The sequence below is a fragment of the Microtus oregoni genome, unplaced genomic scaffold, assembly GCF_018167655.1.
Source record: "Microtus oregoni isolate MIOR12 unplaced genomic scaffold, Mior012 000046F_ref0000063, whole genome shotgun sequence".
In the NCBI taxonomy this organism is placed as follows: domain Eukaryota; kingdom Metazoa; phylum Chordata; class Mammalia; order Rodentia; family Cricetidae; genus Microtus; species Microtus oregoni.
Genome location: NW_024543220.1, coordinates 9022310 through 9081762, shown reverse-complemented (window position 1 = coordinate 9081762; position 59453 = coordinate 9022310). Strand labels below are relative to the sequence as shown.

Here is a 59453-nt window from a genome sequence, read left to right as displayed (position 1 = left end):
GGAGGGGCCTGTAGCGTCTACCAGCGTCACTATGACCGCCCCTCCTCTCAGGCAAGACCTTGCTGGGTTTTTCACTTCAGACTGGCCGCTTCTGGTCACCTGCTTTTCTTCTACTGTCCTCTTCGTTTCTGATTCTGTGCAGTGTGGACTCGGGGACCAGCAAGGCTGGGGAGGACCGACTGGCGGTGAGCTGTCAGTCACCACCGTGGCTCTGACGCCAGCAACCCCAGCAACCGTGTGGGCGGGCGGTTTCCAAGCTCAGCAGCTGTCAAGTTGCAGACCGTCTTGGAATTTTACAGACTCTCCCTGTTTTCTTTTCCCGGGGTCGACCCAGGACCTAAAAGAGTAGGCAGGCACTCTACCTCTTAATTATGGCCCATCCCAGTCCATTTTCCTAGTGGAGAAAAACTATATAATATATGGGGTAATTTTGTGACCTGAAATTTCTAGAGCTCTTTGAATTCTTATTCTAATATAAGGGACCTTGTTTCTTTACGTCAGAAGTGGAATTCTCAGATGCAGATTCCTTGTCTACACGCTCCTAGACCTGAGGAACGTCTGAGACTAGCTAAAGGGTCCTGCACATGGATTAAAGAAATGTTAACTCGTATTTATAAATTGGGAAACCATTGAAGAACCAGCCTGTCCTCATCATAGGCTTAAAAGCCATCTTACAGTAAAGACAAACTAAGTTCATTCCTGTTTATGATTAAACCTTAACTACAAAGTGGTTCTGTATTGCCTATTCCAGGAATGGCAATCATGTCTTTGTTTCTAAAAGTTGTTTATAACCATCTAACAACCCTACCTTTGCTTCAAAAGGTTCACAACTACCTATGACTACCTTGTTAAGACCACCTGTAGATGGTTGTTGTTTACTCTTTGGGGGACCCACCACCCAACTCCCAAATAAATCACACACAAAGGCTTATTTTACTTACGAATGCCCAGTCTTAGCTAGGCTAATTTCTGCCAGCTTTTTGTAACTTAAATTATTCCATCTGTCTTTTCTTTCCCCAGCCCCTTATTGGCTAATCCATCCATCTTTTGCCTCTGGGCTTTTATCTTTCCCTATTTCTGTAGATCCCTCTTTACTACTTACTCCCTGACTTGCTGTGTAGCTGGGTGACTGGCCACTCCTTTATTTCTCTCTCTCTCTTTTCCAGATTTCTCCTTCTCTTTTTATTCTCTCTGCCTGTCAGCCCTACCTATCCTATCTCCTGCCTTATTATTGGTCATTCAGTTCTTTATTAGACCAATAATCACGTGTTTTAGTCAGGCAAAGTAACAACACAGCTTCACAGAGTTAAACAAATGCAACATAAAAGAACGCAACACAACTTTGCATCATTAAACAAATGTTCCATAAGATAAACATATGTAAGACTTTTTTTTTCATGTTATTTTGAGACAGCGTTTCTCTAGGTAACAGCCTTAGCTGTCCTGAAACTAGCTGTGTAGACCAGGGTGGTCGTGAACTCACAGAGATCTGCCTGCCTGCCTCTGCTTCCTGAGTACTAGGATTAAAGGCCTGCCTGGCTGAAATGTAACATGTCTTAAAATAATATTCTACCACAGTTACCTGTTGCCTTATTTTGGCCTCCTGTTATGTTCTGCTCCTATAACCTGGCCCCTTTTCCCTTTGGAAAAACCCTAACCCTGAGCTATTAAAGCCTTGTCTGCCTTACAACCAATGCTGAGCACTTGAACCCTGCCTTAGAGTGAGGCAGCCTGTGTACACAATAAAAAAGCTAGCTTTAGTTTAGCCATGATAATTTGGGTCAGTGGTCTTTCTCTTCCCATCTTTGGGGTTAACACTATATTTCACAGTTCATAAAGCAGAGGATTCTATGAGACCAGGTACATACACATGGTCTTTCTCCTCCCATCTTTGGGGTTAACACTATATTTCACAGTTCATAAAGCAGAGGATTCTATGAGACCAGGTACATACACAAAATGCTAAGTGTGGTGTCTGGCCCTCAGAGAAACAATGATATACTACTATTCAGAACCTGTGCACAGAACTGTGTGCACAGAGCCTATGAGGGAAAGATTTGCTACGGACCCCACCCCATCCTCTCCTTCTTCAGGGCCTGCAAGTGAGAGACTTGTAACAGAATAAGTTTTTGAAAAGAATGAACCACAACCACCCCACCCTTTCTTTATCTACTCAACCTCAATAAACTTGTGAAAAGAATGAGTGAGGGGTGTAGAGGGTGGATCTGGGAGGATATGGGTGCGATCATGACCAAAATACATAGTGTGTATGTATGAAATTCTTAATGAATTAACAAAAATATTACATTAAAAAAGAATGATTGATGAGAGGCTGGGGCTATAGTTCATTGGGGGCTGGGATGTATAATAGCTCAGTTGGTAGCATGCAGAAAGCCCTAGTTCTGATTACGGATGTGCTGTGTGGGACTATTTTATTATATGCAGAAACACAGATGCAAGGCCAGCCTCAGTGGGTTGAGGCTAGCCTGGGCTAAGTAAGTTTATTTCTCAAGTAGATTAACAAACAAACCAAGGGCAAAATTTCTATGATCTCGACTGGGCAGTGGTGTTGCATGCCTTTAATCCCAGCACTCAGGAGGCAGAGGCAGGTGGATCTCTGTGAGTTCAAGGCCAGCCTGGTCTACAAGAGCTAGTTCCAGGATGGGGTCCAAAGCTACAGAGAAACCCTGTCTTGAAAAATAAAAAAAAAAAACAAAACCAAAAAAGTTGGAGTTTTTGGGAGTTTGACATGACACCAAGGTAGAAGGAATGAATTAGTATTCTTTACCCTCTCTTCAACAGAACCTATGTCACCCTCTTCATATCCTTCTCTAGGGCACCTTCATCTTTATAGGCCTCCTCTTCCTTTATGCCACCACCCAGGTACCTGAGCACAGTCATGCTTGACATATATTAGGTCAAACTTGTGGTTTAGGTGAGCTAAGGCCTCAGCAATGGCTGTAGTGCTGCTCAGCATGCATACAACTCTTGGTTCCCTAGCTAAGTCTCCATCAGGTACCATAGTGGGAAGCTAGTATTCATTGTTAAATTTAAAGCCAGTGGGACACCAGTCCACAAACTAAATGATATACTTGGTCTTGATGGTTTCAATGGCACCATTGACATTTTTGGGAGAACCATGTCACCGTGGTACAACAGGCAGCAAGCCATGTATTTATCATGAAAAGCATCACATTTCCCCATCTAGTTGTCTGGCTCAAAGCAGACATGATGTGGGATTCTCATCTGGGTGTTGTGAATATGTTTTATTACCATTGGTTAATAAAGAAGCTGCTTTGGCCTGCGGCAGGGCAGAATAAAGCCAGGTGGGAAATCCCAACAGAGATGGAGAGAGAGAGAGGGAGAGAGAGAGAGAGAGAGAGAGAGAGAGAGTAGGTGGAGTTAGGGAGATGTCATGAGCAAGGGGTAACAAACCACGAGCCTCATGGTAAAATATAAAATAACAGAAATGGATTAATTTAAGATGTTAAGAGTTAGTTAATAAGAAGCCTGAGCTAACAGGCCAAACAGTGTTGTAATTAGTACAGTTTCTGTGTGATTAATAGGGTCTAGGTGACTAGGAAACTAAAATGCGGTCTGTGCTTACACAGGCATTGGTGATCTCTGCCGCAGAAAGCTGCTCCTGGTAACCTTTCTCAGCAGAGATGACAAGAGCATATGTAGCCAGAGAGAAGTGAACGCAGGAATAGGACGCCAGTTTGTCTGGAATTCTGTCAGATCATTATTTAGGGTCTCATCAAATCCGTGAGAAACAATATGGAAGACAAAATCTGGCTAACAAGGTGGATAAAGTTGGTATAGGCTGGGTATTCAATATCAAGATTTCTAAGACAGATGTCACACATGACCTCATTGTCTACGATGAGGCACAATCAGAGTTCTCCAAAGTTGTATAAATGACGAGGATGGAACTGTAGGGAACAGCAGCAGAGAAACCTAGGGGTGTGGGTAAATGGAGAATGCCAGCTTGGACTTCTTTCCACAATTAACAGAAGGCCTCTTCATCATCAGGGAGGTGAACCCAGAGCCATTTCCTCCACCAAAGACCTGTGTATTGGTCAGTCTGTTTGTGAATTCAGTCCAAGGCCAGGTCAGTGGTTTCTTTGCCAATGATGTAGCAGCTGTGGGCATAGTTATTAGCAGCTGCTCAAAGTGGAAGAGCTGATGGTAGATACCAGTGACACTTTCATCAGTAACTGTGGGGTCTAGGTCTAGGAACATTGCTCTGAGCATACTCTTGCCATATACCTGTCTCAAGATGTTGGAGTCATCTGCTCATCCAATAGTCTTCTTACTTGGCCCCTGACCATGAGGCTGGATTCCATGTTTGAGGCAGTAGAGATCCTAGCAGGCATTGCCAATCTGGACCAGCCTGGTTAATTTGGGCAGCGATGCACTCATGCATGGTAGTAGTTACAGGTTAGGAAGTGAGAGTGACAGAAGCAGACACAATACCGGTTACAGTCCCCAACAAGCTAAGACTCCAGGTAAGTACTACAACAGCAAGGTTCTTAATAAACCTCATGACACTGTTGACTTAGTTATGACTACAAAGGTTAAACCAGCTTAGTCTGCTGTCTGGAGGAAGCAGGGGGACTCTAAAGTAATAGATAATAATAGTAGGAGGTAGAGTTGATGTGACCACAGTGATTTTGAGTTAGTTACGGTTACCCTGGTAGTAATATTCTGAAAAGAATAGGCATTTCAAGTATTTCAGTAAACCCCACCACCACTTCTCTGTAGTGTCTAATGTAGCCTAGGTGGCCCTAACATCAGATTTTAGCTAAAGCCCATTGTGAGCTCTGATCTTCCTGTCTTTACTTCTCAAATACTGAGAGTACAGGTTTTTGTCATCATGCTGAAATTTCAGAGCTCTGCTGAAATGGGTTTAACTAGGAATTTACAGTTGTATATAAATCAGAGCTAGAAGCTGTCCTGAAGTTTACTAGAAATGAGAGATTTATTTTTTTATTTCATTTAATGTTTTTGATATATTTTCACAGTGAACATATGGACTTTATAATAATGATTTTTGAAAAAATGTTATACAACAAACACAACTGAAAAAGCATTTGCTCTTTAGACTTGCTCCATCTCATTTAGAGTTGGCTTGTAACTAATGCCATCTAATGGGCTAATTAAGTAATTGAATTGTGCACGGAGGGCACACGCTTGCAATCCCAGCATCCTGGTGTCTGAGGCAGAAGGGTTGCCTGCAGTTTGAGACTAGTCTGATGTATATAGTAAGACCTTATCTTAAAGATACACGCTTGCACACACACACACACACACACACACACACACACACACACACATTGCTTTCAGTTGCACAAGAGCACAGAGAAAATGCATGGATGCTGAAGACTTCAATGGAGAAAATGAACAATGACACAAAAATCCCTCACTAGAGTTACAGAGTTCATTCTTAATGAGCTATTAGGTCACCGAATGATGATAAAGCAAACCAACATCTGCATGCCACTCAACAGAGGAAATATTCATCACTAATATGTGTCAGGTAGATTTTTACAGCCTTAGACCAAAAACACATTTTCTGTCAATGTGTTTATTTTTCACAATGGTATATATAATGGCAGATAAGCTATATTTATTCTAATTTCACAGATTATAGAGGGATTGTGAAGAGACCATAAGTCAGATGATTATTGTCCTTGTAAGATCTAGGGCCCTAGACCTTAGGTCACCAGACTGGCATTCTTCTCAAAGTGTTTCTCTGCAGAAACATCTCTTTCATATTCTCTGTGAGTACCCGAACCGAGACCCAGGAAAGAGGACTTAAAATATCCTCTGTCACATAATGTGACATTCTTTCCCCAAAATGGTTTTACTTATATATACTCAAGGTAACTGTGTTTGAGGATCCAGTTTATTGCATTATTGTCAATACTTGCTTTAAAACTTTTTAAATTATGTGTATATGTCACCAAGTAAAACCTCAAGTGCCAGAGATGGGTTACATGTTTTCTGATTATTGGCCAAAGGGGTCCCAAATACCACCCCAAAACATCACAGGTTGTTTATTGTCCCTTGATATTTTGATTATTCCCCACAATCTGAAGACACAACTTACATTGTCGAACATGGAGCAATACTGCCAGTGCCAATTAGAAGTTTCGTCCATACACTGGCATTCATGGTACGAGAAGGTGCTCTACATGCTACCATAGGAGAAAAGTAATCATCACTATCACCTAGCTATAAACCTCATTACCTACAACAGCAACCTGTCTGCAAAATAGACTAGTGTGATAGTGGCGCTTATGCAAGGGGAGCAACTGTGTTGGTTTGAACAAGAATGACCCTCATAGGCTCATATATTTGAATGCTTAGTCAGCAGTTAGTGGAAATGTTTGGGAAGGGTTAGGAAGTGTGCCCTTGTTGGAGTAGTTGTGACCTTGTTGGAGGAGGTGTGTGTCTTGCTCTTTCTCTGCTTGCTGCATGCTTATCTGCTTCCTGCCAGGATAATTGTGCTTTTATGTGTCAACCTGACACAAGCCAGAGTCATCAGAGAGGAAGGAACCCCCATTGAAGAAAGGTCTCCATGAGATCCAGCTGAAAGGCATTAACTCAATTAGTGATCAATAGGGGAGGGCATGGTGGGTGGTACCATCCCTGGGCTAGTGGTCTTGGCTTCTATAGGGAAGCAGGATGAGCAAGCCAGGAGGAACAAGTCAGTAAGCAACACCCCTCCATGACCTCTGCATCAGCTCCTGCCTCCAGGTTCCAGACCTGCTTGAGTTTCTGTTCTGATTTCCTTCAATGATGGACCATGAGCTGGAAGTATAAGTCAAATTATCCCTTTCCTCCCCAACTTGCTTTTTGGTTCATGGTGTTTTGTCACAGTAATAGAAACCATAAGATAATGATCATGGGCTAAACCTTAAAAACTGCAAGCGAATCCCCAATTAAATGCTTTCTTTTTATAAGAATTTCCTTGGTCGTAGTGTCTCTTTACAGTAATAGAACAGTGACTAAGACAGTAATTTACTACTTTTTTTCTTGGATTTAAGATCCACGCCATAAGATGGAACCCATACCTGACAAAAACATGACCCGGAACCTGAAATACACAGGTCATAGACCCGGGGGGAAAACCTACAACTATTAATTCTGCTAACAGAACATAGCAGCAAAATGACTCCTGGTGACACATCACTGTACTCATAGATTACATTGCTCAACTCCATTGGAGAAGCTTCTTTTTGTTGTAGATGGGAATTAACACAGAGAAAAAAAAAACTGGGCGGTGTGTGGGGAGTAGGAGACGTTGGAGCACTAAGCTGTAAATGAGAAGTCATTGTTAAAGCCCTCTCCTTCAGGTTAAGGGATCTCTGCAGAAGAGCAGACAGAAAGACCGGGAGACTTAGAAGTGGTGGATGGCTCCATGGAAACCATGTTCTCTAGACACAACGGGACCCTGACAGCACACACAGGCCTTCTCGGGTTCAAACCAGACAAAATCCCAGCCCCTTCCCTAAACAAGAAGCTACTTCAGTTGGTGTCTGCTGAGAAAGGGAAAGTCAGTTTTCTCCAGTGGAGTGTCATTGGGTATATCTGTCACACTCCAGGGCAGTCTTGTGTCCACAAGTAGTTGGAGAACTAAAAAATACAGACTCCATTTTTTGTGCGCTTTTTATTTTGTTTTTGTTATTTTTAATCTTATTGGGTTTGTTTTGATTTTCTCTTATTTAAAGAGAGAGAGAGAGACAGACAGACAGACAAAGGCAGACAGAAATAGAAAGAAAAGAAAACAAAATTCGGTGGGTAGTGAGGTGGGGAAGACCTGGGGGAGGGGAAACTAAGATCAAAATAGATTGTACAAAATATAATAAAAAGGTTTATATATACAATGAAATTATATGTGTATGGAGTTTGTGCACTTGTATGCAATGCTAGAAGAATGTGTTGGATCCCCTGGAGCTGAAATTACAAGGGGAGTGTGAGCTGCCCACAGCATAACTTCTAGGAAGCACATCTAGTCCTCTGAAGGAGCAGGATGTCTAGCTCATCCTCATCCCTCACACATTAACCAGTACTGACTTTGTGCTGTTGACTCATAGACTTGTAGAGATAGGAACAACACCACCCTTAACTTCTTTATGAAAATGGCAAGATGATGATTCAGGGACACTTGTGTGGTACATTCCTCCTGCCATTTTGGCAGACAGCCCTTCTAGGGTCCATCAACTCAAGGCCTTCCTCTTTTCCAGCAATTCCTTATCATCTGGCAATACTTATCCACAGAGAATGAAAGTTGGACCCTGGCACAGGTGAAAATTCACTACCCATGCTTCTGATTTTGGAGCAGGAGCTTAGAATAAGATCAAGGATCATGATCCTTTCAGAGTGATAATAGCCAGACACAGTGGTGCACACCTATAATCCCGGCACACAGGAAGCTGAGGAAGGAGGACCTACAGATGGAGGTCAGCCTGGGTTACCTCAGACCCTCAAAACCAAAACCAAAACAGAGGAGGGGAAGATAAGTGGGAGGAGGAAAAACAGGGCCAAGAACAGGAGGAGGAGGAGGATTGATTAGGCCCGCTACAGTGATGTCTCACTGTAGAGGAAATCTGACATGGGCCACAACTAGCACAGAAGTGTGGAGCAGAGCTTGTGTAGGCATCATAGATCATACCATGTGGTCAGAGGACACATGGGTGGTTCAGAACCCAGAGATTCTGCCACTTCCAATGCTGGGAAGAAACTTCAGTTTCCTAAAAGCTGCTGGGCAGGAAGACGGGTACCGGGCATGACAGCATCCTGGCTAGCATCTATAAATGAGGCATGTAAGCAAGGACTGATAAAAGATGACATTCGGGTAAACAGCAGAGAAATCTGCTGGAGAAGGACTCTGCTTACAGCCCAGCCACACTGCTGGCCGCTCTACAGAAAGATGAATCTCCTCCCAGAAGAACTGTTATCCAGGCAACCATGACCCCAGTGGATTTATCTACAGCAGCCCTACAGATACACAGAAATGTCTCAGGAAGACAGACTAGTAGCCATGGTGATGTTTACCATGGCTGCACCTCAGGCCAAGTAGGGTCTTGGAGTCAGTATTTTCATCTCCCCACGTCATATAAATTTGAGTTTGAGTTTCTTATTAATAGAATGGAAATAGTGTATCTATGTCAGAAAGTTGCGGGGCTAAACTTACATTGGAGTGGCTCCCACAACCACATTCTGCAGTCAGTCTCTCTAGCATATTTAATTAATTTGTCCATTTTCACATATTTATTTATCTATCTATCTAGTGTGTGTGTGTGTGTGTGTGTGTGTGTGTAGGAATGTGGAGGTCAGAAGAAAACTTGCTGGGGTTGCTTCTCTACTTCAAACATGTACGTCCTTGATATTAGGTCTTCGGGCCTGGTGACAGGTGACTTACCTGCGAAGAGCTCTCACGGGCCCTATTTAAAATTTCTGAGCTCCAGTTTTCTCATCTGATACCTGGGGATATTATTATAAAGAAACAAAAGAACAGCACAAAAGGGGTTGGGAAATGTGGCTCATTGCCCGAGTGCTGGGCTATAAGTAAAACCCTGGGTTCTGTTTCCAGCAAAACAGACAATCACACGATCTCTCTCTCTCTCTCTCTCTCTCACACACACACACACACACACACACACAGACACACGCGTGCGCGCGCGCACACACACGAGAGAGGGAGAGAGGAGAGAGAGAGGGACGGAGAAAGAGAAAGAGGGAGGGAAGGAGGGAGGGAGGGGATGAATTAGAAGAGAACATAATGTAAATCATGCACCATTAAGGTATTCTGTTTCTGCACAGATTCAAGTGTAACAAATACTGAAAGCGTCTGAAGGTGTGTATGAGTCATACTGTTGTTCCAGAGTGACGGTTTGGAAAGACAGGCAAGAAGAGTAAACCCAACAGGTGTTTGTTTACTCTCAATTGCTAAAGCAGAGCTCCTGGCACACCTGTTCCTGGTTTTCTCCTCCGCTGGGATCCTAACGGCTTATGTGGTTCTTTGGATCTGGGTAGGACCTGTCTGCTTTGCTGTGATAGGCTTATCAGTGTGGACTTGGTTAAATTCACAGACAAGGGCTGTGTGGGATCCTTGCTGGAAGCTTTATGGTGTTTCCTTGAATAGAAATTTTAGTCTCTTGCCTCGGCTTTTTTCATTTGACTCCTAAAATATCCATTTGCAAATAACTTCTCATATTTATAAGCTTAGTTTCACATGTAGTTTTCTGCATTTCCAAACTTGCCATATAATCTAAAAACTGAAATTTTGTTTCTCACATATTTGGTGGCAAAATCTAGTCAGACTTGCATTTATTTTGTGGCAAAATCATGTATGAAGCTATTTACAGACTCTATTTACACCACCCAAAGTGAAGAGTCTTATATTTAATGCAGAAGTATAACTGTGCATGTTATGGGCTTCTATTTGGATACATATGTTTGTTTATTTATTATTTTTTGGAGATAGGGTCTCACTATATAGCCTTGGCTGGCCTGGCACTCTCTATGTAGATCAGGCTGGCTTTGAACTCACAGAGATAGGCTAACTCTGCTTAAGGAGTGTTGGGATTAAAGGTATGTGCCACCATGTTTGGTTACTTTAATTTTAATTATGTACACGAGTGTATGTCTGTATAAAGTCATGCATGCATATGCAGGTGTCCCTGGAGGCTAGGAAAGGGTCTTGGATCCCCTGGAATTGGAGTTACAGGCAGCTATGGGCTGCCTGCCTGATGTGGGTTCTGGAAACCAAACTCAGGTCCTTTGCAAATGCTCTTAACGGCCGCATCTCTAGTCTCCTTAAATGAGGGTTCCTTGATAAAGCACTTCTATATTCTACGTGATGAGAGCACACTGCTTGCTCTTAACTCAGACGGTACCTAAGGACGATGCAAGGCTCAGAGGCCTTGGGAGCATGCAGACCGGACTGCACAGGAGGATAATGAGGGGGCAGTGTTATGAATTTCAGAGACAGGTCAACTACCTAACCATAGGGACCAGACTGCATTCTGCAGTGATTGCCTGGCTGGTCTTTGTTCCCATTGTCTATCAAGTCTGCTGGCTAGAAAGGGGCTCTAAAGACAGCTCTTTAGAATGTCAATCTGCAGTTTTCCCATACAGCCCGCTCTCTCCAGAATTCAGTTCCTGTCTCTGAACATGGTGTTGGCAGTAACGCACCATCGGAACTTCAGTATTTTAGCTATGGACTGAGGGTGACAATGGTCTCTCTAGCCAGGCACATTCTCAGAGCTCCGGGAGAGAGCACTGCGTAAGAGGATGCTGTGGACATTTTCTAGTATCATCCCTTGCGCCCCACTTTACTCCGTAATAAACTCAGTACATCTTCTACACTGAAAAAAGAAAGAAAATAGGAAGACAATAGAGTACGTCTTTCTTTTTTGCTTTTACGCTGAGTGCTCTAAGTATTATTAGTTTGGTGTGTTGTTTGATTTTTATTTACATTTTAATTATATATTTAATCCTCCCCCCCCCCATGTATGTGTGAGAGGGAGATTCTGCCTGCCTGCCTGCCTGCCTGCTACTTTTGAGATTTATTTCTCTCTAACTTTGTAGGATCAGGGAATTGAACTCAAGTCTTCAGGTTTGGCATCAACCACCTTTACTAATCTGTATTGGTAAAAACTGAGCCTGCTCTAGGTCGGTTTGCCTACACTTGTCTATCCTGTAAAGATAGGCTTTACTGATTCATTATTGCTTTGGTTACTCTAACACTTAATTACATTGTTCATTCACTTATTACATAAGAGTTTACTTGCAGAGACATTGTTTATAGAGGCAATTCACACTGCCAACTTGGTAACCTGGCTATGGGCTCTGAGTGCCCCTGGGACAGGGAAATGTGAGTTAGAGAAAGGGCTTCATGGTGTGGTTTCCTTATTTCATGGAGGTTTGTGAATTCTAGACTAGGCTCATTTGTGTCTAGCTGCGAAGGCACAACAGCAATAAGTAATCTTCCTATGTCCTGGAGCAAAGAAGCAGAGGCCAGAAGTGTCAAGAACACACACTTGCCATGCTTCCCCACTTCACATGTTAAGATCTAATGCATACAATGTTGCAGTATTCAGAGGTGGGCCATTTTGAAAGGTGATTAGTGTTTTTACAGAGAGAGCCCACTTGGGCTGGGGATTTGGTTCTGTGGGAGAATGACTGCCTAGCACATACAAGGTCTGGGCTGGATTCCTCAGCTTGAGGGGGTGTAGGAAGAGGCGCTTGAGCCTGGGCTACATTCTTAAGACCACTGTAAAACAAAAACAAAAACAATACTCCAAACAGAGAAATAATACAACCATACAAGCAAACAAACCCAAGACAAACTCTCAACTCTATTTATTTATTTATTTATAAGGGCAGCTTGGGCACACAGACTGGCTTGAACTAGACTCAGCCAGACTCCCCCAGACTCAGGCTCCCCAGTGCTAGGCTTATTGGCATGCACAATGGTGCTGGGCAAAACTAAATTCTGAAATGCAGCAGGAAGAAGAATCTGACACATAACTGTAGCCTCGGCTCACAGGCAGTAGAGGCTGGAGGCTCACTACAAGTCAAAGGCTAAGCTGTTCTATACAAGTTCCAAGACAGCCAAGACTACATGGTGAGACCATTGAAAAAACTCAATTTGGATGTAGAGCAATGAGATGGAGTTCAAATACTGGCTCTGCTGATTCTAGCTGTGCTACCCTCAGTTTGCTTTTTATCGCCCTAAAAGAGTTCAGGGTAAGAGCATAAACATCTATCTGCTTTGTGGGGTGGTGTGGGGATCAGATGGCATCTACCCGAAGGGCTCAGCATTTTATCATCAAATCAGACTCCTCTGGTTATTATGTTTTCACGGCTTCTGATACTTTTAAGTTTTCTGCTCTCTGGGGTGGGCAGAAGAGGAATAACGGAGAAAAGGAATTGAAAGGAGAATATGGGAAACAAAATGAACAAGAAGTTTGACCATTGCCAGGGAATCAAAATAGAAACTCCTCTGTTTCCATGGAAAATGGTGAAAATCTGCAAAAGGAGATAGCATTGCAAAGGCACACCTTGTGTAGAATAGATTGTGCCCAAGGATCCTTCCAGAAGAGAGAAGTTTGTGTATTTGTTAAGTGGAGGGCTAGAGGTATAAGGGAGTACTTAGCATGTGTGAAGCCCTAAGTTCATTCCCAACACTGTGTCTCCTGCTAAACACATTATCTGTGAGAAGAGCAGGGCTAACACGCTGTGGGAAGGATCTAAACAGATGTCCTGAGGAGTATGTTCAAGGAATTCTAGAAATCATACCGGAGAATGAAAAGATACGAAAGAGGAGAACAGCAGCTACAGAGTGTTCTAGAGGTGAGCATGTCAGAGTGTTTATACAAGGGTTTGTGATCCCTGAGATGCTTGCTCAAATGTCCCATTGTATCAGGGTCCTGCTGGGTCTGAGGAGGGGTCTTGTGAACTTAGTTTCAACAGGATCACACAGTAACACCCAACATAAGTACATGCCCAGACAGAAGGACCAGCCTTCAGACCTGACCCTGAACCAGGTCGCTCTTCTTTCTGACAGCCTGAGCTTCTCTTGCGGGTGTCTGTAAGTTTACTAGACTGACATTTCTTTGGTTCTGTCCTTTTGAGGAGGCAGGCCTCTCAGAGGAGGGCGGCTGTCATCCCCAGTGGGTAGGAGTCCTTCTTACTCTCTTTTGCTTATTGTCTAGTACAGTGGTTCCCTGTCTCTCTCCAGGCGATATTTAAAACGTTGGGGGTTTTTGTTTGTATTTAGTGGTGTGAGGGGGGTGCACTTACTCATGGGCAGAGCAGGTGTCAAAGCTATCCTTCTGCCAGATAGAGAGTTCTCTCTTATCCCGATTTTCGGAAGTCCCCTAGGACATTCATGTAGGTGAAAACTTTCATTTAATTATCTGAGCCTAGAACTTAATAGTTTTTTTTAATGGTCTGAATAGGCAGCGAACTTTCTAGGAATACAATTACAGTTCCGTGTGAGTTTAGGGAAGCTTGACTTTGCTACCAAGAGTTGCTCAACATCCCCTGAAGTCACTTCATTGATGGCAACGTGCCGTTGGTATTTGAGTCACTGGCTGTGCACCTGTATCAGTGTGTGGTAGACGTTCCGTCTCTGTGATTCTATGGAGAGGTTTAAGCGTCTTCCTGCTTCGAATGAAACAGCACTCATGCACCAAAACACTGTTATTTTATTACAAATTGCTATGCTTTTGTTTCCTCCTCATAGATGGGGAAATATTTTGACCTTTATAATCACTTGCCCAGGAAAGTGATGTAATCCATCTATGGGAATTAGTTTGTAGTTTAATATTTGTTCCTAATACAGGATTGAAGGTTGAGAGACTCACTTGGGTCTCACAATATGTGGTTCCCTCTCACCTTCCTGGAAGAATTAGCCACAGAGGAGTGCCCCTCCTTTTTTCTTAGCAGGACTCCCTTTCTCTTCTTTCTATCCATCATCATTATTAAGGACAAAGGCAACACAGGCACTCTGGCTGTCAGACCTCTCTGCCACGGCCTCCAGTTTACCGTCAAGGATCCGAGTGTGGATGATAACACAGGCTCCAGCTCACCTGGAGGCTCTCTTTTCTTTATGTCCCCTCCTTTCTCCGTCTACCCCAGTGTCTTTCCTTGATGCCCCAGGTCTTTTGCTCCCTTGCCATTGACCGACAAGAAGCTTACTGCTGGACCACAGAGCCACCCTGAGGTCCCAGTTCCGATTCTCCTACCCCATTTTTCTCCCGCTTAGGTGGCTCCTGGTGCCCCCTCCACCTTTAGCTGCCCTTCTGACCCTGGCTTCTCCCTTCTCTTCCAAGGTCTGTTCTCCAAGCCCTTGCTATTTGCTTCCCTCTTTTTTTTGGCAGGATTCAGGTCTGTCGCCCTTCTCTTCTTCCAAACATCCTTTTCTCCACCTTCATCCAGGCTTCTGTCTCCGTTCCGGCTCCCCTCCCTTAGGCTCCGGTCGCCTCTCACCCCCCGCCCCCCTCCCGTCTCCTGCAATCTAGCCCGTAGATCTCTCGGCAGCGCTCAGTCCCCGCCCGCCGGTGTGCGTGAGCACCCCTTGTCCCCTCCATCCTACCTCTACTCCCTCCCGCGCCGTGGGCGGTCTAGGGAGGGGCTGGGATCCGGGGCGGCTCCCCGGGCTCGGGTTGTGGGAGGCGCCCTCTCCCGGTCTCCCCCTCCCTTCCCCCCGCCCCGTCTTCCCCTGCACCCTCCTTCCTCCCTCCGCCCGAGAGCTTCCCCGGTCCCCGGCGCCGCCTCCTTCCCTCCCGGCTCCGCGCTTTCGCAGCCGCCGTCGCCCCGGGGAAGGAGAGACGGGGGTGGGGTTTGCGGGTAGTGAGAAAGGAGGGGAGAGACCCCGGCTGGCTGGAGCCCGGATTCCTAGGGAAGAAGGACAGGGGGAGGGGAAGCTGGAGGACCGGGCGGGAGAACGGGGAACAGCGGCCGGGCCTGGGGCCTTGAGGCCCGGGGAGAGCCGGGGAGCGGGACCGGGCGCCGAGGTAAGAGCAGGGCCCCAGGAGCAGGGCTTGGAGAGGGGCGCGCAGGGAGGCCGGTGGACGCAGGGCAGGGCCGGGGTTTGGGGTCGGGTGTAAGTGGCAAGCGATGGGGCAGCGGACCCCGGAGCGTGGGTAAGCTGGGCTAGCGCTAGCCACCGGGGCGGCGGAGAGGAGGTGGAGAGAGGTGGAGTCCCGGGAGGGTGGGGGGCCGAGGGAGGCCGGAGGAGGGTGGGGACAGGCGCTCTCTCCTCCTCTCCCCCTAGCCCGTGCGGCTCCGCCCCCGCCTCCTCCGCGGGGCGCCCTCCGCGTCCCGAACCGGGCGGTCGGAGCCTGTGAGGCGCGCAGACCAAGGTCTGTCTGTCGGCTGGTCCAGGCCGCTGCCGGCGGGCTCCGCCGTGCTCTCACGGCCGCCGTTTCCTCAGATGCTGCTGCTGCTGGTGCCTCTCTTCCTCCGCCCCCTGGGCGCAGGCGGGGCGCAGACCCCCAACGCCACCTCGGAAGGTGCACCCTCCTCCGGCGCCCCGGACCTCTTCCACCCTCCAGTCCCTTTTCCTGCACGTCTCCTTTCCTCATCACTCCCGCGTCAGAACCCCACCCCCACCGCCTGGCAGCCACTTCACTACTTCTGACCTCTTTTCTGTCACCCCGCATCACCACCAGCACCCATTTCCTCTGCTTCACGTTGCTACACTACACCTCTTTTCTGTGACCCCGAATTATCTTCGCAGCCCCACCTCCCTTTCCGGGCCCCACATTACTACAGCGCCCCCCTTCCGTGGTCCACTTCATTGCTCAGATGGGCTTGTATGGTCCTCTTCTCATTCAGCTCCGATATCCTTCTTTAGCCCTATTCCCCCATTTTAACCACCGAACATTATAGCCCTTACGATTTCTTCTTAGCTATTTTTCTCCATTACATTCTATCGGTGGAATCTCGCATCAGCATTAGCCCTAACCCATGACTCTGGGTTCTGCAGCTCGGGGTTCTTAACTGTCCCCACTCCTACCTTCTCCCCCCCCCCAACCCCCACCGGGTTTCTGCCCCATCCTGGGCCCTACCATTGACCACACCCTGCTCTTCCTCCTTCCACTGCGGCGCTGCCTTCCCGCTCCCACGGTTCCCCTGTGCCTTCCCACTCCCTCTCAGGTTGCCAGATCATACACCCGCCTTGGGAAGGGGGCATCAGGTATCGCGGCCTGACTCGCGACCAGGTGAAGGCCATCAACTTCCTGCCGGTGGACTATGAGATTGAATATGTGTGCCGGGGGGAGCGCGAGGTGGTGGGGCCCAAGGTGCGCAAGTGCCTGGCCAATGGCTCCTGGACGGATATGGACACACCCAGCCGCTGTGGTGAGTAACCTGGGAAGCGCCCCCTCCCCCCTTCAGGTCGTTCCTTCCCCAAGTTGCAAACCAACCATAGTTATTTTGCAAGTCAGCAATTTAAATACGGTGGAAACAAATTCACAAATACGTTTAATGAATGAGTACTATGTAGGAGGAGGGGTGTTGCTGTAAGCAGTTAGTGGGAGGAAGCAAGCCAGCAGCCAGCACATTCACTTCATCCTCTTTATTAGGGTACTGATCATTGGATGAAATAACTTTGATTTTTCATCTGAGTTCTTTGAGGATCATTAGTGAGGTTTTTTTTTAAAGTTATAAAACGATTTCATTACATTTTCTGACACTTTTGTCTCCAACTTAATGACCATATAAGCCAGTTTTGTAGTATTATAGACCAGCCATAACAAGAAAAGCAACCTGATCATGCATCCAAATTTACATACATCTACACATTTCAAAGGCAGAGAACTACCCACTTTACGGTGCTGTGAGCAATTTCTATTTTGTGTGTTTATAGCTCCATCTTGAGTTCCTACAATAGAATTGCTGTTTCTTTTTTTCTGGTAGGAATGTGGATACAGGGACTGGGGAGAAAGGGAGAGGTAGGGAGGCATAGCCATTGCACACCTGGTTTCCTGTAGAGCAGGGCACTTGTGAACCCAGACCCAAACCCGAGTTCCCTGTACTCCCAAGGGGAAATCCTCTACAACTTGCCTTTCTTATTTTCCTGTCTCTCTACAGTCCGAATCTGCTCCAAGTCTTATTTGACCCTGGAAAATGGGAAGGTTTTCCTGACGGGTGGGGACCTCCCAGCTCTGGATGGAGCCCGGGTGGATTTCCGATGTGACCCCGACTTCCATCTGGTGGGCAGCTCCCGGAGCATCTGTAGTCAGGGCCAGTGGAGCACCCCCAAGCCCCACTGCCAGGGTGAGGGGAACAGCTGCCTGCCTGCAGCTGATGAGATTGTTTGCAATAGAGTGGGAGTGGGGTGGGAATGGATAGAGGGGAAGGAAGGGTGGGTGTTAGGAAGAATGCTGAGGGGACTTGGGGAAGACAGAGGTGAAAGCCCAACCCTCCACCATGCACCTGCCTCAGACTTGTCCCACAATCCTTTGCACTCACTTTGATGGGCTTCCCTCCACTCCGTTTTCCTTTAGTGTGTTCTTCCTGCTTTCAAGTCCTGGGCCTTTTGTTTTCTCTTTTTCTTCATGAATGTCACCCTCCCTCACCTTCTTAAAGTTTAGTGACTCAGATTTTTCTCCTGGAAAACCCACCCCCTTTCTGTAGACTTAGCACACCCTATGTATCACTCTTCTAGTATTGATCCTTCGTTATTCATTCTATAATGGAATTACTGTAAATATTCAGAATTAAATCGCACATTACATTTAGAAAAAAATAACCGGTGAGATCTGGAATTGGAAACATATGGAAGAGGCAAAAACGGGGACAGAATGATTAGACAATAAGGACAACTCAAGGGCAGATGGGAAGCAACCTTGGTCATTCCTTGAGGAAATCATTGTTTTTGTGATTGCCACCTCTTTGCCCTACTCTTTGTCTATTTCTGCAAACATCTTCCTTTTCTGGGCACCCAAACTCTTGTATATTGTCTTCTCTCCTGGAATGAAAATTAAGCTTCAGGGTTCCTCAGTTTTGACTAAGCCTCTGTTTTGAGCTTTTAAGAATGTGTTCATACGCTAGCCAACTTTGGGAGAATTTTCTAAATTAAGGTATTTAAACAGCAATCATTTAAAACCAATTGTACTTGTAGTTTTTTTCTTAAAGAGACTATAGATATTTATAATATTCAAACTCTACAAAACAAGCTATACCCCGACCTTCTTTACTTGCTGGCACAAATTCTGTTGTCCTTTGATAAATAAAGAAAACACCAAGTCCTGACCCCCAGCCCCGCCTTGCTCTTATCCCCAGGCACCCTTCCCTCAACGCAGTCTTCCCTCCGCATGAACAGGTGTGGGAGGGGGCTGGGGATCAGGCCTGGGAAGCTGGGCGCCACTGGTAACTCTTCTCTGATCCCCGTCTTTCCTGCTGCCAGTGAATCGAACGCCACACTCAGGTGAGATCAGAAACCCTTCCCACGTGCACTGCCGCCCCCATCCCTTAACTTCACCCTCTACCAGCAGGATTTCCTTCCCTAGGTTGTGGGTGTCTTATTATTTATCTTCCCCAACCCATTCTAGTTTGCACCCTCGCCCTCCTCTCCCTACCTGTTTCTTGCCGCCAAATCGTGGTTTTCCGCGGGTCGGGCTACCTCCCATCTCCCCGCTTGGCCACGCTCTTCGGGCTCGCGCTCCTCTCGGACTCAGCTTCCGAGCGCGAAGCCCGGTAGGGGGCAGCTGTGTTCTGGGGATCCCAGGTCTCTCCATCGTGGGGTTCCTTCAGACCTCGGGGACCTATTCCTGCCACCCACTACCTAGGTTTTACCGGCGAGATTCCATGGGCCCTGCTCACCGGTCCCACCCATGCGAGGCCTCGCATCCTCCTTAGACCGTTTCTCGCATCACCCTTCCTCAAGCCTTCCCTCAGCCACACTATCCTTCCCCTAATGCTCACTTCTCGATCCCAGTCCTCACTTTCTCAACCCGTATCTGTCTGCAAAACCTTTCTCATCACTCTCGGTCTTCCCACCCTTAGTCCTTCGCTCCATCTTCCCATAGCCCCTTTAAGAACTGTCACCAGCCCCTCCTATCCAACCCACTCTCGCTTCTCTTCTTTGCTCTGTGCTTAGCCTCTCACATTCCAAATCCTGTCGGTCTCCTCCCCTCCAGTCTCCTTCGCGGAGGAGACCCCTCCCTTCCTTGCTGTCTCCCTCCTCTCCCCTCCCCTCCGGGCCTCGGTGCTGGCTCCTATCCCCGCCCCCAGCCCGTGACGTCAAGGCCCCCCAGCTCCTCTTCTCCCTCCTCCCTTCTGTCGGTCGGTCAGTCGGCGAGGAGAGTCCGCGGTGGCGGGAGCGAGCGCCGCCTGGCCCTAGGAAGCCCACGTCTCTGCCTTCCTGGGGCTCTGGCCCCCTCCTCCCGATGAGATCTGGGATGGAGGCACCTCCCCGACGCCCTCCCAGCAGCCTTTCCCAGAAGAAGTGTCCCCCCTGAGCTGCCCCCACCCCAAGGAGGCCGCCCCCGCCCCTCCTCGCCATGGGTTCGGGGGGCCCCTGTCTCCCGGTATGGTGGCCGCTGCCGCTTCTTCTGGTGATGGCGGCTGGGGTGGCTTCGGTGTGGGCCTCCCACTCCCCCCATCTCCCGCGGCCTCACCCGAGGGTCCCCCCGCACCCCTCCTCAGAACGGCGTGCAGTGTACATCGGGGCGCTGTTTCCCATGAGCGGGGGCTGGCCGGGGGGCCAGGCCTGCCAGCCCGCGGTGGAGATGGCGCTGGAGGACGTTAACAGCCGCAGGGACATCTTGCCGGACTACGAGCTCAAGCTTATCCACCACGACAGCAAGGTAGTCGGGGTGAGGGACAGAGTGGCTGGGGTAGTGGGAGGCCAGGGCTGTGAATCCTCTTTGGGATTGCGAAGCAGACCCCTCTCGAGTGTGACTGGCTGGAGACGCGCAGGAGGTGCAGGAGCTTAGGGATGTCTCAGTGGCTCTCAAGGCCGACTCTCTTGCAGGCAGTAAGAGATTCGCAAAAATGGTGGGGGGTCTTAGGTACTGGTCCTTTGGAGTAAACTATCCCTGGCCATGTTTGGGGGCTGGAAGGAACGTCAGAGCTGGGCAGCTGGCTCAGGGGTTTACATTTACCATGGTAACAAGGTAAATCTTGGCGTAGGTTGGGGCTTAAAGGAATAGGAGGAGAAGGGGGAGGATTTTGAGGGACAAGAGGGTTCTACTTTATCAAAACAAACAGTAAGGTAGGGCTGCATGACTCCTCATCTTCCTTGTGGGGGATTCCTGTGAGAATGTGTGGCCTAGGGCTCTGGGAAAGACTAATAATAGTCAAGAGGTGGGCTTAGGCACTGGGAGAGAGTGTATTGGGGTCCATTAGGAGTCCCTACAGCAGCATTGGGGGTGCAGCGTCAGTGTTCAGGGAGATCAGAAAAGAATGGAGAAGGGAGGGGGCGGGGAGGAGGGTGGGGACAGTGAAGAACCCTGGGGCTTCCTGTGGAACTTGGGGTTCTGGGTTTATTATCATGGCCTAGTGGTTTTGAAAGGAGAAACAGCACGCAGGGTTGGGAAAAGGATAGAGGGGAGAGGATCATGGTGAAGAAATTTGGTGTTAGAGTCTGGTCTATGATAAGATTTCTTTACCAGGTTTCTCCCTAAGTGGGAACTGACAGGACAGAAGGAAGGAGGTTTGGGTCCTTTCTGACTTGTGGCTCCAGAGACTTGAGATTAGGGAAAACAGTACAGGTGGGAGATTTGGCCATTTTATACTTGGGGTGTGTGGAACATAGATGTGGACCTCCAAAGGGGGCAGAAATGAGCCTGCAAGCCTAGTGCTAGGGGATGGGTTGGTAGGGGCTCGGAGAGAAAACTTAAAATTCCCTGTATTGTTGCCTTCTCCGTGGGTCTCAAGCATCAACAAACAAGAATCTCCATTCGTCTAAAACACTAGTTCAAACTCCTTAGTTGGGAAGGAATCCCAAGTAGTATATCTTCATTCTCATCCACAGAAATCCTGCCTAGAAAATGCCTGCCTGCAGCTTACCCTAGGATTCCAATGGAAAGAATGGCAGGGCGCAGGGAAGAAAATGCCATGTGAGGGTAGGGAGGCAGGAAGAGAGAGGGCCTTGATCTCTTTAGAGAGCAAAACAGATAATTGGCCGTGAGGGGGAACTAGAAAGAGACAGAGATGAAGCAGGCTTTGGGATGGGGCATGGCAGGAAGGCAGGGGAATCTGAGGTAGGGGGCTTGGAGAAGGCAGAAGTGAAGGAGGGGGTGTGGCAGAGGATAGGTCTAGGCCCTTGGTTGGTAAGAGGGGAACCCCATGGAGGGGGACTTTGCAGTGATGAGTGTGGTGTGGAGGGGAGTATGTAAGAACAGGAAGGGAGGAAATGAAGCAGAAAATGGCACACACATTAGGCCACACATGCCCTGCTTTATGTAACTGAAGGTTTCTGAATATCCTTATTGTTCATATTAAGTAATTTCTTCAGACAAACGGCAGAGGGACACTGGGAGAAGCTGGGGGCAGTCTCTATTCTAATGTAAGTTGGGAAGGACCTCACAATGGTAAAAAAAAAAAATGCAAAGATGCTCTAAGTAGGAGGCATGGAAGTGTTCCAAACCTACAGGTGAGCCCTGCCCTTGACAGGGCGAGAGAGCAGAGCAGCTCGCAATTCAGAGTGAATTTTTTGGGTGCTCAGATTTGCCAGCTCCCCCTGACTCCCTGGGCTTCACGTCTCCAACTTCCCACAGTGCCTCAAATGTCAGGCCTCAGTGGGGAGCAAGCAGACTCCAGGTGCCTTCTTTATTTCCTTTCTAACCCCTTCCGCTAAGTTCACTCTCTCCAGTCCCCTGTGACCCTCTGCTCTGACTCCCCACTGGTTGCCATTTCTTCTCCACTTCTTTTGGGGGCTCCAGCAGCTTCTGAAATGTCATACTTCAGCAGGAGGGGAACAGACAGTGGGGGACCCATGGCTGGTTCTTCCTCCCCAAATTTTCCTCCTACCTTTTTTTTTGCTCTCCAGCTTTCCTGGTGCGTCTCTTTCAAGCACCTCTAATATCATTCTGCTTGTGGAGAATTCCATTCTATTTATTTTCCTCATTTTAGAGTCTTCCTTAACCCCCCTTTTTCTAATTGACTTGTCAAATGTCAGGGCCCAGCAGGAAAGGATGGGGTGCTGAGCATATCCCCTACTGATCTTGTTCCTATTGTCTCAAATTGAAGGTGAAAATTTCATTAAGAAAGCTGTCTGGGGCTCTGGGATGTGTGTGTTCCTGCAGACTTTCTGGGCAGATGTGCAGAGGCTATAAACATGGGATGGAGGGTGGAGGGCAGGCAGAGATGACCAAAGAGAATAGGTTTAGGGATGATTGAGGATGAGCAGAAAAGGGGAGGGTAGAATGGGCATTGATATGGAAGGGAGAACGTGCAATAGTGAGTAGGGCTAAGGTTCCAGATGGAAGACAAGAGAAGGGAGCTCAATGAAAGAGGGAAAACTAGAAACCTGAGAGGAAGTAGAAGGTGGTGAAAATGATGGGAGTGAGTAACTGAGAAAGGCGCTAGGTTGTCCAAGACAGTAGGCATTGCAAGATGTGTGTGTCTGTGCGGGGGTGGGGGGGACTGGGAGCCAGCTTCATTTCCTCCTCCTTCCTTCAGTGTGACCCAGGGCAAGCCACCAAGTACTTGTATGAACTGCTCTACAATGACCCCATCAAGATCATCCTCATGCCAGGCTGCAGTTCTGTGTCCACACTTGTAGCCGAGGCTGCCCGGATGTGGAATCTTATTGTGGTATGCAAGGGGGTGGAAGGGAGGGTCGTCTCCTTTTGGGCTATGCTAAGTAAAGGGATTGTGGTTATGTTTAAGAAGACTAGGGAGAGACCCACTGCCAGGATCGGCCAGCAGAGAATCTGAGCTGGTTGACCTTCTGGTAGCATTGCCTGAAGGAGCTATGGGGTTCCATGATGAGGATTGGTATGTGTGTGTTCATAGGACATCGCTTTTCATAGGACAAAGGTGGGGAAGTTTGCAGAGTTGGGAGGAAAATGCAAGCCTAGAAAGGGCTAAAGACACTCCTGGAATCCTCCGTTTTCACGGACACTTCCCATCCTTCTGCTCCAGCTCTCCTATGGCTCCAGCTCACCAGCCCTGTCAAACCGGCAGCGTTTTCCAACGTTCTTCCGAACACATCCATCCGCCACACTCCACAATCCCACCCGGGTGAAACTCTTTGAAAAGTGGGGCTGGAAGAAGATTGCCACCATCCAGCAGACCACAGAGGTCTTCACCTCAGTGAGTCCGGACAGGGGATGGGACGTGAGGTCCCAGGGGCATCTGCTCTGTTGTGGGAGATCTGGATGGTTTATCAAAAGTGAACACATTCCAAGTGGGCGAAGCGCTTGTTCTTTCTGTAGCCTGGGGAACACATGAGTTGGATTTTTGGAATCCTCGCCATCGTTTTGTTTTGCTCCCCAGACAGATAGGATTCTGCTCTATGGAAGTCGGTTTCATTCCGAGTTGAGATGAGAGGGAATATGAACTAGGGAGGCAGTGGGTTCCAGTGCCTTCAGGGGTGGACAGTGCTTGGCAGCTGAGTGTGGAGCTACTGGATGGGGTGGGAAAGAAGAGGATGAAGGCACAGGCAGACAAATAAGAGACACATGACAAAGGTGTGGGTTTGGTAGTTGACACGGAGAGATGCTCATAGATATTCTGAAGAGAGATGGCGAGTTTGCAGAGGTGGAGGGGAAATGCAGGGCTCCACACTTGAAGGAAGGAGCCTGATTATTCTCTTTGGGTTTTCTATGAACTGATTATGTTCAGTGACCCTTTAGTCCTCCCTTCCCACCTTTTCTCAGTGACTCAGTCCATTTTTCCTGTGATCCTTTTGTCTGCCTTCCCACTTGCTGCTTGAGTTGGCATCATTCTGTCTATTCTGGACTCTGCCCTGCTTCTGTTTCCTCTCATTCTCTGTGTCATGAGTGGGGTGGATGAGGCAGTGTCCCTGGATACAGACCCCGAGGAAGGGCTCATCATGCATCTTGGACTGGGGGTGCTTTATTCCATTCTGTTGGATTAAGAGTCAGATACTACGCCTTTGCCGTGCATTCACATCCAGTTCCTGCTCATGAGCTCTGCTCTATCCTGTACGCTGTACCCCATCTCCCTCCTTCTTTCTTATTCCCACCCAAGACGCTAGATGATCTCGAGGAACGAGTGAAGGAGGCTGGGATCGAGATCACCTTCCGCCAGAGTTTCTTCTCAGATCCAGCTGTGCCTGTTAAAAACCTGAAGGTGGGCGAGCAGGGGTGGTGGGCTCCACCTGCCCAGGGGTCATGGTGGAAGGTGGTCAGCTAGAAAGGAGACTCTGGAAGAGGCAGTTGTTCATTCGGCGAGGCAGCCGAGTCTCCGGGGAAGGTTTAGTTCCATCTCCAGTTGACATTTATCCACTGCCCATTGAACATTTTTTTTTTTTCACTAAGCAGTGGGAGTTGGGAAATCAACGCTTCAAAAGCACTGGCTTAACCCTCGGGCGCTTTCAGCATCCCTCAGGAGTTCTGTTTCTGTTTTATAGCGTCAAGATGCTCGGATCATCGTGGGACTTTTCTATGAGACTGAAGCCCGGAAAGTTTTTTGTGAGGTGGAGATGGAATCTGGAGCCGGGAGGGGCTGGATGGGCTCTCTGTGGTGGTTTTCTCGTGGTCCTCCCTGTGGCATTTCTGCTCAGATTGATAGCAGAGAACCCGAGGTGATAATGAATACCAAGCCCGCCTGTAGGCTCTGATCCACCGCTTGTCTACATTCAAGCATGCACATACACTTTCCCGTTTGCCTCTTTTGTGTTTTAACAGAGGCATCTTGTTGAGCCTTCCCTGTGATTTGAAGATTTCAAAAAAAAAAATATATTATTAAATTTTTAGGTTAGCATAGAAAGTAATAGGTTTCGGTGAAGATTAAAAAAGAAAGCCTTGTTCTTTGATTCTCAAGAGGCTAAACAGTATCTAGAGAGATAACACCGCCTCCCTCAGAACAAAACCAAACCTCAAATGCTCCCTTGCCCCTTCGAATGCAGGTCTATAAGGAACGGCTCTTTGGGAAGAAGTATGTCTGGTTCCTCATCGGGTGGTATGCTGACAATTGGTTCAAGACCTATGACCCGTCAATCAACTGTACAGTGGATGAGATGACTGAGGCAGTGGAGGGCCACATCACCACTGAGATCGTCATGCTGAACCCTGCCAACACCCGAAGCATTTCCAACATGGTGAGGGTGGGGGCTTGGAAATCAGCACCGGGGAAGGGGAGGGGAAGGGAAGAAGAGAGGTCAGCGGTGGAGTCCGGTGGCAGAAAGGGGCCTGTGCCCATATTGGATTTGTTTGCACCGTGTTTTGTTAGTTCTGCCTGTGCTGCGATTTCCTTGGGCAAGAGAGGAAACTAGTGTCATGTACAGTGGGCTCTGACAAGCGGAAGGGCTGTTGCCATGGAGACAAGGAGCAGTTGGTGAGAAGCCAAGTGAGGGAGAGGCGTTAATGGTAATATAGAAGCACACCTTTTCCAGAGAGCTTCTCTTGGCACAGGTGTGTTTTTATGTATTATTATTGTTTTTATTTATTATTTGTGTGTGTGACTTATGTTAGTACCTCAGAGAGTTGCTTAATATTCATTCACCTCCCCCCCCCCCTTTTTTTGAGAGAATCTCTTTGTACCTCTGGGTGTTCGGAACTTGCTTGCGATGGCCTCAGACTCACAGAGATCCCCCTGCCTCTGGCCTCCAGAGTACTTGGAGTAAAGGCATGTGCTAGCATGTCTGGCTTTAATATTCACCGTTTATTTATTTATTTATTTATTTATTTATTTTAAGATAGGGTTTCTCTGTGTAGCCTTATCTGTCCTGGAACTTTCTGTAGACTGGGCTGGCCAAGAACTCAGAGATCCTCCTGCCTCTGTCTCCTGAGAGCTGGGATTAAAGGCGTGCACCACCACTGCCCACCGTTAATGTTCACTTTGATTGATGTAAAATTAGTTTTATAATTTTTTTTAAGATTTTGGATGTAAATGAGACTTCAGAAACCCTTTAACCCCAGATAACTTTCTAGTGATAGTACTTGAAGCTGGAAGGTATTCTCTCTTGATTTGGGAGGACCAGGGTAGCCGTGTGTGGAGCCTTGAGTGGGAGTGGGTGTGGGTATGTGTGGAAGAGACCCTTTCTGTATACAGCACCGTACCCTACAGTGCGGGGATCTCAATAGGTCAGTGGGGTAACCTGTATGTCTGCTTTTTATCCCGATGTAACTCCAGCTGCGAAATATCTGATTTCAGAGAGGTGGGTTAATGAAGCTTTTAATAATGGTTAATTTTATGAGGAAAATCAGGATATGCTCTATGTAATTTCAGGATCTTAACCTCAATACTCTAAACTAGATTTGTTATTTATATCTTTTGAGCTAGAGAATTAGAACTGGGGAGGTTTAGTGACTTGTCCTGGGATCATGGCTCTGTTGTGTTGAACTCCAACCTGCTCTGCCCCATCATTTCCCATGGAAAAGCACAAAGCCTGGCCAAAGCCTTTGCACCTTTCTGTGCAAATAATGTGCAGATAATGGTAGTGTTTTAGCAAAGGAGAAAAGAGATTTGAGAATCTACTTCTGGCAGTAGATTGTGATAAAGGGCAGGCTGCCACATACATTCTGGTTATAAACTGTGCTCTAAAATGTTCTAAGGGGATGTTATGTTTAATTTATCTTAATTAAAAAGTACAGCGAAGAAACACTGGTCAACCACTTCCCTGCACAGGACAAGAAAGCTGAGTCATTTTCTGGAACCCAGAGTGGTGGAGCAGGTTACCAAAGTCAGAAAGGTTTATTAGTGTCCTAAGTCCACAGCCTACCACCCTAGGACTCTGCCTGACAGTGAGGAGAGAGAAGGAACTGACGAGAGCTTAGAGTTGGTGGGGATCTTGGGTCTCGGGGTGGGATGTTGGGAGCAGAGGTCCTTTCTGGTTTTTCGTTTTTAGAGAAAGTATGTTTTTTCAAAGGCACACAGAACCTTCTTGAATCCCCAGCTAAAAATGTCACATGGAAAAGCCTAGATTTTTCAATAGAGGAGGAAAGCAGCTTTTTCAGGTGACTAGGAAGATTACAGGTGAGTCAGGTAGCATCAAAAGAAGTGGATCAGGGCAAGGGGTGGACTGAGGGGTGGAGTGGGACCATAGAGGCGTAGAGAAACAGCACCATTGCCTTTATCCCACATGGCCTCAGGTGTGTTTGGATCAGTTCCCAGATTTCCATCAGAACCACCTGGAAAATTAGGTTAGTACCTAGGTGACGGAACCTTTTCTGTAGATCTGGGGTGGGACCTGAGGGTTTCGTTTCTGGAGTTTCTGCTGCTGCAGATCCAGTCACCCATGAGAACTGTAGGGCAGTGGTTTTCAAAAGAGGTTGCAAAATGTCTGGAGGGTGAGGAGGAGGACATCTCTAGATGTCCTGTGATGCATGGTTCAGCCCCCAGCAACAAGACTGTCCTGCTAAGGATGTCAACAGCATGGGGGGTTGAGAAACCCTGGTTTAGAGAAAGAATTTTAAGCACCATGTCTGGGAAATGGTGAATTTGAGGCCAGCCTTACCTACAGGTGTAAGGCCATATATATCCAACCCCACACCCTCCACCAAGGAAGAAAGAAAGGGAGGGAGGGAGAGAGAGAGAACCATAATCTTTGCCGACTCAAGGGGAAAGATTGTTTTGTCATAATTTTTGGTGTTGCTCTTCTTGGCTAGCTGTGTTGTCCTGAGTGAGCTGAGAAGCAGGGATAATACCATGCTGAGCAGATTAATCCCTTCCCAATATGGTGATTCTCTGATGTAATCTTTACTTTGAACTGAGGATTGGCTAGACCTGAAAACTGAAGGACTAACTGCTCAGAAAATGTTAGCTCTCTGCTGACTGTGGGCACTCGTACCTGCATAGGATTTCAGCACAGAAGGAGCTCCGGGTACCGCACAATAAGCTCAGCCTTTGGTGCCAGACACCCTGGGCTGGAGTCCCAGCATTGCCACTTGCTACAATGTAATTTCAGGCAAGTTACAGGACCCTGCGCCTTTGTTTCCTTATCTCTAAAATAGATACAGTAATAGAGCCCATTCATTGAAATGTTTGAGGATTAACATGATGCTATCACCATCTCCCCTACCACCCCTTCCCAGCATCGTCACCATCTATGTTACCACCATCATCAGCCTTTTTTTCCTCCTCCTGTATGTAGAGGGATGGTGTTAAGGAGACATTAGAACAAACAGGTTAAGAGGATTTGCTGATTTGGAAATATGTAGTTTACTTTTCTGTCTTATGCACGGAAGAGTGTGGGAGTGTGAGGGAAAACTGAGCTTAGTTTTGTATCTTGTTTTTTCTTCTTCTGTCTTTATTTTATGTTATTATTTATGTTTGTTTGAGTATCTGCATGGAGATGCCAGTGGAGGCCAGAGATATCAGTCCCCTGGAGCTGGAGTTATACGGATCCTCGGCAATAGCATCTGTGCTCTTGACCACAGAACCATCTCTCCAGCCCATCCCCCTTTCCTTTTGTTTCGAGATGAGAGTGTTACTATGTGGTAGCTCTGTTTAACTTTGAACTTAGCTGTGTACACTAGAATTACCTCTAATTTGAGATTCTGCTCTTTTTATCTGCCTCCTAAATTCGAGATTACAGGCGTATACCATTGTGGACTGTCTGTCTGTCTGTCTTTCTCTCTGAGGTGGGTCTTAATGTGTTGCTCAGGTTGATCTTGAACTTACAGTATCAGACTCAGGTGTCCGTGCCTCCCTCACCCCCCGCCCTGTTTCTTTAGCATCATAAGCAGCTTGGACTACAGGTGCTGCCATCACCGTTGTTTCTTTGAGTTTGAGATCAGTGGTCATGTATAACTACAATGAGTTAAGAGTAAATGAGACCTGTAATATTTAAGGTGTTGGGCCAGAATTACAGGCCTGAGCGTTGGGAACAAAGATGTGGGTGCAGCCAGGGAAACTCACAGGGAGAAGTGTAATATACTTCATACCCAGCATTTTATGTGTTCTTACTTAATCCTTACAGGAGCTCTTTAACACAGTATTATTCCCATTTTAAAGCTGAATAGCCAGTTTAGTGAGATTTAATAACTTGCTTGAGATTTCTTAGTAGGTAAGTGGTTTAATTAGAATTAGAACCCATTCATCTACTTATCCATCCAGTGGACTTTCTTTTTGCTTAAAAATGTTATTGTTTTAGATTCACAGCAGAATTGTAGGGTCCACAGTTCCCGTATTTTCCATGCATACCCTTTTCATTGGTTAAACCTTTCCATTGTCAGATTCCACCACTGCATGAGTATATTGGTTGCAGTTGGTCTTCATCAAAACTGTCCGTTGTCGCCCAAAGCCCATGGCTTATATTAGGGCCAGCTGTTGGTGTTTTGTATTCTATGGGTACATGTGACATGTGTCTTCCTTCACGGTGTCACATGAAGTGCACAGAGTTCTAGGGGTGTTTTTAGTGTTCACTGTGAGCTGCGCACGATGCTAGTTACTAATGTTTATGAGAGGAATGGAGATTATTCCTGTCGTAGGGTTGTTGACCCTAGACCTTTGTGTTTCAAGGCCCAGACTGTTTCTAAAAAACCAACAGGAAAAAAAAATGTTTTGGGGGCATGAGAACAAGGCTTAAAATTTCCCCCAAGACAGGATAGCCCTGCATAGCCCTGGCTGTCCTGGAACTCGCTCTGTAGACCAGGCTGACCTTGAACTCAGAGATCCACTTGCCTTTACCTCCTGAGTGCTGGGATTAAAGACATGTGCCACTACCACCCGTCAATGTTTTTTAAAAATTACATTTTCTCCATTTATTTTGTGTATGTGTGCCGCACCAAAGTGCACATATGAAGGTCAGAGGAAACCTCTGGATGCTGGTTATCTCCCTCCACTGTGTGTGTCCCAGGACTCCAGCTCAGGCTTGGCAGCAGGTGCTTTTATGTGTTGAGTCATCTCATTGTCCAGGAGCAAAGATTCTTCATTTACGTATCGTTCTTTCGTTAAAGCATACCTGTGAATGTTCTAACCCAAACAATTATCTGTAGTGTATCGAAATCATACACATGTTTTGCCAAGAAGAAATTAAACATTTTCCTATGTATTTCTGGGTGGTAAGGAAGGGAGTGTGTGATTGTTCTCTGTTATGTGGAAGGCAGTTCAGGAATTTGTTCACCCATAAGTATGAAGTCAAGTATGGTTATTGTAATATATACAGTCAGGTTTCTTCATCCATGGGAGTTAAAGGATTGCCATTTTTTTTAGATTTCTTGGGAAAAGGTTGAGTACCAAGAGTCATGTGAGTTGTACTGAATCTGGACCTCTGCGATGTGAAGGGTATTTCCGATGACTGTCACCAGTCTTAAGGAGGCAGCAAACAGAAGTCATACCAGGATAGCAAGAAGTTAGCACCCTAAAGAACAATTTTCCTGGTTGGCAGGCAGAGTGCGAAAGGCTGCGGCGTCGCCTTTTCTGGATCTTTCAAAATTGGAGGAGCTGTTAGCTCCTGGGTCAGCTCTGCTGTGGAAGTCTGAAGGTTGGGAGAATGCCAGCTCTGCCACTCTTTGTTGCGATATCCATCTTTTCCTTGGCTCTGTCTCTGCTTCTCTCCCTTGCCATTCATTTTCCAGAGTGTTTATTCATCAGATTTCTCTGTTTGTAGTTCTGAGTTAGCATTCTCTGTTTGTAGTTCTGAGCTAGCAGCTGTACACTCTTAAGACCATTGGACCCAGCTAATTCCGCTTTAGTCTTGTCGCTTCCAACCCAAGACAGACACATGGGTATAGCTAACGATTTTATCTGTACATATGGTCTACCCGACAACACCAACACAAACCATCCGCTCGAGTCACAGTGTCTGAGCCAGAACTGAGGCCTCTCCCCCTGTGCCCACGCATATTCCAATGCTTTCCTCTTGTTCTTCCTTCATCCAGACCTCCCAGGAATTTGTGGAGAAGCTAACCAAAAGGCTGAAAAGACACCCTGAGGAGACTGGAGGCTTCCAGGAGGCACCACTGGCCTATGACGCTATCTGGGCCTTGGCTTTGGCCTTGAACAAGACCTCCGGAGGAGGTGGCCGGTCGGGCGTGCGTCTGGAGGACTTTAACTACAACAACCAGACCATCACAGACCAAATCTACCGGGCCATGAACTCCTCATCCTTTGAGGGTGTTTCTGTGAGTTACAGCAGCTTTTGTCATGGAAAGGGACACCTTGGAGGGCCCCTAGATGCACACATTCTCTTGTTTTTTTCCGTTGCTTTTCTGTAAAGTCAGTCATAGACCATGGGAAGAGGGATCCCCAAACCAGAGAACCATACAAAAGATGACAATGAAAAGAATTACTGTATTCTAGTGCTTTACAACCTGGTCCAGGTGTTTACGGGTCAGATGAGAAGGGTAGGGTTTTTTAAAGAGATAGCAATTTGAAAATTAATCTCCTCGTTCCTTTTAAAGTGAGGAAATTAGTGCCCAATAAGGTTTGGTGATTGCTCCTGTCCCTCTCTCTGGGGACTGTCTCACTCGGATCTCAAGGGTGAAGCTTCTTCTCAAAAGAAAACTGTTTCCAGAATCTAGGGTATGTGCATCTGGGGTGTGTCCTATATGCAGCAGATGCCATAAATAGCCTTCATTCAGAAGCTCAATTACATCAAAAACAGAAGGTTTCAGAGTCCTTAATGTTCTCTTTTCCTCCTGCTTTCATCCCCTCTGCCTTCCTCCACATGTTTCTCCTCAGGGCCATGTGGTCTTTGATGCCAGTGGCTCCCGGATGGCGTGGACACTTATCGAGCAGCTGCAGGGTGAGCTCGGGCCTGAGAGGCTGGGGAAGGGGCAGGCAGGGGCTGGGCTGAGTGCTCACGTGGGAGGAGATCAATTGTGCATCTCAACAAGACTGCCTGCACTGTGTTCATCAGGCTTTAAACAATAAGGGCGATGCAGATAAAAAAGAGCTGTTCTTTCTTCCCAGTGCCTTCAGTTTCAGTCCCAGAAGTTGCCTGCCCCAGGCTAGATTGAGGAGTTAAGGGCTCTTAGCGTGTTCTGAAAGATGAAGGAAAGTTGGACCTAGGAAGCTGGTTCTTTTTAAAGGGAATTCTCTCGGTTCCTTGCTATGAGAGAACAATGTTCCAGTCATACACATAGCTGGCCTTTCCTAGACGGCATTTCCGTATAACTTAGCACTGAGGAGTCTACAGAACTTTTGCGAGTTAATCTTCCAGTTCCACCTGACTCAGCTCCTTGTGGTGTGGCAAGAGACCCATTTCTTAGCCTCCTGTAAAAAGTTTCTTTCTCTCCGCACCTCTCCAACCAAATCCTCTCAGTATGTGGGGCAAGTGAGACTGGACGTCAGCCAGGGTGAAGTAGGTGTGAGGTGGTGTTTGGAAGGAAAGTTGTATTAACTGTGCTCATTCTGGAAGATTTTTCTTAGGAGTGACTGCATTTCCCTTAGTGGCACTTTAAGAGACAGATGTATCTTACATATCCAAGGCATTAGAACTCAAGCCAAAGGGAGAGAGGTTTCTAAAATTAAAGCCACTGGGAAAAAAAAGATTCTGTCCATCATAAGAGGGAGGCTAGGCAGAAGTTGCTTAAAGCTTTGGAAGCCAGAATCAAAGTGAGAGACGTTGCTGGAGAGGTGTGAGGCAGTAGAATAGGTGGTAGCCGGGCAAGGAGCCTTCCTCGGGGAAGAGCCTTAAATGCCTTAAGGGCTCTATTGTGTATTCAGATTGCCTCGGGAAGCACCTCACTTGCTGTGAAGTTAAGTTACCTGTCCAAGAGACCTTGGGTCCTTGGGTTGCTTAGGTCAGTGGCCTAGGGTGTCTTCTCCCTGCCCTTGACAACTCCAGTCCTTTGCTCAGGTGGCAGCTACAAGAAGATTGGCTACTACGACAGCACCAAGGATGACCTTTCCTGGTCCAAAACAGATAAGTGGATTGGTAAGTTCTCTTTTGGTCCTTCTGAACGATCACTGTCAGACTTTTGAATGGGCTGGGGATGGGGGCACAGAGGATGGGGAGTGGCGGGAGGGGTTGCTGTTGGGTTAGAACAGCAGAGGGGTCACAGCAGGGATTGGGAGTGAACCGTGGCCTCCAAGAAGGAAGGGGAGGCCTGGGGTCACCCTGTTTCTAAGCTCTGCTGCAGTGAATGAGAGGCAGTGAGAAACGGAAGCTCTCCTCCAGCCTTGGTACATTAGGAACAGGGACTCCAGGTCCTTGTCAGGAAAGTAGCTGCTTAACTGTAGTAGAGGAAACAAAATTTCATTTCTTATGGGCTGTTTCGTGCTTTGCTTTTTTTACTTGTTTTGTTTGTTTTCCCCTTGTGTTTTATATATTCATTTTGTGTGCATGTGGAGTCAGAGGACAACTCAGAGGAGCCTCTCCTACCACCGTGTGGGGCCCGGGAATTGAACTCCATCATCAGGACCTTTATGCCTTGAGCCATCTCACCAGTTTTTGTTTCTGGTTTTTTGTTTTTTATTTTTGTTGTTGTTGTTTTCCTTTTTTTTTTTTTTGAGTCAAAGCTTTATCCTGTACCTCAGGCTGGGCTTGAGTTCATTATGTAAGCCGAGGCTCATCTTGACCTCAGGATGATCTTCCTGCCTCAGGATCTCAAGAGTGTTGGGATTTCAGGTGTATACTACCACGCCTGGTTTATGCTGCAATGTTGCGGGTTTCTTTTCTTTTCTTTTTTTTTTTTTGGCGGTGGGGGTGGGGGGGGTGGGGTCACACTACATAGTCCTAGGTGTCCTGGAACTCGTCTGTAGACCAGGCTGGCCCTCCAACTCACTACTTCTTTCTCCTGAGTGTTGGGATTAAAGGTGTGTGTCCCCACACCTAGCCTGCCACGCACTTTTTAATCCAGGTATGCTAAATGGCAGGAAATGGGAAAGACACTAGAGGTTAGCAAAAAGGAAGTTCCTACTGATGAGGAAGGATGATAAGGCCATTGAAGGCAGCTGCCACCTGCCATGCCCAGTGAAGTGTGTGTGTGTGCGTGCACGCGCGTGTGTGGTGTACACGTCCATATTCATGCTGTGTGGCCAGTATGCCATGGTGTTCTTGTGGAGGTCAGAGGACAACTTTGTGGAGTTGGTTTTCTCCTTCCATCTTTACCCAGCTCTGGGGATTGAATTTAATGTTGCCAGGCTTAACAATTGCTTTTACCCATTGAGCCATTTTTCTAGTCCAGCTTCATTAAGTTTAATTAATTTTTATGTGTTTTGCCTACATTTATGTGTGCATGTGTACCATTTGTGTGCCTGAGCCAGAAATGAGCATCAGAATCCCTGGAACTGGAATTACAAATGGTTGCAACCAATGACGTGGGTGCTGGGAACTGAACCTGGGTCCTCTGGAAGAGCAGAGAGTACTCTTAACTGCTGAGCCATCTCTTCAGCTCCCTACTTTATTTTATTACTTATTTTGAGACAGGTTTTCACTTTGTAGATTAATCTGACCTCAAAGTTGTGTCGATCCTCCTGCCTCAGCACCCAAGCATTGCTTCAACTACTGAGTGAGCTTGTATGTCTAAGCTTTGCTTCATTTTTGTTATTTATTTATTTTTGTAGCTTGAATTTAGGGCAGTATTTTGTTCAGTTATAAATGCTGCCCGGCCTAAATTGGCTTTCTAAAATTTTTTTTAGACGAAGCAAATTGAAATTAAGTAGGTGTTTTGCTTATCATCACCCTCCCCCCCCCCCACCTCTGACAAATTTGAGCTTTCTCTTAACAGTAACTGGAAACACTTTTTGGGAGTACTACCCTGCTTGGGTTGTTCTTGTATTTTTTGCTGGAGGTTAGAAGAACACACTGGATACTTGGAGACTCTTCTGGCTTTCTGCGTCTGTGATTGTCTTTTGCACCTTTAATGGGGCTATATAGAATTATTTCAGCTGTTCTCCTCTTTAGCTGTCTTTTTCCTGTAAGATGGAGAAGCAGAAAGAACAAACAATCAAAGATAGGCGTGGTCGTATACACCTTTAATCCCAGCATAGGCAGAGGCAGAGGCAGAGGCAGGCACATAGATAGTTCCAGGCCAGCCTGGTCTAGAAAGGGAGTCTTAGGAGGACAGCCAGGGTACACAGAGAAACCTTGTCTTAAAAACCAGAAACAAAGAACATGTAATCAATCGAAGAGACCCTCAGCACAGACCCTATCTTTTCCTTTTCTGGGTGTTTCTCAAGGTCCCCAGTGCCTCCAGCCTTCTTCCTGCCTTAGCCCCTAAGTGCATTTGAGGGCCTCGTGTCTTCAGCTGACACCGAGTGTCCCCCAGCAGCTTGCCTTTCACCCCTTTCTCCTGTCCTGCCTTCATGCCGCTGTCCTTCCTTCTTTTTCTTTCCCCCTCCTCCCCTGTGCCATGCAGGAGGGTCTCCCCCAGCTGACCAGACCTTGGTCATCGAGACATTCCGCTTCCTGTCACAGAAACTCTTTATCTCCGTCTCAGTTCTCTCCAGCCTGGGCATTGTTCTTGCTGTTGTCTGTCTGTCCTTTAACATCTACAACTCCCACGTGCGGTAAGTCTCTCTTCTGACTTGATCCTTGGCCTGGCTGGCTCTCCAAGGTACTGACGATACTTCCTGAAGAGTAAGAAAGGGGGACTCTCAAGGCCATGTGTCACAGAGTGGTGTGATGACTCTCCAAAAATGTGAGGGGGTGCTAGGCATGACCCCCTGCCCTTGCTTCAGAGTAATCAGCTAGAAAAAATACATTGGAGGCCTAGCGCAGAATCTTAGGCTCTAACTAGAGTGTGCCCGTAGGACCTTATGCTGCAGAAGCCCTGTGCCCCCCTGGGTTCAGCTCTGTGGCCCAGCAACCTACCCTAAGTGTCTTTCTGTCTGTTCCAGTCTGTCTCCTTTATCCACCCTGGGGATAGGGTTGTACCGTTGATGGCATTTTTGGAGAGCCAAGCCTCCCTAGAGGAGATGGGGTAATTCTGCTCTTTCTCCCACCCTCTCCGCCTCTGCCCTAGTTATATCCAGAACTCCCAGCCCAACCTGAACAATCTGACTGCCGTGGGCTGCTCGCTGGCACTAGCTGCTGTCTTCCCCCTTGGGCTGGACGGGTACCACATAAAGAAAGGCCAGTTCCCGTTTGTCTGCCAGGTGAGTAGACAGGGGGCCAGTGTAGACCTTGCAGAATATGGCTTTCCTGTCTCTTCTCTTTCCCTGACCAGTGTCCCCCCCTTCCTGCCTTCCCTCCTAGCGTCACCCTTTTGGTTTCTCTCTGGCTCCATCCCTTCTTTCTGGGTGCCAGACCTTTTCCATTCTGCGGTTCCCTGGCTGGTTGCAAGGTTGCTAGGCATGCCTCGCAGAGGAGAGGGGTGAAGCGCTGAAGACAAAGGGAGGGGTCCGCACACAGAACTTATGAACAATAGTGGCTTGTTGGTGGTATGTGGGCCAAGAAACAAAACTGGGCTTTCCCGTGGGAGCCTTGGTTGGAGTTTGAAAGGATGAAAGCAGAATCAAAACGGATAGAGTCGGGGAAAGGGACGTATCATTGCAGGGGGGGAGGGTCTCTGGGGACACTTGGCTCATGGAGTTTCTGGGACTGTGGGGCTAGGCTGGCTTCAATGATGTTTGATTGGTTCTCTACTGTTGTGAAGCATCCACTCTTTTCCTGCTTCCTTCCACTGGCATTCTTTCCTCCACTGTGTTTCTGTCCTGATCACACACTGTGCACACACACACACATGCACTCATGTCCTCAGGACGTGTCTATTCCTAGTGGGACCAGCATGCAGCAGGAGAGAGACAACTAGGAGATACATCTAAGGAGGGATCTGTAGAAAGTGCTGTGGGCAAAGAGAAGGGAAGCAGCTCACCCTCCATGTCTGAGTGGCCCCCAGGAGCTTGTGCCTTGAAGGACGGTGCGTGAGGTCAGAGAGTAGACGAGGGAGACTGAGTGGTTCAGCATAGCTGGGTGGGGCACAGGGATGGTGAGGTCCTGGCTGGTGGTTGTGCTGTACTGTGTTACATTCCGAGGTGTGCAGGTGGTAACTGTAGGCACTAGACTAGTAGTCTTTAACAAGAATACCTTGGTGCCGCAGCAGTAGAGAAGGATGGAGTCCCAGCCTCCCCTTTCTGTTTCTGTTATCTGGTCACTGTTCACATTGCTTCCTGCAGTTCCTCCACCATGGGCCCAGTCCCACCTATTGCCAGTGTCTTTTCTCCCTTTCTAGGCCCGCCTTTGGCTCTTGGGCTTGGGCTTCAGTCTGGGCTATGGTTCTATGTTCACCAAGATCTGGTGGGTCCACACCGTCTTCACAAAGAAGGAGGAGAAGAAGGAATGGAGGAAGGTGAGTGACTCCCCAGACCCAGCCTTTGATCCCAAGTACAGAGACGACCTCTCTGACCTGCCTTCTCTGGATATCTACTCAGACCCTAGAGCCCTGGAAACTGTATGCCACTGTAGGCCTGCTGGTGGGCATGGATATCTTGACTCTTGCCATCTGGCAGATTGTGGACCCCTTGCACCGAACCATCGAGGTATCTATCACTTGAGAGGAGTTTTTGGGATCAGGAAGCTGAACAGGGCCTATCAACTTGGCATCTTCAGGGCTATGTTTGGTCTTGAAGTATATAATTACTTAGTGAAGGCCAGGTGTGGTAGTACATACCTTCAATCCTAAAGCGCTGGAGGCAGAGGCAGGCAGAGCTCTGAGTTTGAGCATAGCCTGCTCTACATAGTGAGTTCCAGGCCAGCCAGGGCTACATAGTGAGACCCTGACTTTAAAAAGAAAAGGAGGCTACTCAGGGAGGGAGCTTCTCGGTCTTCTTTATATCCAGGGTTCTTCTATCTTTCCCAGATGGAGCCCTATCAAAACCTCTTGGTTTATCTAGAGAAGTGATGTGCCAGGGATCTGGGAGGATGTGTAGGGTTTCCAAACATTGGGGAAAGTGGGGAACAAGCCTTTCTGGTGTGTTCAGGGAAATGTCTCCAGGCTTGGCGTAGGGTTTGGTGCAGTACTGAGTCTCATGGGAAAACAGGCGGGGCTGGGGGTTCAGGAGCTGGGAAAGAGTATGGTCACTCATCCTTTTGCTCCTTTTTCTCCATCAGACTTTTGCCAAAGAGGAGCCAAAGGAAGACATCGATGTATCCATCCTGCCCCAGCTGGAACACTGCAGCTCCAGGAAGATGAATACATGGCTTGGTGTGTGGGTTGTGGGTGGGAGGAGGGGAAGGAGGACACATAGCAGGAGGAATGGGTAACAGCAGGAGACCAGGGGAGAAGGGCCATTGGAGTCAGTTTCAATGCCCTTATCACAGCACTAGAGTAGGGGAGCTTTGGTCTTTTGCTGTGAGTAGTGATGCCCAGCAAAGGGCCAGTGCAGGTGGGTGACCCACCCATCTGTTACTCGCCAGCTCCTGAGAGTAGGACCAAGGCTGTGAGGTCATAGGCTTAGCCTCTCTTCAGCCTGTCTAACATTCCTCTGTTCTACAAATTCACACGGTGAACTAAAACCCTTAGGCAGGATTGCATGCTCCTGCCTGACGGGCTAAGAGTTGAGACGACACTGTGTAGCATCCATTGGATCATTTCTAGCTGCTGAGAATTTGCTACGTCAGAGGGGCTGGAATGGAGAGGAAAGCTTTCTTTGCATAGAGGAGCTACACAAAGCAGAAGTAAATGAAGGACAAGGAAGAGGAGGGTTGAGTTGGGAGTGTGAGGGTCCTGTTGCCCAGGACACTTTCCTGTTGTCCTAGGCATTTTCTATGGTTACAAGGGGCTGCTGCTGCTGCTGGGAATCTTTCTTGCTTATGAGACCAAAAGTGTTTCCACTGAGAAGATCAATGACCACAGGGCTGTGGGCATGGCTATCTACAACGTTGCGGTAAGCTCCCTTGACACCCGGTGTTAGTCCTCTCCTAAAACACTGGTTAGTGTCTGATTTACCAAGTCACTGTTGTGTTGCTTTCCTGAGGAGACGTGAAAAAATGTCAGTTCACTCTAGATAGGGCGCCGCAACAGACAAAGGAAGTGACTCTATCAAAGTCTGACTTGGCATCCTGTTGTCATTTCTGTTGCTGTGATGAAATACCCTGACAAAAAGCAGCTTTGAGGAGAAAGGGCTTATCTTAGGTCAAAGTTCCAAGTTACAGTTCCATAAAACGAGGGATGTCAACGCGGGAGCTAAGAGCAAGTCATCCAGAGCCAAGAGCAACAAGAGATAGATGCATGAGAGCTTACACTCAGGGCTGGTGCCCTCTACAGTGACTGAGTCCTTTCACGTCATTTAGCAATGGAAATCAAGATAATCCCCCCAATATGCTCCCAGACCAAGCTGACATGATCTAGACAATCCCTCATTGATAATCACCTGAGTGACTCTAGAGTTTAGAATCTAGACGCTGTCAAATCGATAAAGCTGACCATCACACTTGGCAAATCTGTGCATTTTTGGGTTACTATAGGAGCATGAAGGAGTTAATAGCATTTATACCATCTAAAAAGCACACGATAGCATGGGTGATGACTCACGGTAACTGCATACCTAGAGTTAGCTGCCCGACTTGCAGGCAGTTCCACAAGACAGCATTCTTTCACCAGGAATTAGTTATTGCCTTTATACCTTTGGGATAGGCCTTCTTAGTCTTCTAATTGAGTTTCACAGGTCTCCCTCTCTTTGGGAAAGGGATGCTTCAATTCAGAGGATATAACTACACAGCAGGTTAGAAAGAACACTACTTTGGGGCTGGGGTGATAGGTTCTGATGCTTCTAAGACAACTTAGATTGGTACTGGATTTGGTCCTTAGAACACACATCAGGAAAAGCTGGTGTAATGGCATGTCCTTGTAATGCCAGTGCTGAGGAGATGCAGACACATAGGTCTTCAGTTCTCAGTGACCAGGCAACCTCTGGCCAGCGAAGGACTCTGAAAAACCGGAATGGAGGAGGAATGGCAGCTAAGGTTTTCCTCTAGCCTCCATATGTACATGCATTCACATGCATGTGACCATACATGTTCTCCTGTGCTACACATATGAAATATAGACAGATAAGAAAAAAGCTGAACAGAAATCACACTACGTTATATCATTTCGCACCTACCTAGTGCACTAAGGACTGAATGCAGAGCTCCTGAGGGAAGCATTGGTCTAGAGCTGAGAACTGGTTTAGAAGATTATTCCTGGGTCTTAGCTATTTAAAGTTGAGCGTCGTCCTGAACTCGTGCAGCATTCCCCAGGAGTTCATCTTCACGGACTCTGTCTTTGGGGAAGGAAACCCTGCACCCCACTTGAACCGATGTTGGATCTGAGTCTCCCAAATGCTGTCTCTCCAGGTCCTGTGTCTCATCACTGCTCCTGTCACCATGATTCTCTCCAGCCAGCAGGATGCAGCCTTTGCCTTTGCCTCTCTGGCCATCGTGTTCTCTTCCTACATTACTCTGGTTGTGCTCTTTGTGCCCAAGGTGAGGCCAGGCTCTCCCCCTGCCCTGCCTAGACAGAACCAGGACTTCCATTCTGTCCTTATTGGGTTTCCATTGCTCTTCACTCTCAACACTTTACCAGGTGCTCGCTCACACAGCTCCTTTGCCCCCAGATGCGTAGGTTGATCACCCGAGGGGAATGGCAGTCCGAAGCCCAGGACACCATGAAGACAGGGTCATCCACCAACAACAATGAGGAAGAGAAGTCCCGACTGTTGGAGAAAGAGAACCGTGAATTGGAAAAGATCATTGCTGAGGTATGCGGTGACTACCGGGGTCCATGTCTAAGGCTGGGCTGTCTGAAGTGGAGCCTGAGATACAGGTTTAAGTGTTGGTGGTTTACAGACCTCATAAAACCTGTAAGGGAGCAGGCGCGGGAAAGAGGAAGGGTTGAGACTCAGTCTCAAGAAAATTTAGTGTTAGCCTGAGGAAGGGGAGGAGGCTCTGAAATGGGGACTATAGATTCAGCCCTCCTGTGGCAAAAGAGCAGCCATTGGCAGTAGTTAGGGGGAGGCCATTGTGAGCCATTACTAGCCCACACTCACAGGTGCTGGGTAAGGCATATGGCCACAGCATATCGGTTCTAGGCAGCTGCCCACAGTGTCCACTGTGTCCAGGCTGTAGTTAGGGACCAGTGTGGTACTGGGGGTGGAGGGTGGCATTCCAACTTGGTTGATGCAATTTATATATTCTCCTTTTGTTTTTTAATTCACTTATTTCCTTGATCTATTCTCTTGGTGCCTTTACGGTCCGTGGCTTTCTTTGTTCTTGATTCAAGTTTTAGTTTCTTCTCTCACCGCACATCCCATTTCAACGCCTCTCCTCCTTTCCCCTCCTTCCACTCCACACCCTCCTCCCACACTCCCAATTGTGCTTCTTCCTCCAGAAAGAGGAGCGTGTCTCTGAACTGCGCCATCAGCTCCAGTCTCGGCAACAGCTCCGCTCACGGCGTCACCCCCCAACACCCCCAGACCCCTCTGGGGGCCTCCCCAGGGGACCCTCGGAGCCCCCTGACCGACTTAGCTGTGATGGGAGTCGAGTGCATTTGCTTTACAAGTGAGGGGGTATCAAGAAGGATAAGGCCAGTAGGGGAGGGAAGGGTGTGGGAAGAGGGTGGGGGACTGGGAGGAGGGCAAGGACTCCTATCTCCAACTGGGAGAACATGCTCCAATCCCCCTCTTATAAATATATGTCACTCTGTGCGTTTGGAGTTATTTGGATCTCCAATACTCTGGAAACCAGACTGTTTTCTCTCTTATTCATTCATATAATTTTGTATCGCTACTTCACAGTTTGGTTTGAACCCTGCTTGAAGCTATTCACTCGTAACCCCAGAGGGGCAGCTCACCATATTTTTCTCCCACGTCCTGTCTCATGTAGTCATCACGGAAACTCCTGCAATCTCAGCCGCAGGGGTCTCCCCACAAGTGTTCTTCCCACACTAACAGGACCCTCTCCATTTCTCAGCATCAGAATCCCCTTCCATTGTCCTTGTCTTTCTACACATTCCCATGTTTTCCTCTCCTTAAATGTTGCTTTTTCCAGGAGAATCATTCTTACCCAGGTCTACATGCTCTTTGCCTCTGCTCTGTGTGCTCTGGGTTCCCAGCACACATATCCCATCCTCCAAGTGTGGTGTTTCCAGAGTGCTTTCTCATGCGCCATTACTTGTGCTCTCTGAATACCCTGCACCTGTGAGTGACAGTGGTTGTGGATATGCGCTGTGGTGTGCTCGGGTACGTGTGTGTGATGTGTTGGGCACACTACGCTGTCTTCCTCATGTGCACACGTCACGCCCTTCTGTGCTGTGGTGTGCTCGGGTAAGTGTGTTTGATGTGTTGGGCACACTACGCTGTCTTCCTTGTGTGCACACGTCATGTCTTTCTGTGCCGTGGTGTGTTTGGGTAAGTGTGTGTGATACATTGAGCACACTACGCTGTCTTCCTTGTGCATGCCACATCTTTCTGTGTTTTACCAGTGCCACCCAGTGCATTGCATATTGACTTATTTGCATCTTAACATCATGTATATGTGTGTTTCCCTGGCTGTCTTAATGGAAGTCCTCTGTCTTACTACACTTTCTGAGTTGTCTGCCTCCCTGATGTCATGTCTTTTCCCACCAGAGTCATGTGCACCCAACATGCACATGTTAAACACATTCTCCGCAGTTCATGTGTTCTGGGCCATCCATCCCTCTCCTCGGCATTACGTTTCCTCTCAATGTTCCCTGGATTCTTTGCTCTCATGTGTACCACCCTCTGTCTGTACTCATAATTACCTCTCAAGACTTCATTTTAGTTTTCTTTATTATCATTATTGTTTTTTTTTCAGAAGTAAGGGAAAAGAAACGGGTACAGACTGGAGGCTGTTTTCAGTGGATAGTAGGTCCACATCCTAACCAAATGAAGGTGTGGACAGATGGACTGAAGGGGCAGGAGGCAGTGTCCCTTTCACACTGTGTTGTGTCTTGGGGAAGGATCTCCCTGAATCTCAATAAACCAGGGAACAGTGTGACTCAGCACCTCACCCCCAGCCAGTGAACTGAATGGACTCCAGGCCAGGAAGGGAGAAGCCCAGGTTCTCAGGCTTGCAGCTAATGAAAAGGCTTTGAAGTGGAGAGGCTCAAAGAGATCCGTGCAGGATTTGGCAGGGCAAAGCAGGACAAGATCAAGGCCCTGATTAGTGGGTGATGATGGTGGTGGTTAAAGTGTGGGCTCTGGAGTCAGACTGCCAGGGTCAGGCCTGCACCACGTGCGGAAATGTCTCCTAATCTCTCTCCTCCACGTTTGGGAATCTGGTAATAACAGTAATGATGATGCATTTCTCCATGGAGTGCATACAAGAGCTAGGCTAATTACGCCTTCCGGTGTCTGGATCTGCTTGGGCCGTGGAAGCCTTTGTTACAGCTGCTTCCTGGATTCCCCGACAATGGTGGCCATGGTCTGGGGCCCTGGAACAGTTGGCTGAGCAGAAATCACAACTGAACAATGGCTGCCAGGTTCTAGATAAGTGCCTCCAGACTTAAAAGTCATCATCTCGGGAAGATTTTTTCGATCAATCTGAAAGTTTGAAAAGGTGGGAAGAAAAAAAACCTGAATGTATATATATATATATATATATATATATATATATATATATATATATATATAATTTCTTTGTGTCCTTTTGGCTTTTTTGAAGCTTTTTCATGTGCTGGTTTGTTTTGTTTTATGATGATGGCTCTTCCCATCTCAGCATGAGCTACAAGGGTTTGAGGGGCCTTGTCATTTCAATGTCCTGTTTATGGCAGGGTAAATCTTAGGCCCCCTTTGAAAGCAACCCATAGTGATTATCTACCTTGGACCGATTGGGTTTAATTTGAGTTCCCCTTCTTCCTGCAGTGGAATTTTTTCAGAGAAAGGAGAGGAGGCCTGTGGAGTAGAGAAACCTGCAGTGTAGAAATTAATAGTTGGCCTGGTGGTGGTGGCGGCGCACGCCTTTAATCCAAGCACTCGGGAGGCAGAGGCAGGCGGATCTCTTTGAGTTCGAGGCAAGCCTGGTCTACAAGAGCTAGTTCCAGGACAGGCACCAAAAACTACAGAGAAACCCTGTCTTGAAAATCCAAAAAAAAAAAAAAAAAAAAAAAAAATTAATAGTTGGCTTCAGAAACTATCGCCCAAGGCACCGACCAGCTCTGGGTAGACCAAAATTATCCCTCTCAGAACTGCATTGCACATCAGTGGGGTGTGAATAGTAAGTAAATCAAGGGTCGGGAGTTCCATTATAGCCAAGGGTGAGACAGACTCTGTAGCAAGAGTGCAGGATCCCAGCCAAATGGCAGAGCTGACAGGAGTGTTGCAGGGGGCCACTTGTTCATCCCGGCCACCCAGAACCAAAATAATCACACAGAAACTGTATTAATTAAATCACTGCTTGGCCCATTAGCTCTAGCTTCTTATTGGCTAACTCTCACATAGTAATTTAACCCATCTCTATTAATCTGTGTATCTCCATGTGGCTGTGGCTTAGCAGGTAAAGTACCAGCTTCTCTCTCCGGTGGGGCTCCATGGCTTCTCTCTGACTCCGCCTTCTCTCTCCCAGCATTCAGCTTAGTTTTCCCCACCTAGCTCTGTTCCCCTCTAGCTCTGCTATAGTTCCTTTATTAACCAATGGTAATCACTGCTTACAGAGGGAAATCCTGCATCACCTCCCCTTTTCTGTTTAAATAAAGAGGAAGGTTTTAACTTTAATACAGAAAAATTACATATAGAAAAACAGGTGTCAAGCAAGAATTACAGTTATAATATTTACATCTACTTTATCTTTTATTATAACTAAGGGAAACTATAACTATAAATTCTTCAACTCCATCAAAGACTCCAGAAGGATATAATACCTAAGTAAACAGGGAGTGCATTGTAAGCAACTTCCAAAACTCTAGAATTGACAGAGACTTCTAGCTACCTGGACAGTCATCCAATGTTTTCTGTACCATTGGGGCATCCATCTAGCAGACTTTTTCATGAAGCAGGAACGCTGAAGGATGGTCTCACCTTTAGACAAGTTCAGCAGTCATTTCTCTGTAGTTTCTTGCCCAAATGGCTAACCAACTTCATAAGGAGCCTCTTTGATGCCGATCTTCCTCTTGAAGTAATTGGTGCTGCCAGGAGCAGATGTGTCTCATTGTCATGAAAAGTTCTAAGTTCTGAAACATTTTAAATGCCATGTTCTGTAGTCTTTGAAAGGTTTGAAGAATGCCTATCCATCTGAAATACATTTCTGTACATCTAGAAAAACTAACATGACTACAAACTTGATGATTATCTATTAATCTATATTTCCTAATTATACATTATATTTTAAATGAACCACACAATTACAATACCTTAATCAAGAGCATAAATATACATATAACAAAATTGACTTTAACTTTGTATCAATAAACCAAGATCCATACCAATGCAAATCTATATAGCATATCCCCCTTTAAATGTAAAAGAACATTTTATTTTATTTTTTAAATATTTATTTATTATGTATGCAATATTCAGTCTGTGTGTATGCCTGCAGGCCAGAAGAGGGCACCAGACCCAATTACAGATGGTTGTGAGCCACCATGTGGTTGTTGGGAATTGAACTCAGGACCTTTGAAAGAGCAGGCAATGCTCTTAACCTCTGAGCCATCTATCCAGCCCGTAAAAGAACATTTTAAATAATATTTGGGAATATGGGTGTAGTTATTCTTTAAAATTGCTTCCTGCTGTTTATTTGGTGAAGTAATTTTTTGAGGGGTGTTCAAGGCATCCTTTCGGGGGATCTTGGTCCATCAAACCACATTAGTCTGGGAGGATTCCACAGCTTCTCATCCTTTTGGAACTTCTTTTCCAAAGCAACATATCCTTAGCCCCAAATTCTGAAGCCAAGATACCTTTATAGTATATGTGCTGGTTTAGCTTAGCAGCCCATACAATGAAATGTCTCTGTACTTAGCTCCTTCACAGTCCAAAAAAATCAAAGGAAACATAATAATATACATAATCCAGATTGTCTGTATATTCCATCTTTATGGGGCCTTCCAGCCCCCCAGGGATAGAGACTGAAAAGGAAGACAAAAAACCACGTGTTGTTCTCTGGGGGTCAGTTTAAATACCCTATGGGCGTGGTCTTGAGCCCCTCTGGGGAGGGTCACTGTTTGGCGGGCTTTCTGGGAGGTGGAATGGAGTCTGGACTGGGGCAACTCCCAGAGGGGGGCCTTGGGATGGAACTTTTCACCCAAACTGAGGTTGTAGGCTCATTACTTGGCCAGAAGACTGCACATGGGGAGAACCTTGTAGGCAATAGGAAGTGGAGCCAACATCCAGACTATGCATTGACTGCTGGGTAGCCTGGTACCCACAACAGCTTAAACAACAGCAACATCTTTGTTTCTGTGGGCTAAGCATTAAATAGGCCACGGTGAGGGAAGTCCACACCACACAGCACCCTGCGGGTTTGAAGATAGGGAGCCTGGTTCTAAGTCCTTTATAACCCCTAGAGGTGGGTTTTGTTTGGGACTATCAGGCTTTGTGGCTGGGGTGTAGACTTAAACCACCACACAGGGCTTTTCCTTGTGATCTGACTCTTCTGAAACTGGATTCCAAAGGTGAGTGTCTTTGGTGGTGGGAGAGACTGGTAAATACGTATTTTTCAGCAAAGCCTTGGAAGTCACAAGCACTGTTTCTGCTGCATTCTACTGTGCTAGGTTTCAGAGGTAGACTGGACTGTTACTCTGGGGAAAACACATGTAGAACAGAGTAAATATATCTTTACAAGTTTATCTGTAAACATAATTCCCTGAGGCGTATCTGCCTTCTACAAAGACAGTGTTCATTATAGCATGCATCTTCTCTCTTGATCACCTAGGTGTGTCTGTCTGTCTCTGTATTTCTCTCTTTTGAGAAGGGCCCACACTAAGTAGCCCTGACTGGCCTAGAACTCACTGTGTAGACCGGGCTGACCTCAAGCTCAGAACTCCACCTGCACGGGCCTCTGGATTGCTGGGATAGCAGGTGTGTATCATTGTACCCAGCCTGATCAAACCAGTCTTGTTCATCTGGTATTCAGCATTTCACCAGGCCCTTCTTTGGGGAGACTTCAGGGCCATTTGCCACCCCAGACCTGCCCTTTCTGCCTGTCTTGTTTGAAGATGGCTCTGCTAATTGCAGCTTCCCCTCACAATACCCCATAACCTTAGGACACCTGAGACAGGCAAATTTTGGCTTTATTCACCAAGGCTTTTAGAGCAGGGAATTCTTTATTTTGTCCTTTGTGTTCCATTAACCAAAACGCAATCATAAAAGTGGATTCCACATCAAGCTGCCTCTCAAGCATGTGATTTACAAAAAAAATACATTGACACCGTTTGTATTATATCCACTTCTATAGCTCCTCTGGCGCAGGGAGTTTGTGCAACGTTCTTCACCTGAGGACCACGACCCCTTGGGGGATCAAATGACCCTTTCACGGGGCTCACATATCAGCTGTTCTGCATATCAGATATTTACATTACCATTATATTATTACATTATTGCACATTATTACATTACCATTTATATTACATTACCATTCACAACAGCAACATTGCAGTTATGAAGTAGCAATGGAATAATGCTACAGTTGGGAGGTCACCATGACATTAAAGGGTCGCAGCATTGGCAAGGTTGAGAACCACCGCTTTAGCGACTAGAACCTGATGGAAGGTGGTTTCTAGTACAGTGGCAGCTGCACAGGAATACAGGTGTGTGGGCCTGGCAGGCTCTGGTACAGCAAAATGGTGTGCACTTTCTGGAGTGTGTGGCAGAGGGAAAAGTCCTCTGACGTAGGGTCCCTGCCTGAGGTTTTTCTTTGTTTACCTGAGGTCCTGCAGGCAGGTAGAAGCTAAATAAGAGACAGATGTGAGATTATCAACGTGTGTTTTGTGTGCATACTTTTTAAATTACAAGTTAGTTTACCCAAATAAGTCTTTTTTAAAATTATTATTTCTGAGTGAGTGGATGGAGGGGAATTGGGTTACAGGAAGGAGATCAGGGAAAGTGTGATAAATACCGGCCTGTGAATAACAACTTGTTATGCAGATTTAAGTAAGTGCCCTCTTCACTGATAAGAATGAGGCCTTTTCTAATGTAAATTTTCTTTAGGAAAGGAAAATTGGTTCCCCGCTGGGTGGCATGCCTTGGGGGTTGACTTCCTATAGCCTTTAGCTCAAAGTAATCTGATGGTTGAGGAGACCTGTGTTAGCTGGAAAGTCCTGGCACACACCTTTAACCCCAACCCTGAGGCAGGCAGATCTGAGTCAGAGGTTAACCCAGTCTACAGAGTGAATTCCAGGACAGCAGGGACTACACAAAGAAACCTGTCTAAAAACAAAAAGGAGGTGTGTGTTGTGCTGGGTGTGGTAGACACGGCTTTAACCCCGCTGTTCAGAAGTCTGAAGTGGGAGTTTCAGGCCAGCCTGGGCTACGTAGTGAGACCCTGCCTCAAAAATACAAATATAGAAGATAAAGCTCTGTTTTGTGAGGGTTTATTGTAGTACAGTTCTGGGTGGGAGATGGTTAATTGTGTAGTGAGACTTGAAAGGCTGGCTTTGCTGGAGGCCTGGAAGTCAACCAGACCAGACACAATGTGCCACAAATTTACGGTGACTCCTCTTGACTCAAGCCTTGCACATACTGGTTCAAATTTCTTGCCGAAATTGTCTTCTGTTTCTGATGTTGTCACAGGGTGCTTTAAGGCACTTGGGAAACTTTGTACAGGGAGGCAAGTCTGAGAATGGACACACGGCTAGCTAAGACTGATTCCTCTTTAGTTTGAGGAAACATTGAGGCTTCTCACTTGGACCAGGAAGGCTCTATGTATATCAAGGCAGAACTTAGAGTTGGGTCTGGATTCTGCCCTCCTGGGTGCCAGTCCTGACTGAGAACTTTGAGAGATGGTAATGAACTCTTAGTTTTTGCTTCTGAAAAAGCTTTGCAATGCTACAAGAATAAAATGGGTCAAGGGTTGTAAAATACTTTCAACGGTACCTGAAACATCACAAGACATCCAAGTATATCACGTTAACTACATTAATTATCTCCTGAGCAGCCCTCCTATGACTTACATGACTTGTCGGTAGATCCATGCTGTTCCAGATCTGGCCAGTAGATGGCACCAAAATCCCAGTGCTCAAAGTGTCCTGCCCACCTTAAAGCCTTTCCTTTTTGTGAGCTGCCTGTCTAGCCCTGGTAAGGGGTAACACCAGGACTGCAGCTCAGGTTGCTCCCCAAGGTTTTTTTCTGGCCTCAAGGTAAGAATACTGGAATGTTTTGTTCTGGTATGGGTACAGCAGAATGCATTTGGGAATGGTCTGACTGGAAGTCACGGGCTAAAGTTTAGGCAAATGTTCTAATGCTTTTCAGTTGGGTTTCTGAACTAAGTTTCAGTCTCCCCTCAACCCTTACTGATATTTGGGGAATAAAACAGAAGGAGGCGTAAAGAATTACCAAGAGCCTCACAAAGGAGCTGCAGCAAAACGAGAGAGGGAAATAGAGTGACGCCAGGCAAGAGAGGGCGCAACAGCTGAGAGCGTTTGTATTCTTCCAGACGACCAGAGTTCAAACTACAAAGCTCATGCTGGACAATTTAACTATCTGTAACTCCAGCTCCAAGGCATCTTACACCCTCTTCCTGCTTCTTCAGACATCCATACATACACTCACACAAAGACATAAAAGTAAAATTTCAAAAAGATAGCGACATTCTGGCAAGGGAAAGGAATTAAAAGCAAAATCAGTGAAATTGGGGCACAAGAGGATGGACAGACAGATTCCGTCTGATTCCTGTGGTATAGCTATACTCCTCTACTGAATTTCTCATCTTTGTGTCCTGTGTTGTCTCATCTGCTCCAGTGGTAGGGTGGGCCTGAAGAGGGGGAGGGTGGTGGCATAAACCCTTTGATAAAGGCATGAAGAATCTCCAGCACACTGTGAGAGTGTGTGTCAGCTGGGCTCTACTTCCTTCCCCAGCAGCCTCCTGAATGCCCTCTTGACATCCTTGTTCCTCAAGGTGTATATGAGAGGGTTAAGAGAAGGAGTGCCCACTGCATAGAAGAGACCAAAGAACTTGCCCCTCTCTCGGGCATAGGGATTTTTGGGCTGCAGGTAGACAGCAATGACTGAGCTGTAGAAGAGGGTGACCACAAGGAGGTGGGAGGAACAGGTCCCGAAAGCTTTCCTGCGCCCTTTCGCAGAGTTTATCTTCAGCACTGCCCTGGCAATAGCACCATAAGAGACAAGGATGAGGCTCAGAGGCACAACCAAGATGAAGACACTGGCAACAGCCATCTGGATCTCATTATAGGTGGTATTTCCACAGGACAGTCGAATCAAAGCAGGAACTTCACACACGAAGTCATCAACCTGATGGTGGGGACAGAAGGGCAGGCGAAGAGTGGATGGTGTCTGAACCACTGACTCCACCAGGCCAATGATCCAGGCCACAGCTGCCAGCTGCCAGCACAGGCGGGGGTGGATGATGGTGGCATAGTGCAGGGGCTGGCAGACAGCCACATAGCGGTCAAAGGCCATCACTGTCAGGAGGATGCACTCGGTGGTTCCCAAGGAGAGGAAGATGAAGAGCTGGACAAAACATCCCAGGAAGCTGATGGTCTTTGTGGGGCCCCAGAGGTTGACCAGCATCTGGGGCACACAGGTTGTGGTGAAGCAGAGGTCCAGGAAGGAGAGGTTGGAGAGGAAGAAGTACATTGGAGAGTGGAGCCTGGGATCCAGTGTGGACAGCAGGAGGATGAGTGTGTTTCCTAGGAGTGTGAGGAGGTAGGAACACAAGACCACCACAAAGAGAATCTTTTCAAGGCGTGGGTGTTCAGAGAAGCCCAGCAGGATGAAGCCCACTGGGGAGGTGTGGTTGACCATGGCCTTTTGTGTCTAGTTGAAGGGATTGAAGCTGTCAGATCAGTGTGATATAAGGGGCTTGATAAAGACTCACCCTGTGTCCTTATCAGAACACACAAGGTAGACTGATGTTTCTCAGGCTCCCTTCTGCAGGTCCCAGGCAGATAAGTGTCTGGTAGCTAAGAGGAAGCCAGGAGTGTGGTTGAGAACAGGAGAATCCTCATTGACTTTCTGATTGAGGGAAAAGAAAGCTGATTTCAAATAGCAGCTATCCATCCTTTGGCGTCTTTGTATACACCTAGTGACTCACAACCCACTTTCAAGTATCAACTAGTGTTCCTACCAGCTTTCTCTTTCTAATTCGGTTTATTCTCTTGGCAGCTCCTTTACTCTCTTTAATTTCTTCCATTTGCCATTGTCCCTCTAATTTTGTGTCTTCCTGACTTTCTTTCTCTTTCTCTCTTGGTTTTTCTAGACAGGGTTTTTCTGTGTATCCTTGGCTGTGCTGGAACTGGCCTGGAATTTAGAAATCTGCCTGCCTCTGTCTTCTGAGTGCTGGGGCTAAAGCATGTACCTACTCAGGTGTCGTCCTGACATTTGTTGGTTGTTGCATTTTTTTTTTCTCTTAAACTTTAAGGTGTCCACATTGTGCTATAAGCTAGGATAGGGTTTGGTCATTTGAAGGGGCCAGTGAAGGTCTGGTAATCATCCCCCTCTTTTTTTTTTCTATCAGCACTTTACACCTGTGGAGTGTTTCCCTGGGCCAGTTGTGGTAACAGCTCTCTGAACATCTGGTTTCCATAGTATTCTTTGTCATGATCTTACCAGTTTTATCCATGATTGAATTTTCAGGGTAAACAACTGTTTCAGGTCACTTATTCAGCAGATATTAGGACCAAGATTCCAGAGAACATTTCCCAGAACTGATATTCAGAGAAATGCAGAAAGAGGATTCTTGCTGTGGAATTGTGTCTGACCATGGTCTGCTCCTGTTCAGATCTTGAAGGAATGAACGAAACTACATGACCTTCTGATTCAATAGGGGTGATAAAAATTCACCCTGTTTAGGTCAAGCATGGTGGCACATGACTTTTGTGCTAGTAGCCAGGAGGCAGAGGAAAGAGGATGGTGAGTTTGAGGCCAGGTTGGGTCACAGGTGATACCTTGCTTCAAAAGCAGAAATGGAAGCTGAAGAGTTGGCTCAACAGTTAAAAGTGGTTGGTACACTTCCTAAGGGTCACAGTTCGGTTCCCAACACCCATGTCAGGCAGTTTACAAGATCTTATAGACACAGCTCCAGGGAATCCAACACTCTTTTCTGGCTTCTGCAAACACTGATACACTAAATGAATTTTTTTTTTTTTTTTTTTTTTTTTTTTTTTTTTTTTTAGAAACCTCCTCAAATAACAATGCAATGGCAAACAAATGAAATCCCCCGGTTCACTTGCCTTCTAGCCGAGGCTTGGTTATTGAATACATATCTGATATTTCACAGAAGAGAAACATTTTACTTACCTTCAACCAGAGAATATCCTCTTTGGCTAGTAATTGCCTATCACCAAACTCTCAACAGGTGCCTAGTCATTGGGAAGAATTTGAATATAAGGAGATTACTCAGCTCTGAAGCAAGTCTTAGTAAGAATTGCTTGTATTCATTAGTAGGCAGTTTTCTGAGCACATAAATACGCAGTGAGTTAGAGCTAGCTCATAGTGCCTCTTGATAGTTCTCAGGTTTTGTGAGTTAGCTATTAAGCCTTTGTTAGCTAGACTCTTCCTTGTCAGGAACATTTACATTATGTAAATGGAGCAAGTACTTCAAACTAAGGCTCTGCATCCCTCTATTCAAGCTTGTTACTAAACATGTGTCCACACATTTATGACTATTCCTCACAACTCCACATAACTGCACCTTCTTAACATGAGACGTTGAAGCAAGGAAGGTTTAGATCAATAAGACTAGGGAATATATTTGTAAGCAATCAGGGTTGTGTAAGCAACCACAATCCACTGTCTATTCTATCGCACACATCAGGTCAAGAGAAGGCAGAGACATCTTCACCATCAAGGTTTTTAAAAATGGCCTTCTCCCTCAGTGCATGGAGAACTTAGCATCTGTTTTAGGGGTCCTGGTGGTGGAACACCTGACATGGTATTTGGTGGAGAAAAGGATCCCAGAACTCCTATCCTATGGAAAAAACAGCTTATTAATTCAGCCGAGACCCAAGGGTTCACAGTCTGCAGACAGTTAATTAGCTAGTAACTATGATAGAGAGGTAGGGGACTCTGGAGGGAACGTGGCAGTAAATAGTCCCCACTGCAGTAGTCAATAGTTCACCCACTGCCTCTCTCTCAGTAGGATAGTGTTTGGAATAACCAGGGCCACCTCCATTCCCTTCCACCCAGCATCTGTTTTTGTGTAAGTTGTTCTATTACCAATAAAGACTCAGGAGTCAGATATTGGGGTGAAAACCTAATAGATCAAAGACGTGGAGAAGGAGTGAGCAGCTGACCTTCCCTTTCTTAATGGAGACCCAGTAAGCAGCTCTCTCTCCACACGTCCCAGATTAAAGAAACAGGAAATCTCCAAGTCCCTCCCTACTCCTTCTTGTGTCCTCATCGTCTCTATTCCTGACTTCTCTATGGCTAAGTCTGGTCAGCTAGTTGCTGGCTCCACCCTCGAATTCAAAGTTATCTTTATTAACACAGTTTCGGGCTGTCACAGTGAGATCACAGTGAGATCAAGTATCCTGCAACAAGCATCTAGACATTCCTCTTAATTCTTTCACTTATCCATATCAAACTATACTTTTTCTTTTTTTCCCAAGACAAGGTTTTTCTGTGTAACAGTAGGATTGTCCTGGAACTAGTTCTTGTAGACCAGGCTGGCCCCAAACTCACAGAGATCCACCTGCCTCTGCCTCCCAAGTGCTGGGATTAAAGGCGTGCGCCACCACCGCCCGGCTAGAACTATACTTTTAACATCTCTCAAATTCTTCCCTTTCTGCTCAATTCTTCTGAAACATCCCACACTGTAATAATACAGGATGATGAAATCCTAGATTTGTAGAAGACTTAGAGTATTTGTCTACCCCTCATCTAATGTAAACCAAACACCATAATGGTAATATATGTTCCATTATCATAGTTCAAATGAAGGTAGATGTATCAGGGCCATAGTTATACCTGGATCTTAGTTTTGAACTCTGAATATGTAATTCAAATGTGTGTATTAAGTAGTTGCCAGGATCCCCCAGTGGTTCTTTAGTGTGTTGAGTGACAGTTGTAGCAGAGGTAAAAGCCTGAACCTACATCCTCTCTACAGAGACAGGAGAAGAGTATTGTAATGTAAGACTATCACAGTGCAATAACACTGAGCAGGATGCAAAGATGGTTGACCCCATTACTTCAGCCATGTAATTAGCTACTCCACTCATCTCCAAACCTAGATGTATCTCAGAGGTGATGGAATTCCACCAAGAAAACTAAGGGATAGCTCCAATGGTAGTGGTGATTCCTGGTTTTCATGCCTGAGCCCAGATCTGCATTACTTTCTTTCTGTATCACAGTCTTGTACTGACTAGGCTCTTTTCAATGCTATCATGAAGAAGGACTAGACTCAGGTTAGATTTACAGGTACAGATGTATGATGTGGGACTCCCCTCTGTATGCTGGGAATACCATTGATTAATAAAGAATCTGTCTTGGGCCTGGCAGGGCAGAGTAGAGGTAGGTGAGGAAAACTAAATTGAATGCTGGGAGAAAGAAGGCGGAGTCATGGAGAAGCCATGTGGCCCCGCCAGAGATAGACACTGGATGGAATCTTGCTGGTAAGCCACAGCCACATGGCAACACACAGATAATAGAAATGGGTTAAATTAAGATGTAAGGGTTAGCAATAAGAAGTTAGAGCTAATAGGCCAAGCAATGATTTAATTAATACAGTTTCTGTGTGGTTGTTTTGGGGCTGAGCAGCTGGGAACAAACAAGTGGCCTCCTGTTACAGTGTAAGTTCACACTACAGTTTTGCTTTAAGATTGTGTCAGAACTCTTTCATAACTGTGTCCCAATAGGACATGGACAGTGATTTTTCCTTATGGCAAACCAGCCTGAGATAGAGCATGTACTTACTATCTATCTATCTATCTATCTATCCATCTATCATCTATCTATCTATCTATCCATCTATCATCTATCTATCTATCTTTCTATCTATCCATCTATCATCTATCTATCTATCTATCTATCTATCTATCTATCTTATATCTGTAGTTTAACTTAGCCTTCTTCCCACTGTCTGTCCTTCTGTCTGTCCCTCTTTTCCATCCCATCCTCTTTCCCTTCTTGGTTAAAGGGTCTCCCTCTGTATCCAGGGATAACCTGAAGCTTGCAGGTCTTTCTAATGCTGATATCAAAGATGTGCACAGCATGCTTGTCTGCAGTGTAATTGCACTGTGGTCAATTTTTAACTATCAATATGGTGGGGCTGTAGTGGAGCACATCTTTAATCCTAGTACTCAGGAGACAGAGGCAGCTGGATCTCCATGAGTTCAAAGTCAGGTTGATCTTCACAGTAAGTTCCAGGATAGGCAAGGATATGTGGTGAGACCTTGTCTCAAAAACAAGACAAAACAACCAAAAACAGCTAACCAACCAAACAAATGAACAATCCTTTTTGATATGATATGTCACAACCACATAGAATTGGAAAGAAATACACAGTTACACACTGCTGTCAGTGCATGATATAATATTTTATCGTCTAGAAGACATGGATATAAATAGCTAAAGAGCATAAATAAAACAACTGGGAAAGCATGAGTTTAAATATTTATTATCTTTGTTTTAATAGAATTTATTTCAATTTGAGTTTGTATAAATTAATTTCTTAATGCTGTTTGGATAGATTTATTATAATAATTCTATTCTTTTAAATAATTAATATAAGATTTTTTTTTTACTTATATGTATGTTGTGCAAGAGGGATGCCTATATAGGCTAGGAGAGGATTCCTGATCTCCTGGGGCTGGAGTTACAGGGGATTGTGAACTGCCTAATGTGTGTGTTGGAAACAGAGCTTGAGTCCTCTGGAAGAGCACTTTCAATTGCTGAGCCATTTCCCCAGCCTCATGCCATTTCCTTCCTCCTCTAGGACAGAGGAGTGATGTGGTAGTCTCTGGTAAAACAGCATGAAGGGACGCACAAATTAAGACTGAGAAGAAAGTTGTAACAATGTAAACGTGACAAGATTTATATGAGGGAGAGAATATTAGTTGTAGGCACATGATAACAATGACCGTCTATGAAAGGAAAAATTGGGCAAATGTGTAAACCTGATTATGATAATTTTCTCATAAATAATTTGAAAATTTCCATATTTTCAGAATATGAAAAAGGCAACGTTTGCTAATCTAAATATTATCTGAAATAGTTAAGAAAGTTCTAGAAATATGTTCAGAAATATTGATGATTCACATAAAATACTTAGAAATATGGGGAGTTGGAGAGATGGCCCAGCAGTTAGGAATGCTTATTGTTTTTACACAGCACCTGGATCAGATCCTAGCATACACACCACAGCTCACAATTGCCTATAATTCCAGTCTCAGGGCATCCAGTGTTTCTTCCAGCCTCTGAGGACTCCTGCACACACATGGTTTGCATATATACATTTTCTAGAGATTCCCTATACATATGCAGCCACACATACATGCACACACACATGAATACACCTATATTACATAAACCCATTGCATGAAACCAATAGCAAATTTTCTAACTTTTCAGAAACACATTTTCAATGATCCATTAATCAAAAAAGTTTAAAAGCTACACAAATATTAGTCCCCCTAATATTTCAAAGAGATTTCAGTCTATCCATCGATTCAACATGGTTTAAAATACATGTAGCGAAACTCATTGCTTAAATTTGATTTTAAATACACATTACCTAAAATACACATTATTGCTAAAAATAAAACATTTTACTTCTATTTTTAAGAGTGAAATTAGAAATAACACCCCAAGGCTTATTTTAATAAGACTTGTTGATAATCAGCCTGTTTATAATTTTCAGAACATTTCCTTCATGAAGTGAAATTTCTGAGAATCTTATACAAAGTAATTTCAATCAGGATCTTCATCACTTGTTTGTAGAATTTGCCGCAGGGAGTATTTTCACAGGACTTTGAAAGTATTAGCTACTACTGACAATTATCTAATCTTTAGTCATGATTGAGTTTAACAACTGTTTTCTAGAATTCCAGAAAATTTAACCATCAACTTAATTGAAACTGTACTGGTTAAGCAGAATCAGCCAGGAGAGAAGTGTACAGGAGGCATTTATAATAGTTCAGAGAGTGGGGAATAAAACCTATAGAGATCTAGGGTGCCTCATAAGTTTGAAATTGTTAGGGATCTGATAGTCTGGACCCTGACGTGACATCCCTTCAGAGTAAGGGCAAATTCTTGTGTTCACATTTAACACCACTGGTAGTTAATCTACTAATGCTTTGACCACAGGGGAAGCAGATTTCAGTGATGGGCTTCCTTCCTAGAACGACTTACTGCTGACAGACTGGACCTCAGAGCAGAAAAGGGCTGCTGTACCAGGGCATTGCTGCTTTGCACATCTGACCCACCAGGCTCTGGAGTGCTGAAGTATCAGTGGTGGGGAGGAATCCTTGGCCTCAAGAGTTCTTGGTCAAGGTTACCTCACAGTTGCAAGAAAGGTACCCATTGTTTCAGGCCTGCTAGTCACTAAAACCTGTTAGAGACAAGGCTCCCAACTGTGGGATATCTAATGTCCGCATGGCTAGAAATGTTTACCATGAGTGGCTTTCTGTCAAACCAACTGAAAGCTGCAGGAGGAGACTGCGCATGCCTACAACACCCTTCACTATACATCTTGAGCAGCTGTACATCTTGTAACACAAGCAGAACTGGAGTTGAAGCAAGACTCAGGTGCCCATCGGATCTCTCCTGTTGTACACATCACTCATTCATGCTCCAATTACCAATTTCTCCCTAACGTTGTTCAACAAGTCTTAATATATCTACCATGTGGGCCTAGTATTAATCCTCCTGCCGTAAGTGTTTCTCTGTTAGGTATTTTTGGAGTCCCCATTTTTCCCCAAAAGCCTCCAGAATGCCCTCTTTACCTCCTTGTTCCTCAGGGTGTAAATGAGAGGGTTGAGCGTAGGCGTTCCCACGGCATAGAAGAGGCCAAAGAACTTGCCCCTCTCTTGAGCATAGGGATTTTTGGGCTGCAGGTAGACAGCAATGACTGAGCTGTAGAAGAGGGCGACCACAAGGAGGTGGGAGGAACAGGTCCCCAGAGCCTTTTTCCATGCTTCAGCAGAGTTTATCCTCAGCACTGCCCTGGCGATGGCGCCATAAGAGATGAGGATGAGGCTCAGAGGCACAACCACAAGGATGACACTGGACACAGCTAACTGAATCTCATTAAAAGTAGTGTCCCCACAGGAGAGTCGAATTAGAGATGGCACTTCACATAAAAAGTCATCTATCTGCCTATGGGGACAGAAGGGCAGACGGAGGGTGGGGGGTGTCTGGACTATGGATTGAAGCAGCCCCATTATCCAGGCCACAGCTGCCAGCTGCCAGCACAGGCGGGGGTGGATGATGGTGGCATAGTGCAGGGGCTGGCAGACAGCCACATAGCGGTCAAAGGCCATCACCGTCAGGAGGATGCACTCAGTGGTTCCCAAGGAGAGGAAGATGACGAGCTGGACAGAGCATCCCAGGAAGCTGATGGTCTTTGTGGGGCCCCAGAGGTTGACCAGCATCTGGGGCACACAGGTCGTGGTGAAGCAGAGGTCCAGGAAGGAGAGGTTGGAGAGGAAGAAGTACATTGGAGAGTGGAGCCTGGGATCCAGTGTGGACAGCAGGAGGATGAGTGTGTTTCCTAGGAGTGTGAGGAGGTAGGAACACAAGACCACCACAAAGAGAATCTTTTCGAGGTGTGGGTGTTCAGAGAAGCCCAGCAGGGTGAAGCCCACTGGGGAGCTGTGGTTGACCATAGCCTGTTTCTGCTATGAATCCAATTGGAG

General features: G+C 46.4%; 3 protein-coding genes and 1 pseudogene across 4 annotated transcripts; 1 reads left to right on the top strand and 3 right to left on the bottom strand.

Moving 5' to 3' along the window:
* Positions 1 to 2805: 2805 nt before the first annotated feature.
* Positions 2806 to 4426, bottom strand: LOC121435691 (annotated as a pseudogene).
* Positions 4427 to 15265: 10839 nt separating this feature from the next.
* Positions 15266 to 43504, top strand: Gabbr1 (gamma-aminobutyric acid type B receptor subunit 1). Of its 2 annotated transcripts, none has more exons than XM_041634760.1 (23): positions 15266 to 15536; positions 15956 to 16034; positions 16681 to 16884; positions 17617 to 17802; positions 18935 to 18955; positions 20176 to 20336; positions 23155 to 23289; positions 23620 to 23790; positions 24691 to 24792; positions 25073 to 25138; positions 25571 to 25762; positions 31488 to 31730; positions 32290 to 32353; positions 33410 to 33487; positions 35913 to 36063; positions 36519 to 36651; positions 37728 to 37844; positions 37927 to 38034; positions 38606 to 38699; positions 39254 to 39381; positions 40832 to 40960; positions 41092 to 41235; positions 41865 to 43504. In XM_041634760.1, exons 2-23 carry the CDS (start codon positions 15956 to 15958, stop codon positions 42036 to 42038), a joined length of 2880 nt encoding a protein of 959 aa, XP_041490694.1. In that variant the 5' UTR covers positions 15266 to 15536; the 3' UTR covers positions 42039 to 43504. The 2 variants fall into 2 exon arrangements, with proteins under 2 accessions (XP_041490694.1, XP_041490693.1); XM_041634759.1 differs by having other exon boundaries at positions 15797 to 16034.
* A 6968-nt stretch (positions 43505 to 50472) lies between these two features.
* LOC121435508 (olfactory receptor 2H2) lies at positions 50473 to 51405 on the bottom strand. The gene has a single exon (XM_041634900.1). It carries the CDS (start codon positions 51403 to 51405, stop codon positions 50473 to 50475), a length of 933 nt encoding a protein of 310 aa, XP_041490834.1.
* Positions 51406 to 58484: 7079 nt separating this feature from the next.
* On the bottom strand, positions 58485 to 59423 carry LOC121435523 (olfactory receptor 2H1). Its single transcript, XM_041634920.1, has one exon. It carries the CDS (start codon positions 59421 to 59423, stop codon positions 58485 to 58487), a length of 939 nt encoding a protein of 312 aa, XP_041490854.1.
* Positions 59424 to 59453: the final 30 nt, after the last annotated feature.

What these genes read in the sequence shown, in the direction of transcription:
- Gabbr1 (XM_041634760.1), top strand. Translation starts at nt 15,956, where the DNA reads ATGCTGCTGCTGCTGGTGCCTCTCTTCCTCCGCCCCCTGGGCGCAGGC. An exon ending in CCCCAAGCCCCACTGCCAGG is followed by an intron (nt 17,803 to 18,934) that starts GTGAGGGGAACA and finishes TCCTGCTGCCAG; the next exon opens with TGAATCGAACGCCACACTCA. An exon ending in ATCTACAACTCCCACGTGCG is followed by an intron (nt 36,064 to 36,518) that starts GTAAGTCTCTCT and finishes CCTCTGCCCTAG; the next exon opens with TTATATCCAGAACTCCCAGC.
- LOC121435508 (XM_041634900.1), bottom strand. Translation starts at nt 51,405, where the DNA reads ATGGTCAACCACACCTCCCCAGTGGGCTTCATCCTGCTGGGCTTCTCT.
- LOC121435523 (XM_041634920.1), bottom strand. Translation starts at nt 59,423, where the DNA reads ATGGTCAACCACAGCTCCCCAGTGGGCTTCACCCTGCTGGGCTTCTCT.